The 72,089-nt window shown below is 42.0% G+C and overlaps 3 protein-coding genes across 3 annotated transcripts; 1 reads left to right on the top strand and 2 right to left on the bottom strand.

Annotated features, from left to right (window-relative positions):
- The first annotated feature begins 3,812 nt into the window (after positions 1-3,812).
- Positions 3,813-9,142, top strand: mrps22 (mitochondrial ribosomal protein S22). Its single transcript, XM_079554473.1, has 8 exons — positions 3,813-3,956; positions 5,092-5,252; positions 5,330-5,494; positions 5,643-5,786; positions 5,893-5,976; positions 6,127-6,272; positions 7,016-7,124; positions 8,932-9,142. Exons 1-8 carry the CDS (start codon positions 3,815-3,817, stop codon positions 9,022-9,024), a joined length of 1,044 nt encoding a protein of 347 aa, XP_079410599.1. The 5' UTR covers positions 3,813-3,814; the 3' UTR covers positions 9,025-9,142.
- A 186-nt stretch (positions 9,143-9,328) lies between these two features.
- LOC306961642 (coatomer subunit beta'-like) lies at positions 9,329-25,317 on the bottom strand. Its single transcript, XM_079554487.1, has 25 exons — positions 25,201-25,317; positions 24,454-24,591; positions 24,043-24,129; positions 23,824-23,950; positions 22,095-22,243; positions 21,791-21,937; positions 21,585-21,684; positions 21,356-21,498; positions 20,098-20,297; positions 19,879-19,989; positions 19,697-19,785; positions 19,506-19,612; positions 19,262-19,405; positions 19,065-19,195; positions 18,049-18,256; positions 16,330-16,440; positions 15,568-15,782; positions 15,260-15,352; positions 14,280-14,460; positions 14,118-14,201; positions 13,202-13,303; positions 12,648-12,743; positions 12,458-12,532; positions 11,530-12,369; positions 9,329-10,054 (listed from the first exon to the last, which is right to left on the bottom strand). Exons 1-25 carry the CDS (start codon positions 25,201-25,203, stop codon positions 9,965-9,967), a joined length of 3,771 nt encoding a protein of 1,256 aa, XP_079410613.1. The 5' UTR covers positions 25,204-25,317; the 3' UTR covers positions 9,329-9,964.
- A 1,910-nt stretch (positions 25,318-27,227) lies between these two features.
- On the bottom strand, positions 27,228-31,824 carry LOC306969468 (retinol-binding protein 2-like). Its single transcript, XM_079565091.1, has 4 exons — positions 31,705-31,824; positions 29,044-29,222; positions 28,872-28,973; positions 27,228-27,344 (listed from the first exon to the last, which is right to left on the bottom strand). The coding sequence occupies exons 1-4, from the start codon at positions 31,775-31,777 to the stop codon at positions 27,294-27,296; spliced, it is 405 nt and encodes a 134-aa protein (XP_079421217.1). The 5' UTR covers positions 31,778-31,824; the 3' UTR covers positions 27,228-27,293.
- Between the last annotated feature and the right edge of the window lie 40,265 nt (positions 31,825-72,089).

Consider the following 72,089-nt stretch of genomic DNA (forward strand, 5'->3'; position numbering starts at 1 on the left):
GCAGCGCTAAGTTTACCTTAATAGTCCCTCTGGGGGTAATACAAGTGTTAATGGGATGATTGGGGGATCATTCATCTCCCCCTGGTATCTCTGGCCAAAACAACACAATTGCAACTTTGCTGGCTACGGATCGGAGGCCCCAAAACATACTAATGGAATGACAAAGCTAACAGGCTAACGGGCAAAGCTAGTGCCACTTAAACAGTATTTGCAGTCAAGTTTGAGGGGAAAAAAATATCTCCATTGTATAATTATCTCCCTCTTTTCTGTGAGCGTAGTATTTACGCAACATGCTACTACACCTGCAGTGGTGCTTATGGCCTCTAGGGGCATGAGTTACTTAGTTCTGTTTTAATATCGTCTTTTTCTCCACAATAATCGTCACATGACTTCATGATTATTTATTTGTTTATAGTGTATTGGTATTTTTGTATTATTATTTTTTTTAGACGTTTTACTACTACGACACAAAAGCACTTGAACACAAGGCCTTTGTAACTTCCACTTCACATCTGGGAGAAAATGCGTTTTTTGGGGGGTTAAGAGGTTAAATAGATGCAATTTCTAACAAGAGATTTATTCGTCTGCAAATAACACATGTTGAGGAAATTTATCCCTCGCTCTGTTTCCACCCACAGGTGTCTGCAAGTCCTACAGGTGGGTCAATCAGACATACTATATGCACTGGACGCCATCTTGTTTGTTTTGAATGGCTCTCAACCAATGAGGAGGTTTACGTCGATGTGCGATCCACTGTGCAAGTCATTACCGCAAATAAACACGATCACGATTTCACAGTTATGCTGCACTCAAATATTCAAAAGGAAAAAAAGCTCTCATCCCCTCAGCCTCTTTCCCTCTCCCTCCATTTTTTTTCTCGTGCTCCCTTCTCTCCCGGGATTAGCTTCTGTCAGCGCGCGGACAGCTGTGGACATCTGCTCGAGCCGAGAGGCCTTTGACGACTCAATCCACACGTCGTTGCTCCTCCGTCTGCCACCGCGCACCTCATTACCAGCCCCCGGGCCACACCTCCCGCTCCGCTGGCTCGAAGGTCCAAAATCCCAGGGCAGATTACGGGTTAGGCCTCTGGGTCCGGGCCTGAGGGGGGGGGGGGGGGCGGGATCACACGAGGGGAAAGGAGATACCCGGAGAGGAAGTGACATGGGTGTTATAGGGCTTTATTAATGAGGGTTAAAGATGTGAAAGGAGGCCGCGAGTGGAAGTAGCTCGGAACTACTGTGCGTGCGAGGGATTGGATATGGTTCGCCTGATAAAGTGGGCATATCATTTATTCGAAGGCAGCCATTCACTGGGGAAAGCTGGCTCACAGTAGCCACCATTGTTAAACTGAATGTCTGTTTTATACTGAGATATGTTCATTCCTGAGCTTAGACGAGTTGATACGTACCTGTCTGGTCTTTGTGCGTGCCCGTGGAAGAGCGTGGTAGCTTCCAACTTTACTCCTGTTTGGAGCCAAAGGAATACATTGGGAAAGGCCAAATGCTAACAACATCTTTGGTTATTTTGCGTGACTGAGGACACGCACACAGACCAGACAGGTACACATGAACTCGTCTAAACTCAGGCAAGAACATATCTCAGTATGTAAAAATGGTGAACTATTCCTTTAACCGAGCGCATGTTCTCCATTTTGGCTTTGCCCAAATCTAATCTCAAATGAATGTAATGCCTCATTTGAAAGCTAAGGCCTACGGAACTGATCAAAACGTTTTGGTTGTATTTTTGAACCGTTTTTGTCATGTTCTCGTAGTTTTTTGTTGAGTTTTTGTTGCTTTTTTGTCTTGGTTTCGCCACATTTTTGTCATGTTTTGTCGCTCTTTACTTGCTTCCTTGTTGCTTTTTTTGGCACTTATCTGTTTTTGCGTTTTTGGCACTTTTTGTGGCTTTTTTCATTGCATTTCTGTTGCGCTTTCGTCACGTGTTTGTCGCTCTTTTGCCACATTTTTGTTACATTGCGTTTTCATCCTTAATTTTATTGCTATATTGACGTTTTTTTTTTCAAGCTTTTAGTTTTGGGTAAAGCCAAACTGGAGAAAACGTCGTTGGTTCAGGTGGGGGTTAAGTGATTAAAGAGGTTTAGCTTGTTTTAATGTATTTGCCCTCTTGCAGTGACCCTACATCGTGAACCCGGAAACCTGGAAGTTGCTCCGTTGCTATAAGTGGAGGCTAATATCGAGACTCTGCTCCCTGAAAGGTGTGGAAAAACACTTTTAAACTCAATCCTCAATAGGATGTTAAAAAGGCATTTTGAAAGTTTGAAATAAGCACACACAAAAAAAGAAAGAAAGAAAGACAAAAATCCCTCAGACAATCTCGCATACTCTAAATTCCAACAGGAGTATATCGTCTAATTTTCTACGATGGATTTCCTACAAATGTGACTTGTCAGTTTAACCTTGCGTGACTGGTTTGATGACAGAAAGATCACTTCATTTGGAAAGATTCGGTTTCAAAACATGTCTCAATTAGGGACTGGATTTTTCTTACTTTGCTCTGCTGGGCCATATGTGTCTCCAACTGCTTTAAAGCCACAGTTACATGACAATGAAAGGATTACTTCACATAAGGCAATACAATAAAGCCAGGTTATTATTATCAGGCTACTTCTTTTCATTAATCCTATCTGAACATGTTTCATTTATAAGTATTTCAAAGTATTTTAAAAAGTTACAAGTCATCACGTGTTTGTGAATAATAAAAAAACAGTGGCAGTAAGTTGTGAATGCAGACCGATTTTGTGCATGTGTGCGCATGAGAATGGTCCTCTTTCACACACTTGTTATCTCGCAGACACATTTTACACTTATCTGAAGATTCAAGAACACTGTGTCATGACAAGCCAAGAATGTGTAGGCTACATCGAAGGGTTAATCACATTTAGACTGTAAACCTCCGTAACTCTCAACAATAATAGAGAGAGAGAGAGAGAGAGAGAGAGAGAGAGAGAGAGAGAGAGAGAGAGAGAGAGAGAGAGAGAGAGAGAGAAAGATAATGTTTATTTTAGGATGTGAGGTGAATCATAGATGATATAGTAAACGGGAGGGCTATAAGCTCTTCTCTTGTGTAACAGTGCCACCTGGTGTTCAAATAGGATTCATCCAAGAAATGATTGCAGTAAAGCCTTGTATGGAAAATAAATTCATATTGAATTATCATTCATTAACATAATAGTACCTATTCCTACAGATGAAAAGGCTTAGGCCTATTTGTGGAAATAGGTTTTGGTGGTGGCTGACACTACAACCATCAAATTGATGAAAAAATAAATAAAATGGAATGACCTAAGTGATAAATTTAAGTGAATAAATGATCTGTGAATATGTTTTAAAATCCGTGAAATGGGATAGGGCATCATTAATTCATATTCATTTTGTGATTCATGAGGTTCATTTTGCTGTAATGAATTTAGTTACAGTTCTATTTTAATAGAATGTGAATTTAATGCAAAAAGTTTGTTTTGATGTTGTTGAGTTTCTTCTGCCAAAACCTTTTTTGGTTGATGATTTGGAACTTGCGTGGAGTGCTGCAACCAAAAAAAAAATTAACATTTCATTCATTCAAATTATCAAGACATGCACACTGTTTTTGAAAAAAAAAAGTAAACTTTTATATATATATATTACTATATTAATATATATATATAATATAATATTATAATAATATATTATAATATTAATAAATTAAAGGACAGTTCTTTTCGTGAAAATTGGCTGTAAACTACATTTCCCATGAGCGTTGCAGAAATAAGTTGAAAGGTCACGTGCGTCGCGTACGCCGTGAGGTAACAACAAACATGGCGGCGGTGGGAGCAGCACGGTGCCTGCTCCATGGATCTATGCTTCGGAGCTTTTCTCGGGGGAAAAATGCACCGAAAAATAAACATATTTTGGCGAGATGTTGCGTCAGGACGTTTTGCGGTGAATCAGAAGATGTCGGTAAGTGTCTGGTTTCGGAAAGTAACTGTTTAGTGGATAGAGTGTGGGTATCACGCTGACCTTGTGGGAAACGGTTGCAATGGATATCCCTAATCGAAGGTAAACTAAGGCCTTATTCTTGTCACTTTAATGTACCTTTAGTATCGGCAAAGTAGTGAAATGCTCCTTGAGGCGTTACAGCCCTTCGTGTGGAGGTGCTGTGTCATTAGGAGCAAAGAGAGACGGTGAATGTCTGCACTGGGACTCTGTGTCATAGAGCTCTCGGAGTGAAAACATCACCAACAATCTGCTTTACTAAACTGACTAGAGCAGGGGATAATATTGTAGCATTTATTCATGGACAAAAGGAACTGTTAGGTCAAGTAATCCCGGTTTACAGAATTCCGTTGTTGAAATTAATCGTAATATGGCAACACTATAGTCAACTGTCAGATATTCATTAAGGATCTTTAAGGTCGAGGTAAAATTGTCCATTCGACCCATCCTACAAACATGGACCCACCTCCTCATCTTGAGCTATAGGTTTATGGTCAATAGGTGGAAGAATAACCAAATATATTTTGGGTTGATGCGAGGGAAACCAGTGAATTGGTCCTTCAACTGTTTCCTCCTTGGGCAGGACACTTATGTAGCTGACGTTTTAACCTCTTAACCCTCACCTGAACCGAGCACATATTCTCAAGTTTGGCTTTACCCAATCGAAAAGCTTCTTGAAATAAAGATGAAACTACAATAAAAAAGAGCAACAAAATTTACCAGAAAAGCAACGATATTAAAGCGACAAAAACACTACCAACGCAAAGTCATGGTCAGTTTTGTAGGTCTTAGCTTTCAAATGAGGCATTACTCTGGCCTATAGTCGGTAAGCTCCAGTCGAGACGCTTTTAGAATTGGAACTCGGTTAAGGCGGGGAGTGAGAGGTTAATGTCGGTGTCCTCCATATTTTGGAACAGTCCACATGGTTAATTTTCTGTCGTTAATCAATCATTGTGACGTCTTTAACTTCAGCCTAGACCCTTTCAGTCGTGCTGTAGACGGAATGATGGAAATGTTTGTTTTAATGTTTAAAGGAATGAAATGATCGAATAAACTACTACTACTGCTACTTTACCTACAACACAACTCCTCTCCACAGCACATTCCCATAATGCTAAAAAGCCCCAGTTCACGGACCCACCCGTGCAGGACGTCCTCAGCAGAATAACAGGCCTGGACCTACAGAAAGTGTTTCGACCCATCAAACAGGACCTGAAGCTGCCTTCGTACAAACTCATGACCGACAAACAACTCAACCAGGTTCTTACTCTATAAGTGCTTGGAAATATTTCATAACGATATACCTTTGTGCTAGCGAGTTATGTGTGCACTTTCAGGCGATAAATAATGCATCGGAGCAGGCTAAGAAGCTCCTGCACATGCCCCCAGTGCTGCCCGAGAGGAAGCCCATAGACGACGTGCTGTCTGAAGACACCGTCCTGGACGGCATGGACACAGCCAAATATGTCTTTACGGACATTACCTACGATATCCCACACAGGGTAGGGATTTAGCGCTTATATATTGTCTAAACATGTACTTTTTCATCGTTGTTTAGGTTCTTTCAATAATCTGGTGCAATTGCTAGAATTAAGAATATAATATGGCTGAGACTTTTTACATTACTCGGTCACCCTTGCACTGGCACAGGAGCGCTTCATCGTTGTACGGGAGCCCAACGGCACTCTCAGGAAGGCGACGTGGGAGGAGAGGGACCGGCTAGTCCAAGTCTACTTCCCCAAAGAGGGCCGCAAGCTAACGCCACACCACATCTTCAAGGAGGAGAACCTCAAGGTACATGTCAAGACCCGCAGTGAAATGTCTTGATTGTCCTCTGTGCTGACAAAAGTTGCAATCAGGCTGTAGAAACAAATAGTGTAATGTCTCTCCTCTGTTTTAGATGGTGTTCTCGCAGGATCGCCATGAAGATGTTTTGAATTTATGCCTTGTTCAATTTGAACCAGACTCCTCAGATTACATTAAGGTAAGACAATGTTGTGGCGTAGTGGAATTTACTAATTAGACAAAGACTCTTTCTGCAGACAGAGGCGGTTTTTGGTTCATTGTTGTGTAATACGTGGTCTGTTGAATATGTAGTAAAGCTGTTAACATGGTGGCTCTGATTGTCTTTAAGGTACACACAGCCACCTATGAGGACCTGGACAAACATGGGAAGTATGACCTGCTGCGCTCCACTCGACACTTCGGGGGCATGGCCTGGTACCTGGTGAACGCTCGGCGTGTGGACGGGCTCATCGTAGACATGCTGAAGAGAGAGCTGTAAGTGCTGCACTGCTAAACAGCCAGTATAATGTGTTCCAAATATATTAGTTTACTTTTTCTTCTAATGCTTATGGAAAGAGATGAATGCGTTTAGACTGCAGCTGGCTATTCTTTAGCAACCTATACTGGATTTTCTTTAAATGTGTATATATTAGTGGAACAATCTTTGTTTTGTCTATACTGTGCATCGAATTATAAAGCATTCTTATCAATATTGTGGACTTTCAGGCTAGTTTGTTGGCATCTCTGTGACATTTTGAACAGTAAATGGTAAATGGTCTCAACTTATATAGCGCTTTTCTAGCTTGGTTAGGCCCGAAATGCTTTACTCACTCACTTTTTCATTCATACGCCAATATATGCAGACTGGAGTGTCTGCATATATAAAGTGCATATAAACGCATCCCTGTGAAGAATTTGGAAGCTAGGAATGTGTTAGGAAAGTTAGGAATGAGTTTGGACACAACTAGCAATTTAATTTCCTCACTCCCGTATTCATTGTTTGCTGCTCCCTCTTTGCAAGGTCACTGTTGTAAAAGAGATTGTAAATATCAATGAGTTTTTATCTGGACTAATAAGGTTGAATATAAATAATGGTAATAATCCCTCTGTCATGCTTTCAAATTGAGTACAGGACATTTAGGAACTATAGTTGTAACATGGCCCATCTTTATGTGATTTTGTTTCCTTGTGTGTTTTTTATGCAGTGATTTAATTGTTCTTCACATGTTTGTCCTCAGGCTCCAGGATGCAGTGAGTTTAGTGTCACTCTTCCACATGGTCCATCCTCACAGTGAATCTGCACAGGAGGCCGCTCTGCAGCAGGCGACGGGCGCCGACCTCCTCAAGGTGAGGCTTGGGTTGCATTACACAAACCGTGACAATGGATTTGGGGGTGAACCACTTTGATTCTACCAGTTTACCAAAGACTGCGATATAATAAGACCAGTAGATACAGGTTGTGTTTTCGAATTGCTTTCACTTAATTTTATCGTGCTAAATTTTGCAGCCCTTACAACAAGTCCACATACACAATAGTGTTCTTTTTAAACTTTAATGATCGCTCTGCAAATGTAGTCCGCCCGAAATGGCCGAGGTCACCAGTTCTCTCCCCCTCTCCCTCGGGTAATGAATCCAAAGTCAGGGTCACCTCCCGAGGTCAACTCTGGGCCATGTTCTAAAGTTTCCCTCACCTCCTCCTCCAGTGTGGGAACAGAGGGAGCAGTTTCAGGGCACATCAGCTCCTATTAGAGCTCGTCAGCCTCCAACTGTCCGGAGACGCATTGAGAATGACGGCCGTTTAATTTGAAATGTTAGCAGCAGGAGAGTTAACGAAATCTAATTGAGAATGATCACCACGGTCACGCTAGACCCCCGCTTTAGTCACGGTTCAGTGTGAAGATGCATGTCTCCAGTATCTCATTAACACAATTATTAGGAGGGTTGAGGTTTTCTGAACCCCAATCACTGCGTTTGTGTTTATGGCACTGACCTTGACCTGACGGTGTGACCTCTGCTTTCATAGCGGACCAGACCTAGGATTAAATCTATCTCGTTAAACTTGAGTCAGGATAAGACTCATGAAATTCATTTTTGCAGTGATTTAGAAAGGTTTTCAAAGTGGGATTCGAGGCCTCTGGTGGAGTGTCAGTCACATGGAGAAGAATGGCTTGAAAAGATATGTATTTATTCAAATGTCTTATTTTAAATCAGTATTCAGCTTGAAGTCATTGCAATGTGTTACTTAATATGTAGGCTATAAAATTGTGTGAATTGTTAGTGCCCCAATGGTTTCTTTGGATCGATAAGGGAGCCATGATGCTCAGAGCTTTGGGAACAGTTGTTCTAGTGAGTTATTTACATCAGTGGCTCTCAACTGGTACATCAGACCCACCCAAAAGTGGGTCGCAAGCCTGTCCCTGGTAACTTTTCTTTCAATATCTACTGTAGTCTAAAATCATAACCTGAGTCCACTACAATGACAGGTACCTAGGAATGTCAGCTTTATAGGTTTATTTAATGCTTGAATGAACAATAATCGTTGAATATTTTACCTTGTGACCGAGCGGCTGCTGTATGAGTGGTCAGCAAGGCGCCTATATTTTTGATCAAGATGGTTTCTACAATGCTCCAGAATCAATTGTTATATAGGCGTTCTATTGAGAAGCTCTGTCAGCAGTGAAAACCTACCAAACAATTGATCCTGGAGTGTCCTAGTGACCACTGTGATGGAAAGTAAAGGCGCCGTGCTGACTCATACAGCCGCTGGGTCTTTACAAGGTAAAATGCACACAAATAAATACCTTTTTTTTTCACATAAAAAGTTTCATAATGCATCTTTAAAGGTTGTGGCTTGGTGCACCCTGATGCCAGCTTTTGTTTGTACTGTTGTAATGTATAATTGTGGAGAGTAAGTCATGTTTCGGACAGTCACCTTTTAAACAGCTAGTGCTACAGTTATGCAAACATGACCAAGAGTTTAGGTTGAGTGAATTAAATGAAAAGTGTCTTAAGTCACTTGATGGACATCGTGATCATTACAGGCACTAGGCCAGATTTAGGCCGGATAATACCAGGACTGAGCCTCGCCTTTTTGTTCTTACCTATTCCGACTTTGGATGTACAGTACCTAAACCTCTGCCTTTTGTCCCCGTAGATCTACGCCCAGAAGGAGTCCCAGAGGGCGGGCTACATCGAGCTCGCTCTCCAGGTGTTCGAACCAGCAGCTGAGGAAAGCACTGCTGTTTGACTCTGTCCTCTCTAACAGAAACGAGACATTTAAGTTTACGACCTGAGCAGTTGGTCATATTCTGAAGGTGTGTGAAATACAATGAATATTGCCTATAACATCATGTAAAATATCAAACTGTTATTCTTTGCTGAATATCAGGAGACGCGCATTCATTAATGCTGTACATATTGAAATAAAAGTCATTTTACAAGAACGTTTGGTTGAAGTTACTTTAATGAAAAATATGCAGTTCAGTTGATCCTTCAATACACTAAAAGCACTTAGTGATATTTGTAGGTAACAGGCAGATTGTTTAAAAGCCAAATATTTACATGTTGAATATTAATATGTACCTTTATTGAAATACCACACAGGAGGTAAACTGTTCTGAGGTATTAAAGACACTAAAATTACTATGAAAAAGAAAGGAAACATGTCAGGAATATTCTTTTTTTATCTGTAAACAGTCACTGATTCCAGGCACGTTTGCATAGTTTCTAAACATCACATTTGGAGCGAGTGAATAAAACATTTTCCTGGGAGCGACCTCTGAGTGATCGGATTCTTTTATGTACTTTGTGGTCATCTGTTTTTGATCCAGCACTTTTTTTAGATGCGTGTCTTTCGAGTTAAAATGGTTTGTATATGGAGCGTATATGACGGATAGGAAACTCAATTTTACCCAGAGTGTAGTTCATTATATTTAATATTATAGCTATATTTTTTTTTTTTTACAAAATAAAAACAAATACCTAGCTTTCCTCTGGGTTTGCCTTTTTTTGTGACATTTATTTATCATTTAATTTCCGTTTTGGACCTGACCCCAGGACGTGCCTTAAGAGGTAGAATTCCCATAACTCTAACTTAAAAACAAAACAAGAAAACAATGTAATTCCAAAAATTGTGGTCCTTTTTTTTCCCCTTTTGGTCGATGGGTTGAGAAAAAGAGTCTTAAAATTCATTCATCTAAGAAATCTTCGTCCAAGTTGACGTCAGCTGGGTCAATGTCGTCCAAGTCGAAGTTGTCCAAATCCAGATCGTCGAGGCCCTGAAGACAGAACAAACGGCACAACTTACTCTTCATATTCTTTCTCAAATTGAATCCCAGAACTTGGACTTTTCTGCTCCCACACTACAGTCCTCAAGTAGCATTTTCACCAAGCACGTTTTCACTTTAACCTCTTAACCCCCGCCTACACCAGACAAAACTGATACAAGAGTTTTCCTCGTTGCTTTTTTTAATGTACTCTTGATGCTTTTTTGCCACTACTTTGTCAGTTTTTATTGCATTTTCGTTGCTTTTCCATCACTTTGTTAATGCTTGTTTTTTGTGTTTGTTGCTTTGTTTTTCATATTTGTTGTTTTTTTATGCTTTTTTGATGATCTTGTCACGTTTTTGTCACGTTTGTAACTCCTTTTGTTTATACCTTTTATGATGTTTTTTGTCACTTTTTTATTATGCTTTTTTTATTTCATTGTCATCCATGTTTACGTCTTGTTTTTTCGGCACTTTTTTCAAGAAGCTTTACCCCACGCCTTCACTGAGCGCATTTTCTCCAGTTCAGCTTTACCCAAATCTAAAGCTTCTCGCCTTTAGCTTACAGCTGGGGTGTCGAAACTCATTTTGGGTCGCGGGCAAAAATTCAGCTCCCATGGCGGGTCGCGGGCCACATAAAAGAGAAAATGTTTCCAATAAATTATTTATAATAAGCTGTGATTTGGTCAAAGCCCCAACTTGACTGTAGCTTCATTAATAACAACGGCTTACACTTGTATTGCACTTTACAAGCCTGTGTCACAAGCTCCTCAAAGTACTACATAGTAGTCATTATTCATTCACTCCACACTCGGTGGTGGTAAGCTGTTATAGAAGCCACAGCCACCCTGGGGCAGACTGTCTATTTACCACGTTGCTATTATGTGTTGTTCATATCCTGAGCTCTTATGTCAGTGCCCTCTGCTGGACACGTGTGGAACTCTTTCCTTTTTTATACGTTTTATGCCCTCTAGTGGCTAGAATGAGCATTCTGGTTATTCTTTAAAAAAAAAATCATAACTCCACACAGGAATGGAGCCCCGGGTTTGACAACCCTGGGCTTACAGTCTATAGGCAAGAGTAAAGCTAAGACCTAGCTAAGACAAAACTGATCAGAACTTTTTTGTTCAGTTGTCGCCACATTTTTTAAGCGTTTTTGTCTTGTTTTTGTAGTTTTTTTGTCATATTATGTGGCTTTCTTCTTTGCTTTTCGATTCTTTTTAGTCGTATTTTTAACGCTTTTTTATTGTGTTATCGCTTTTTTTTGTCACTTTTTCTGTTGTATTTTAGTTACAACTTTGACACTTTGTTCAAAAAGCCAATTCAGGTGGGGGTTAAGAAGTTTTTAACTCGAGTCATTTTTATTGTGTCACAACTTTTTTTTTTTTTTTTTTTACTTCTACCACATTTCGCTGCTCTTACTTTAGTGCATATTTTGGCTACTTGACCCCCCCCCCCCGGACTGACAGACCCAAACCCCCCCTAACCTCATCTTCCATGTCGTCCTCCATGTCCTCCTCCGGTGGGGCGCGTCCCGTCTCTGGACGCTCTTCCACGGCTGTAACATTTGGTCCCACAGCCAGTGCCTCTGGTCCAGCACTCAGCGCCTCCAGGCCCCAATGGAGACTCCCAGCGTCCCCCGCTTTATCGGACAAAACCGGCTCCAAAACCGGTGTCGCCTCCAATAACGGCTCCGAGATTGGATCAAGCACAGAATCGAGAGACAGTGCCGCAAAAGTCGCCGCCGCCATTTGATCAGGCGCGTCTTCCGTGGCCAAAGTGTCAAAAGAAATCAGCGCTTTCTGGATTACATCTTGTGCTGTTGCAACATCTGGAACCAAATCATCCAAAAGGGACGTGTTCTTCACTTCTTCAAGAACAAGCCGGTCACTGGTTGTTATTGACGATGTTATATTAGTCTCCATAGTAGTATCCAGGAGAGCCTCTGTTGGCGTCGGGTCTATCTTCTCAATCATTTCCTCCCCTGTTTTTAAAATCATTTCAGAGGATTGCAAGGCAGATGCTTCACTTGGAAGTTCTTTCAAATCTTCAAGTGACGCAACAGTTTTCTCACATTCAGAAATGTCTTGTGCAATTTCTGGTTGAGGATCAACAGTTTGCGTAATTGGCTCCACTAAAACGATTTCCTCTGCTGTGAGTGCTTCTCCGAAATCTTCTTTTAATTCTGATTGAGCTACTTCAATGACTTCTTTTTCTTCTGATGGGGGTGACACATTGGGTGCAGCATTTTGGTGAGTGTCTTCCATTTTTTTGAGTGTAGAGTCTGTTATGGCAGATGTGCTTTCAGCTATGCCCTCTGCCACCTCCTGTCGAGAACACAGTGATTACATATTTGACGTATCTTTCTACGTGCTTTATATATTTATCGTTTACATTTAGGAATAGGTAACTTACAATGACTGTTTCCACTACGGGTGAATCTGCCTCTGCAACTATAGTCGCACTTTCTTCGATTTGTTCCACTGGTTCCTAAAAAAAATAAAAATAAAAAAAATCAAGACTTGTAGAATTCTGTATCATGCTCTCCTGTTGTTACTTTTGGGGCAGTTAAAAATCAATATCAATGCATTGCTCTCAGGTTTACCTCCTCTACTGTTTCTTCTGCTGTAGACAAGGCCACTGCGGCCACTGCAGCCACTGCAGCCACAGATACACTTTCAACAAAGTGCTCGACCACTCCCTGAAGAAAACAATAAGAATTTAGAATCTTTTAGAATTTAGTATCTCAAGTAAACACATCAAGTTTGATGGCAATGAGGATGATAGCAAACTTAAAGCTGCATTATACAACTTTTATGTGGAAAAAAAAGTTGATATTTGCGCATATTTGACCTTGTAGTGACCCAGCGGCCTTATGAGTGGTCAGCATGGCGCCTTTACTTTCCATCACAGTGATCTCTACAATGCTCCAGGATCAATTGTTTTGTAGGTTTTCTGGTGTGATGGTCCGTCAGCAGTGAAAACGTTCCAAATAATTGATCCTGGAGTGTCCTAGAGACCACTGTGATGGAAAGTAAAGGCGCCATGCTGACCACTGATACAGCCGCTGGGTCACTTTTTTCCCCCACATAAAAGTTGCATAAAGCACCTTTAACTTTTTTGTAATACATACACATTTTATAGACCTATTTGACCTACTTTAGGCGATGCTACTGGTGCAAACTCTTCTAAAACGTCTTCATGTGTAGACTGTGTTAGTCCAGTTGCATTTTCAGATGTATCTGTGTGTTTGACCACCTCCTGTAAGAAAGAAATAAAGGGGAGAAATAAAGCAAGATTGTTGATTTCCTTCAAGGATTCATTTCTTTTTCGAGTGTTAAAAAGGTTCCACGGCATCTGTGACTAAGTAAACTGTAATTCACAGTTATGTTGGTATTCTAACAGCCTAATGTCCTTGATGTGTATGAACATTGAAGGTATAAACATCAGATTTTTGCCACAAACAACAGAAAACAGGCTTGTTTTTATCAACCCTTCCTGCCTCTCACACAGAGAGAAGTGGGGAAGCTTCCATGACTTTGTGGCCTTTCAAAGACTATTATTATTTATCTCTTGATATTGGCGTACAGCACTATTGTTTTAAACATGGCTGTAGCATGACATAAACAACTCATTTATGCTCTGATGTCATTGTTCTTGTGGTAAATGCATTGTGAGGCAACAGTCTGATGTTTTAAGGCTGTGCTGTCCGCTGTTTGCACTGCATTGCGGAAACTTTTGCCTTGTTTGTTTGCTGTGTGTAGTTGACTTGTCAGTTCTGATGCTCTGAGCTCTGGGAAAAAGAATTTCTTGCAATGTTTGGGTCTGTTTGTGTTTGCTGTCTGTGGCTAAATACTTCTATTAGTCTGACAGGCAGCAGTAAATACGTTAAAGCTGAACTCATTGTATAAATCCCAATATCCCCAACTAGAATTTCCATCACAAGCCGCCACCGAGCAGCATAAAGGGGTATTAAGACTTCATGCATTTAAAGATTTGAGGAGAGCAAAAAACAAACTTAACATTCCATATTCAGATAACCATGCAGTCAGGTCTTGGGATACAGTAATCGTACCATTGGACTAACCGTTGCCTCGTCAGGCTCTTCTTCAGCGATAAAACCCTCTGATTCTTCCACAACATTACGGTCCTCATTTGGCTGCAAAAAATTACAAATTGTGAATAACGATCCCTTCCATGAAAGGCGTTACTGTGAACCTTTTTTTCCTGCGCTGACCATAATGAGCAAGTACTCCGTGGCCGGCCGGACCCTGACGTGAGTCTCCGCCAAGTATTTCTCTGCCAGCAGGGAGCGCTGTAGCCCGGGGAACAGGTTGCTGTACTGGGAGGGGTCAGCCAGAGCGTCGGCTGCCTTCTGGTTCACCTTGGACAAACTCTCCTTCCACAGCTTCACCACCCTGAGGGGCAGCAGAGAGGGGCAGAGGGCTGCAGTCATGCATTATTTAGTAAACCGGCAATAGAGATGTAAGAGATGCGGTAACGTGCGGATAATATTGCGCGATCGGTGGTCTTCTTGCAACAGTATCATGGACTACAGGATGTAAACTGTGTCTCATGGGTCAGCCTGTACGAAGACTAATACTGAACGAAAGCATATTCATGTACCTGTATATGTTGATATCTTTTTACCCCATGGGCTAGCTCTGAGCTTCATCCAGCATATTTACAGCACTAGTTGCCTGCTCATTAATATGCAATGTCCCATTTAACATATTAATGAATTAACATATGAGAATTTCCAGAATGTCCAGGTTCAATTGCGGTCCATGTGGTGCCTTTCAGTGTGCAGTTTGCATGTTCTACCACAGGGGTGTCCAAAGTGCGGCCCGGGGGCCCAATGCGGCCCTCAGACCCATTTTTGGTGGCCCTCTGCCTTTTTGCTGAATCGGGACACATAATCAGAGATAGTCCTTTTTATGTGAAATGTAATAATGCCACACAATTCTAACCTAACAACTAACCTTTTACTGTGAGACAGAGCTGGCATGAAGGTTTTGAGCAGAAATAAAGGTGTGGGGCACAATTTAACCTCTGCTGGTCAAAGGTTTTGCGGCACTAACCACCGATCTATGGCCCTTCACCCTGTGTACGCTTCAGTATGTGGCCCCACAGGAAAAAAGTTTGGACACCCCTGTTCTACCAGGTTCTAAAGGTTTCTCCAGTATTGAAGCCCCAGTTTTTTCGCAGCGGCTCTACCTTGACACTTGGCTGGGCAGGTATGTTCTGGCCAGAAACGCAGCCTCTGGCAGTCGGTCCGTTTTGATCAGAAGGTCAAGGCATTTGTCCAGCCTGCGCGAGAGCAGAAAGCAATACATTATACAAGAGTGTATTTCAAGCACTTTTTCCAATCTATATTTTAGTTTTACACTGTAGATTCTTATGATTTGTATAGAAACAGGTATTTATCGAATTGCTGGATAGTTGAATGTGTTATTGTGATGAAATTGCAATTGCAACGTGCAATCTCTAACCTTAGGTCCTTTTCAAAACAATATATTGCTCACCTCCCCTGCATGAAGTAGGCGAGGAAGGCCACGTTGGTCTTGCCGTCCTCGTCCGCGCCCTCAGCCAGTTTGCCCACCATGCGAGCGTTCCCGGAGGCGGTGGCCAGCAGCAGTAATCCGCCGTAATCCTGGGCATGGTGGAGGCACTCCTGAGCCAGGCTGAAGTGGCATTTGGAGGTGGCGAGCTCCGCCAGCTGCTTCCACTTGTGTTCGGACTGGGACCCGATGTGCGACGGAGCAGAGGGGGAGAGGAGAGAGGATTACCACACAGGCTTACACCGGGACATTTAGAAGATTTCAGAGAGAGAGCAAAAACCAGGGCAAGGTTTTGGCGGTATAATCTGGAGGATGATACGAGGGTCACACCAAATTATTATTATTGCAGAGTTAGAAAATGCAGTACCCGCATCGTAACAATACCCAATACATCGGCATTTTTTTTGCAAATGGAATAAAACAAAACATTTGCAAATGTTAAGACATTTTTAGACATGATTTTTTGCTAATTAAGATCACTCTTATTTTTCTTAGTCATTTCAAAACACCAATAACTTTTTCATTCATGATATTTTAGATCTAGTCTATTGAGGACAGCCTGCACAATTCTGGCCGGTTCTCCATCTAAATATTGATCTATTGGCTTTTCTTGAATGTATTGACAAAATGTGAACGCAAACAATTGGCAATCTTCTATGATTTTAAACTATCTGTAGATGATATAATAGCTACTTGTATTAAACCACACTCTGTACATGAGCTTACCTCCGCCTCCAAGGCCAGCTCGTGGGCGATCTTCAGTTCACCGAGTTGCAGGGCCAGTTCAAACTTGTGCTCTGGGTCGGTGGTTACAGCCAAAGCCTGCTGCTTGAAGCCCTGTATAAAGCAGTTAAAAAAAAAACATTCAGTAATAGGTATTTTTAGATGTTTAATTTAACTTTAGTGAGTGAATGTAAATAACTTTAAAGCATCTCCAAACACTTTACTGGGTAAAATTCCAAATCAAGATTCAATTCACTGAGAAATTATGAAAATATCCAGAAAACGTGAGCCTATCATTAGCCTCCTAGCTTTACCAGGACTGGGTACCATTACATTTTTTTATCGATGCTTAGTTTTCGATACTAACACTTGAATGATACTTTTTCTGATACAAATAATTTGTCATTGAGAAAAAGAAAACAGAACAATGTGTGGAAGATCTGCAAATGTACAATATCGGGTTCATCTCCAAATTTGGTTTAAAAAGTTTATTAGTAATAAATATCAGTAATTTAAAAAAAAATGCATAAATGAGAGGGAAATGGGAAAATTAGAAAAAAATACTTACAAATAAGCAATAAAATAAGTAAATTAAATAAATAAGCAATTAAATAAGGAAAAAAACTATTTTAAAAAAATGGGAAAAATTGGTTAAAAAATAAATACAGAAAAAAGATGCAGATGTCTCCTTTAAGACTTTTAGGGAAATACAAAAATGCCTTTCTTAAGGTTGTAACAAACCTTCTAATTGTCAGGATACACGGATTCAACAGGGAGTGGAATAAAATGTAAAAAAGACAATTATGCAAAGAGGCTGACGATTTGAGAATAAAAAGTGACATTTCATTTTTGTGCACATCTAAAATGATTGAAGGAACAGCCACAGTATGATCATATAGTTATATCAATACAGTCCACATTTTAAGACTCTATCAAATATGTCGATGTAAAATAAACTTTGGGCCAAGGGAGAAGCAGCACCAGTAAAAAAAAAAAAAAAAAAGAAACTCTCTTTAGATGAATATATGTGAGTGAAAACCCAAAAGTACTACCCAGAGGCTGCTCTCCATCTGGCTGCCTCATGTTCCCTAAATTATGCATGCATTCAAATCCTGCATTTTAGAGTCTGTTGAAGTCGTGAAGAGCGCACAGAACAGCACTTCAAAAAGCTCCAAACAAACTGACCTGCTTCCATGAACGTGCTACGTATTCAGGAGAAAAACATAGGTTTTTTGAGCTAATTCGATTATTATTTAGAGCCAGAAGCAAGAAGTGAATATGGAGAGGCTTTTGTTGTTTCCGCCTTTATGTAACTAGAAAAGTCTCTCACACTGAGGGTTTCTTTTTTCGGGGGATTCCTGGCCACGGAACCTGTTGTATGTTAATTTAGTGGTAGGAGAAAACCTACGCAGACACAAGAATACGCTAACCACTGCTCTCCCATGCCACTCATGACGAGGTTGTTTGTGGATTATAGAAAGTAGTACATTAGAAGAACAATTTTAGAGATGCTGAGATTTACATGATTTGCTGACAAACAGTTACTTTTTCTTCAATAATCAAGCCCTTGATGAACAAAAGATAAAATGTAGGACATGGCAGGGTGCTGACATTGTTGCAATGCTACCCCCTAGTGGCGAGGCGTGACTCCAGAAAGAGCTTCACAAGGGACTAGCAGAAATAGTGATAAAAGACGGATCCCAGCTGAAAAAGTTTTCGGACCTGTTTTTCGAGGAAGTTTGCCACCCTGGGCCTCTGCTCTTTGGGGATGGTGGGCAGGACGCGGTCTGCGGTGGTGAAGTCCTTCCTCATCACAGCCGTCTGGTACTCCAGCACCGACAGCAGGAGGGAGTAGCTCACTATGGACAGCTCTTTGTCGCCCAGGTACACTCGGTCGTCTTTGGGGATGTAGCCCAGAAGATACATGGTCCTTAAAATTTCAAAACGGCAATGAAATTACAAATATATTAGCTAATTACCCAATGAAATAAATGTTCTTTATTATTTTTTTAATGATAAACTGTACTCTGTGCAGCACTTTGCAGACTTTCAGTGGGTAAAATGTGATGGTTGTCTATGTTAGATTTTCTTAATTGACGTTTTAAGAGCCGAGGTCTATTTTGCATTTTAAATTTTTTGAGCTCTGCGAGTTAAAAGTAATATGTTCCCAAGACTTGACTTTACACTGTGAAACTGTCACTTAACAAATTTATACTTTTACTGAGTCACAAGAACTATAACTGTATTGGGAAACAAATCAAATGCAGGAAAATAGAACTGTTATTTTTAGAAAATGTCTCAAGAGCTACAAGAGAAGCACCAAAGGGCACCTGGGTTAGTGAACCCTGCCCCGTACGCTGCCCACGGTTTTCTTTGTGAGAACGATCCTGCAGGACATTTATTGGACAAGAAAGAGAATTTCTTTGCAGCTGAACTCGAGGCAAAGTCTGCGTGTTGTTTGTGTTTCCGCCCACTTTGCGATCTTGTGGGTATTTCACAGTCTTGACCCTGGAAGAAGTGATTTGATAAATCACTAAACTGTTGGCAACTGGGCTCAAGAAATGTCCAGCTGCATTGTTTGAGACTCTGTTTAGGGACCTACCTGGATGTCTGAGATATTCTTTTGAAAAATAATGCATCACCTATCAACACTCTTAGATTTAATGGCAAAATATCGGAAGAACGGCACCAAACTGATTTTCCTTTAGAGGCTACGTGTTCTTTGCTTTACTTTATACCTGTCCATGTGAGCAATCGTGATGATCTCCCCTCCAACGTAGTAGTTGAGTCTGTTCACCGAGCTGGTGTAGATGAAGCAGTCTCCGACCCAGATGCCCGTTTTCACCACCTCCTGCACCTCTCCCAGAACCTACACCAACAAAGCATCATTCAGAGCTTCCGACAAATTGTGATTGAACCATGAACCGTTTCTGACCTCGAGAGCGTCCTCGATCCCGTCTTCGGTGATGTCTTCCTTCTTCTCCAGAGCGGCCGCCACTTTCTCAGCCATGTACCGCAGCACGAAGAAGGACTCGTCTGTGGCGATACACACCAGCTCTCCGGAGTCGGACCAGAAGATCTGCAGACAGGAAAGCCCAACCAGATGTTGCATTAACAGGAGAAGGTTCGGGGTGTGTTCAGGCCCCTTTTTAACTCTGTTCAGGCGAGTGTGAACGCACGTGTTTCGGTTGGATCTCGATTCGCCGGATGAGATCAGCGGTGTCCCAGTCATAAAAACCGAGGCCGCTGTTAGATTTTACGCCAAGGAGGAAGCCACCGAAGATGCCTGTGTAAGACAAAAGCACAAACGACAGACGACATTAACGTAATGGCAAAAATGTCACAGAATATTACTGTGAGTTGACATTACCTTCGCAGCCAAAATCAGGTTTGAAAGCTTTTTTCTCTTTAAAGTTCTTAAAGAGTTTGATTTTGTTGTTGCTTTCTCGGATTGCATATCTATAACAACAACAAAAAGATAGATTTATACAGAGTGAAATGGCGGAAAGTGAAATGGTGGAAAGTGAAATGGCGGCAAAGCAAAGGACGTACTGTGAGGAGTCGTGAGCCCACACGAACTCCAACGATGTCCCAAAGCTTTTGTTCCTCAGAGCCATGGCGGTGTAGATGATGTACTCTCCATCTCCGCACACCACCACAAATCTAATCATCAACAGAATGCACATGAGGATCCAAACAAAAAATCTCATACTCACCCAAAAGTGTGACAGATCAGGTGTCGAGCCATTGGGATGCAGCGAGATCACCCACCTCCCGTTCGGACTGTGCTGGATGGTCTGCGGGTAGATCTCGCAGCTGCCCATGTCTTTGACCCCCAGAAGCAGCCTCTCTCCGTCCTTGATCTCGGCCTCGCCCATAGCCTTCAGGTTGGCCTGCTGTACTTCCGAGTGCCGCGCCCACATCACCTTCCCGCTGGAGTCCATGGACATCGCCGGCTCCTCGCGCCCCAACTGCCGATTTGCATTTGTTGAAATGAGCAAAACTTGATACGACAGAGCGAGGTACGTTAGCACAGTGATATCGAGCTGTGGTGGTGTTTGTTCAGGGCCGGCCCTAGACAATTTGGCGCCCAAGGCAAGATTAAACTTTTGCTGTGTTTCTTTATCCCAATTCTTTTGGACACACTTTGGATTTGGAAGATTTCACAGAATAAGTTTATTGGAGGAGGATCCTCTACATCTGAAGAAAATGTGAGAATTTTCACCACGATGTTACACGGCTCCCCGGGGCTTGACGCAAGTCTCTATCCCTTTCTCTACGTCCGAAAATCGCCGACATTGTAGATAATGGGAGGGTGGGGTTAAAAAATTAAAGCTCTATTTAAGCCACAGTAAGAAGCTGCTCTGAGGGCTTTCACTGGAACATTTACTTGACTGCACATGTTTATACAAACAATCATGGCGGAGGACGTAAACGCAAAGCGTAGGTCACTATGTGTTTGATTGGTTCGCTCTCGTTCAAACTGCGATCGTTAGCCCCCCCTCCAGTCTCGATTTGGAAATTGCATCCTATTAACGCCATTCCAGACTGTCTTTATATGTATTTATAAATACATAAATAAAGTCAGTCTGGCTTTATGCCAGGCTAGACCAGACCAGGGCTAGAATTGGGTTGTTTCAAACCAGTACAAATTTCCAATAAACTGTAAATGCCGAAACACGTTTGAAAAAGCAACAAAATAGCTGCAGATGAGCTATCTTTTTCCATGTCAATGAAAACATAGGTGTCTTTCCATCTCTTGCAGGCCAGATTAAAGGGCAATTTTGTCCCCGGCCTTAGTTTGCCCAACTCTGCCCTCGTCACAGGTAATTCTGATGCTGCTGTGATGCCTTTTTTCCCCCCGAACTTCATCAAATAAACTTACTGGAAGATCTATGACAAATAAGAGCAAACAACCCAATAAAGAGCATCCACTTAAAACTGAAGATCAATCAAGTAACAAAACAACATTTAACCCTGCTTCATCAGCCATGCCTGATCCTTTTGAACACAAGATAAATGACATTACCTTGATGATGATACTGCCTTCATCGTAGCCCAAAGCCACACTGTTGGAGCCGGACTGACTGCAGATGCACCAGGCTCGCTCCATGCCATAGTTCAGTGTGTTCTCCAGCCTGTAGGTGTTGGAGTGCCACACGCGGACTGTGCCTATGAGAGGAATCGATGTCAAAGAAGTTCATTTTTGGACGTTTTTGTTGTTCAAAATATGCAAAAATATCAAAAAAACAATTGACCATCTTCGGAGCCTGTGAGGATGATGGGCAGCTCGGGGTGGAACGAGACGCAGGTGACGTTCTGGGCATGACCTTCCAGAGTCTGAACGCAGGTTTTGTTCTGAGCAAAGACGGATGAAACAAATGAGTCCGTGAGCCACTTTCTTCTCGATTAAAACTCAACGCAACTCGCGGCACCGATTGAACAAAGAAACACACAAGCGTACCTGATAGTCCCATATTTTGACCAGGTGGTCGTCAGCCCCTGAAATGAGATAAGGCTTGTCTCCTCCGCTGTAATAGTCGATACAGTTCACCCCCTTCTCGTGGCCCTCCAAGGTGAAGTTTGGAGTTTTGGACCCCAGCTGCCACACCTGAAACAAAAATACACACTTGTGGCTTCCATTTGCGGCCCCGGCCATCGCTCAAATGCTCGTCAAAAGTCAGGACACTGGAATCCATTCACCATGACCGCCTAATGAATGTGATGTTCTATCGTAGAAGTAAAGTGTGCCCACATGACTTCAGTACCTTGATGGTCCTGTCCAGAGAGGCGCTGGCGAACTGGTTGTTGTCTTTGGGGTTGACGACGATCTGCATGACGTAGTGAGTGTGTCCCTCGAACACCTGACAGCACATCCACTTCTTATCCCAGTCCCACAGCTTGATCAGCATGTCGTCTACAGCAGGCGCACAGCAGACACATCTAATGAGCAAGCTACTAAAACTCAGCCGATGAGCGAACGCTGCATTTATTTAGGTCATATACTGCAATGTCCTCTGAGAACATCTAAATGATCTGTCGTCGTTGGTGTCATCATGTGTGAATAATATGCTCAATTGCAAAATCGTCAGCGTTAAAGATGCATTATGCAACTTTTTATGTGAAAAAAAACAAGTTGATATTTGTGCGTATTTGACCTTGTAGTGACCCACCGAGTATGAGCGGTCATTGTGCGTCCGTCTGCAGCGAAAACTTTGATCCTGGAGGGTTGTGGAGGCCACCGTGAACGAAAGAAAAGGCGCCATGCTGACCACTCATTCAGCAAGGCCCAATACGCACACATCTATTTTTTTTTTAACCTAAAAAGTTGCAGAATGCACCTTTAACTTACTCTGCAATTTGTATTACTAAAGCCTACACTCCAGTCCTCAGAGGCATCACCTGTAAACTGGAGTGTCGCGAGATCTGAATTTTCAGTCGTACGTAAATCCCTTTTGGAATGCACTTGGTCTAAGATCCAATGGTATTGCGAGTTTTATATTAACACATTTTATTTCATTCAAATTAAAGGAATAGGCCACCGTTTTTACATACTGAGATATGTTCTTACCTCACTTTAGCCGAGTTAATATATCCCCGTCTGGTCTTTGTCCGTGCGCTCTGTCACGCAAACGGAGCACATACGCAGCCTCTCCCACATGTCACATAGCTCCAAAAAAGCTCACGATAGAAGCTACCAAGCTCTTCCACGTGTTCCCTATTTAAATAAAGTTACGTGAAGTGTTTTCATGCGAAGTATATTTACACAGAAATGTAGCATGTCGATTTTATAAGCAAATAAAAAGGGGGACTATATACTCCTAAAGGTTATTGACGGAAGTGAGCGGGGGAAGTCTTTAGGAGTTACTGCGCGGACGTTTTGCTCCTCGTATCATTACGCCTCACAATATAGTCCCCCTTTTTATTTGCTTATAAAATCGACATGCTACATTTCTGTGTAAATATACTTCGCATGAAAACACTTCACGTAACTTTATTTAAATAGGGAACACGTGGAAGAGCTTGGCAGCTTCTATCGTGAGCTTTTTTGGAGCTATATGACATGTGGGAGAGGCTGCGTATGTGCTCCGTTTGCGTGACAGAGCGCACGGACAAAGACCAGACAGGGATATATTAACTCGGCTAAAGTGAGGTAAGAACATATCTCGGTATGTAAAAACGGTGGCCTATTCCTTTAACAACACGGCGACAAAGAAAGAAGGCAAATGATACTGCTGCAAACGTACACACACAAATAACATTTTTAAAAACTACATATTTAATACCTCTGGTGCTGTGTTGTTTAGTTCTGTTTAAGACTGAGCTGTACCTAGACTAAAAATGGGGCACTTGATTTAATCAGCAGCAAAAAAGAAATCCCCATAAAAGTCGGTCATCGTTTGAAATCTAAGCCTTTCCGCCCTTTCTGTTTTGGCAGTCACTTAGATACGCCCCAATACATCTACACACCCAGTAAGTACATGTGCTGTTACTCACCGCTGCTGGTGAGGATGTAGGGCTGAGTGGGGTGAACGACGATGCAGCGGATGTAGTCGGCGTGGGCCTCGAACATGTGGACTCTTTCCAAAGTGTTGTAGTTAAACACTCGGATCTGCATGTCATCCTGGTAAACGGAATGGAAAGGAAATGTGCTTTTTTTTATCGTTTTCCTCATCAGCTGTGAATAAAACAATAATAGTTATGTAATTAACTTACCGCGCCCGTAATGACCCAGTGTTTCCTGGCCACAAACTTCGCCACTCGGACGGGCAGGTCGCATAGCTCAAAGGTTTTCACGATAGTCTGCACATTCCAAATACAGTTGTTGTTTATCGTTATTTCAATTTGGGATTGTCAACGTTAAAAATCAGAAGACATTTGGCTAGTTCACATTTGTCGGGTTTGTGTGGCAGCCTAATAAGTCATGCAATGTGCACAATGGGCTAATCATGCATGTGATAATGTAAACACGATTAAATGTAGATCAAAATCCATTTGAAAAGAACATTTTGACATGGTTTAGCAAAGTGTGTGTGAATCTCAGTCCAATGAAAGACCTCAGTGATTGTTTTCTGGCTTCTTGCCCTAATCGTAGCACAGTTCTTGGGATATTGCGATGCTATTTGCCTGAGACTGGTGATTCCAGACGACCACAGTGCCGCTGTAGAGGCTGATCACCATCCAGGGCTCGGAGGGGTGCAGGTCCACGCTCTTCACCCGGTCCGAGCGAGCCGTGAGCTTACGCTTGATGTCCAGACGCAGAGGCTGAGGGCAGAAACAGACATGTTTTATATTGGTTTGAATGTTGGACAATGTGCACTTTCATCTTATGGAACATTTGTTTTTTCCTAATGCAAATGACAACTCAATCTGGACTGAAAAAGCATAAGGGCTGCAGTTACTTAGGAGAACATGCCTGAGTAAATGAAGTAAATATCCCATATGTATCTAACTGGTAGTTTTTAGTCCTGGCACAAGTGTGATGTTGGGCTCATAGCAAAACAATAAAAGTCATAACACAAACACAATGCCATATCTCGCCTAAATAACTCGTCTGTCCTGTCTTGTAGACCATATCTTCAGGCTGAATGGCTGGAGGAGGTGTGTCAGTCTGCCCACATTATTATGCATGCCTGCTTCATAACGAATCATAACTTTTAACTTTCACAAACAAGACCTACACCTAAAACAAAACCAAAACCACTCAACTTGCTCGCGCCTTAAATACCCTACAATGATCCGTGATGTTGTTTTGTCTCACTGTTGTTGCATATGTTCCTTATTTATGGAAAGGACACGTCGCACAGTAAAAGTGACGCGAGGATAGCAGCACACAGCAGCAAACAACACACGAACCGAGCACAATGGACTCACCATGGTTCCGCGTCAGTGCGTCTTGGCGCTGTTGTCCTCTGAAGTTGGCCAAAGTTGCGCTGTCCAAAAACTCAACTTCACTGACCAAAAGATTCAACAGAGGAAAGTCGAACTGTGAGGCATCCACTTCCTGTGACGCCCTTTCACATTACGGCCCAGGCAGAGGCGCAGAGGCGACTAAAAAGCATAATAAGATCCCAATGACTCAGAGCCTCAGTACCGTTTTTAATTCAATGCTCAAGGAACACGTTGTTCACATAGAGGAGATGGTTCATATCAAACTATATATGCGTGTGTCATCTTATCAAGCGACAACATCATCTAAAATTGAATTACTTGTTTTATCAAAAGATCATAGACTAAATATGTTCACACTATTTCAAGATTTGCCTCGTTTTAAACATTTCACATGAATCGCCTTGGAGCAACCAGCATTCTGCCTACCATAGACATAACACGTTAAACACAGGTTCTGCATTTGTATTATGGAGGAGTAGGAGCTTAAATAGTGGTGCAGTTGTAAGAAAAGGAAGAACTGATTTCCGGTATGAAGCGCGCGTCAGTGTGCAGCTTTACGCGCTTTATTTTGGCTACGTGGATGGTGGATCGTCCTGCGCTTCCGGCAGAACACGCTGTACCTGGGAAAGCGTGCAGCGTCTAAAGTTGGTTCCAATGAACGAGTCTCATTTCGTGTTGAGGCTTTTAATTTATTGGTGAAACACTGTGAGCACTGTGCATCTTTGTCGCCTGTGCTGAAGTGAGTTTTACCTCTCTCCTGGCGTGTATCCTCAAAACAAAGTGAAGGATCCATATGGGAAATGAAGATTATAAGCAACACTGTGGATTGCCCCACACCTAAGGTTGCCAAGTCCTGTGGCTAAAATCAGCCTTGGAAATTACCATGTTGTTGACTGTTCTCTGGTACTGAATTCTGCTGTTCTTAGCTTTCAAATGAGGAACACCGTGTTCACATAGTTTAAAACTTCCTCCAATTCGGGACTTTATAAAAGTGAAGGCTGTGAGTGGGATGGGCACTAGGGCCGCAGCTCGAGGAGACCATGAGGTACCACACAGCAGTGTTAATTTTGACAACATATTTTAATTTAGTTTTAGTCTTGACGAAAATGTAATTCGATTTTAGTCTAGTTTTAGTCCAAAAAAATATCTTCAATTTTAGTCTAGTTTTAGTCGACTAAAATTGCAAGTTAATTTAGTCGACTAAATTTAAGACGAATTTAGTCGACTTTGCATTGATAATATTCATTATAATCATATTTAATGTTGTTCCTCTGCTTCATGGAGCTGCTCCACATGAACAAAGCTCAGAGCTGATCCTTTGGCAGTGAATTTACATGATCTGAGGCTCTTTCAGACGCTCAATAGAAGTTTGGCTGATTTTAGTCTCTCCTTTTCATTTTTATTTAGTCTTATTTTAGTCGACTAAAATATCTGGACATTTTAGTCATAGTTTTAGTCTCATGAAAAACTTTGAATTTAGTTTTAGTCCAATTTTAGTCGTCAAAAATATCACTTTGACTAAAATTAAGACTAAATATTTTAGTCGACGAAATTAACACTGCCACACAGGCGCACCACATTCGGACAAACCGTATTGTCTGTAAAGGGGACGCATTATTGGAACAGGCTCCCTCTGTCCAGAATGTCCATCACTGGTCACTTTCAAACTGCACTTTAAACAGTGGATGAACTGTGCAACCGCTTTAATCCAGCCTCTTACTTTTTTCTATGCCTTCCTCTTATTGTATGCAAATGTAACTTTTAATTGTTTCTGTGTAGATGGAAATGAGCATGTGTGCTATAATCTGGCATGTTTACACTGTAATTACTGATCATTAATATGCACTGTCCCTATTAAATAGTAATACATAGATAATATAAAACTTGTGCTTGTGTTTGCTCAAGGCAACCCGTGTCCAATTGTAGTTGTATATATTTTTGTCTCACAACACAATCCCCATTTTTTATCTATTTATTACTATTTACAAAAAATAGTCCGACACGATGCACATGTTTAAAAATGTTTATTACAAGTACAGTATAAATAGACACAACATCTAAAACTTCTTTGATCCTTATGCCTTCTTGAAGACCTGTAGACAGACCTTGTCCTGTACTGTGATTTCCTAAAGAGAAGATACAGACCTTTAAACCACTTTACCCATGATGCAACAGTTTAAAGTGCAGAGTTTCACAATCTCTAATCACTTGGTAACAAGTGCGTCGATTCTTTTATTATTATTGCTCACTGATACAAATTGACTTGGTGTGGAGATAGTGCATTTGGATTTGTCATTGGGATTCTTTTGTATCGTTGTCTTTAAAGGGGAATATTTTTTTTATGTGAACATGAACAGGTTGATATCATTGTTATTTGACCTTTCAGTGACCCAGTGGCTGTGTGAGTGGTTAGCGTGGCGCCTGTACTTCCCATCACGGTGGCTTCTATGACACTCCAGGATCAATGTGTTTGTTAAGTGTGACCTCACACACAATAACCAAGCTACGTCTGGATCCAAACTGTTGAGAGTTCCACAGAAAAAACACAGCAAAAACTGCAACTTTGTCTGAATCTCATGCTGAAATAACAGCAGATAAAAGAAAAAAAACTGTTTTACACCAAATTAGAATAATAAATTTCACCCTTACTCCAGGCAAAATATAATATATATATATATATATATAAAATAAGCCTTCACTGTGCATGAAAAAGGTAAGTCATTACAGAAAAGAACAACAATTCTAGAGTAAATGTGATATTTCTGAGCCTCGGCTCTACAGCAGGTTAAATTCAACAAAATCATAGTGAATAGGGTAGGGCGATGACATCATCACTTAACAAATCTATTGTTTTTTAGGGTTTCTGGTAGGTTTTCTGGGTAGAATATATGCGTAACCAGGGAGATGGTTCCATGAGCAGTGAAAACCTACCAAAAAAAAAAACATCCTATTGGTGGGTTGCAGGATCTAGAATGTGATGATGTCACCGGACCCAGTGGGGGCAGGCGCCAGTTTTTCCTATTAACAGCATTACACTTTCACAAGTCATATCTAAAAAGGAAAATATATGAATTACAAAAAATATCATTAATATCAGACACTGGGTCCATGATCTCTCTGTATAAGACCAAACATGTACTCAAAAACAAAATAATTGTACCTCTATATAATATTATAGGCCTTAGAGCACTGTGATATCACCTGCAACCGAGCAATAGAGGCCACTGTGATGGAAAGTAAAGGTACCATGCTAACATGCTATTGTACATATGCAGTATAACCGCTGGGTCACTAAAAGGTAAACTACGCACTAATATATACTATATATATGCATTTTGTTTTGCATAAATAGGTACAAAATGCACCTTTAAGTATTAGTTTGTGGTTCATATGATGTTTATGCCCAGTCTAAATGTAATTTTGTTCTATTTAGATGTGTTTTAGACCATCTTCAGACAGTCTAGTCCTGATTTGATCTTGATCTCGCTGTACTCAGAGGGTTAAATATTTTATGATGTGGTACTTGGAAGGTCATGTATTTCACGAGATGGTAGCTGATATGTTGAGAACCACTGTTTTTGTAAAACGTTACAAAAAGAAATAAGCACTGAAGACGGTTATCAAATATCTCATATATTTTTGTTTCCCCTCACCAGGTAGAGCAAGTCTCCTTCGATCCAGTGCTTCCAGCCGCGGTTCTCCTTCTCTCCCTTCTGGACACAGACCAGCTTGTCCCCGTCCCAGGTGACCAGAGTCTGCTCACGCACAACACATGTTATAAAGAGCACTGCTATGTGGTCAAAAAAGCAAACAAAAAAGCCTCACCATGACTTTCCTGTTGTCAAGGCCCTTGGTGTGCTCCTCGAACTCCACTCCGACGGTGTAGTTCACTTCGTAGTTCCTGAAGGTGCTCAGGGTCTTGGTCTCGAATGTGTCTCCGTTTTGGACGATCACTTTCGTCTGGTGCAGGTGGGAGGCGATCTTCCGGGTGGCGAAGTCGATGTCTGTCAAAACGAGGCGAAACGTAGCGGTTGGTCGGGACATTTTTTTGCACTTTTAAATCTGAAAGTAACAGGCTTTGGGCAGTCTAAACTTTAAGGGTTGAGAGGATTCACGTAGGCCTAAGCGGCAGTTAGCAGTCCTTTCACGCATCAAGAAGGTGCTGGGTTTCAATTATCAATTAGGAGTTTCCTATAGATACAGACAGCATCGTGTCAGAGAAGGGTGTGTGGCCTGGCCAAGGGGGAAAATGTAATCTTTTGGGAAGCACAGTTTTACACTCTTTTTAGCCATTTTCTGCTGGAATATGAACTTATTTGCCACATGTAAATAAAGTCAAGTGTAAATCGGGCCCATATGGATATTTTCTCACAGCAGATTGCTCAGTAGAAGTGAAAAAACATCATTAGCACGATGCTAACATGTAGCATCATGTTAGCATTCTCTGTTATTTATGTATTTATGGGCTGTTGAACCACTTTGCTCCTCTCCATGTCTTGGTATCTTTATTGGGTAGAAAACTATACTCACTATTCAGTTGTTTGTTAGTTTTTGAATATTTAGAGAAAGTTTTGATTTTTCTCCAAATTGTTTTCCCCCTTAACTGTTTTCAAACATGACCATATATGGGCGATTCCAGAGATGCCGTCTGTATCTATGCTGCGCTGCAAACCTGCACAATGTGTCCAGGACTCTGTGGAAAAGAGACTCTGAATCTCACAGGGAGTTTCCTTTGTAGAGTTTTTTCTCAATTGCAAAGATACAATTTCTGAAACCTTGCCCACATTTCTGACAGCAGATTGATTTATTAACTGGCGCTTAGTTCTAAAGTGCTGGACTCTTCGGTCAAAAGCGTCCTTTCTTGTCAACATGTGAACTTTGCTGTCAAATACCTGCAGTGCAAACACAAATGAAGATGCAAAAAATAGCAGTTCTCATGAGAAAAATGATAATTACAAAGGCAGATTTCTCATTGATTGTGATGTGAAGAACTTTCCTCCTCTGGGTTGGAAACAAAAATCGGATTCTACAAAGTGTACAGTGGTGTGCAGTGCAGTAGTACAGTACAGCACTTACCGTAATGCATTTAACCACCTATCGACAACGGGGAAATCAAGTAGGGCTCCTGACTCTGCAGTTTATCCCAGCTGCTTCAGAGCCGGATTACAAATGTGTTGTAGCAATTGCAATATGCTTAAAACAGGCTAGTTTTATTATTCGTTTTACAGTTTTAATTTTTTGTAAACACAGTATTTCAAGTTACATGAGAAAATCCCAAACTTAAGAGATGTAAAGTAGTTGTTAAAGCCTGAAAAAAGCATGTTAAGCTAATTGTTACCTCCATAATAATCAATGCAGTAGTATCAGTTAAAATATTTGTACCTTTATTTAAAGGTGCATCAGTGACTTTTGTGTGCCTTATTCTAATACTTCTGACTGATGTTTTGACAGTGCAATTTCCCCCGTAAAACGACCTTGTTCATAATCAGTATACACTTAAACGACCTGCCTGCCCACCCTCGCCGTATCCAGATCCCCATCCCATTCACCTTTAAGTGAGAATTCAATTCCTCCCCATCGCTCTTACAGATGAGGCGCCTATATTTACCCGTCGAAATGACGGCTCCAGCCATTTCCATAAGGATGTCATTTTCCCCGGCGCTGGCTGGGAATAAGAGGGCTATAGAGCGCACTGGCTATTCACAGGGTTTTCCCACAAATATCACGGTATCAGGGCAGGATTATGCATTGCAGATAGCGCTGTGGAAATATGCAAAGGCTTTTGAATAAAAATAAATGTCAAATGGATGGGTGAGCTTTTTTATTCTGTTTTAAAATGACAAAGTTTTGTTTTTCATTTGCAACTCATTGGTTTGTTTATTGATAACTATACATTAAATATCTTTACATGTATTTGAACACAAAATGGTTCGTTAAAATATTGCAATAACTTCATTATCGTGATACTGTTCCGTTCATTGTCATTTCATACAGATGCTGTCATTATTTCCAGTATGTTCAAATGTGTACCAATCAAAGCACCTACATTACACAGTTATGTGTTTAGCCATGGCTACTCAAATTACACAATGCACATACACAGTGCTACAGACAGCACATACAAAGACGGCAAAGTGCTTTGCTCAAGGACACAACAACAGGACGCGAGAGTTGGAACTGAACTGCGATGATGTTGTTGCAATATTTTTCCAAACCTTTTTAACACAGCATTACACAACATTGAATTCAAACAAAATCCCAATTTTTTTTTCATCTGAAGCCTAAACTAGAAAAATCATGATTAAAACTGAAGCTTTGCATCGGTTTAAGTTGTGTGTTTTGGCTTTGGGCTGTGTTGACTAAACAGAAGAATCTCAGTGGCTTCGCACGGTATTGGCATTGCCATAACGATCATTTGCGAGCTTTACAAGTCCCATTCAGCTGAATCTGCAAAACGTATAAAGCAGCTACACAGTTTCCACTTACCCAGGGCCTTCATGACTTCTTCGAAGTTCTCATTCTTCACCATCTCCCAGCGTCCATTATAATCGGCCGGCATGCTGACTGTTATGTGAGGTGATAACTTACACCCTGGTGTAGTTTGCCCTGGGGCTAAATGAGAGAGCCTGAGCCTGGGCCCATCCCTTTTTATACACAAGTGTATGCGTGTGAGCGTGCGTGTGAGTGTGTGTGTGTGTGTGTGTGTGTGTGTGTGTGTGTATGCTCAGAGCAAAGGACAGGGAACGACTGCTGTTATAAAGTCCAGACTGCTGTTTGCCAAGCCCTATATGTTTCAACATTGTGTGCAAAAGTTTAGCTGAGGTGAGGAAAGTGCAATATTTGCAGATTTTGTTCTGTTTTATTTCCCCTTTCTTTTATCTAGGATTGCAATGTATAACACTATTAACTTTAGAAGATAGGGCAACCGAGAACCTGCACAATAGCTGTAATCCTCCCAGATCAGGTGCCCTGGACGCTGCACTGTAATTACTGCAGTGACCATTGTGTAATATTTGGCTCAACATAGAATTGATTATGCTTAGTTGATTCATCCATTTCAGATGGATAGTTAGTGTGTGTAATAATGGAATCATGTTTTTACAACAGTTCAGTGCAATGCAAATTCATATAAAGAACAATAGACCGAGCGATGCGACGGTATCTCTCCCTTGACAACAGACTTTCATGAAATTAAAAGATATTGGATATTTTACATTAGAAAGTGCTGTTAGCCATTTCGTCAGTATTTGCCATGTGTTCCCGCAAAACTGTGTTCCGTATTTTTAAAGCTCATAATCCATCACTGGACCCGCTCTGAGACGGACTGCGCTCGAAGTTTGCGCATCAATAGCCTCTATTCACTATCATTCCCACTGCTGCCTACAGAGGGCGCTCCGGATAACGTCCTGACCAGCCCTGGACCCTTGACTGCAACATCCTTACATAGACAATCATTGCAATTTTAAAAACAGAACATATCTTGTACATCAGTGTTGTGGCACCCCACTGTTGTCTGTAGGCCTCAATTATGCGTGATATGTCCACTTTAACAGACTCTTTTTGTTCATGGCGTCTCTCATTATACCCTAGAACTCATGAAGTATTGTTTTTGTGCATCTTTATGTACGCCGAGAAAATGACATTAGAACTTCCCCATCTCTGCTTGAGATCTGCCGGACTCCGTTTATGTCGCGGAGCCGAGATGAAGGCAAAAAAGCTGCTTAGCGCCTGCATTACCTGCCTGCGCGAGTTCATTCCTCACTTTCGGAGGAGGAAATCTCTACGGAGCGCAGGACTCAGCACTTTTTATGGCATGAAATTAGAGACTGTTACAGATAACGTTTTCTAGCAGAGGGCGATAGCAGTTTTGGATCGCCAGTGCGTTTCGATCACACAGTCCGGCGAGATCAGCAGAAAGAGTGGCTGTTTTTCGATACTAATATTTGTGGATTTATTACGGCGCGGTAGAAAGTGCAGTCTTGCAGCCAACTACTTTGATTACTACTTACTTATGTTGTCCGAATGTGTGGGACTACCCATCCTTGATAAGAATACACAACAATAGCGACAATCCGCGTCAAACCCAACCCCATTAGGATGTGCTGGAGAAGGCTTTGTGCTGTAGTCGCACTCTCCCATCGTCATCAATACAAGATCTTGGTGTAAAATGAATGCAACACTGGATCTTTTCACATCACAGAAGCTTATTGAAGAAATGCCAAAGCAAATGTGTAATGAAAGCTTAAGGCGCTACAACCAAATATTAGAGCGTCTGCCCTTTTTCTTGGTGATGTTATGCTATAGTTTTGCGTATTTTCAACAGCAATTGTGATACCCTGTGTGTATCGTCCAAAGTATGTGTAGGACAGTAACGGTTAACGAAGTAAATTTACTTAATTACTGTCATGTACTTCAAGTTCATATGGCAGGTTTTTCCTTGTGTAATGAAGCTTCTGCGGAAATTCAACCTGGAAGACCCATACCAGCTGCATTCATTCATCACCTCATCACCGGTAGCTCTCTCCAATCATCCAATCGCAGAGCCTGCTCAAGCCGCACCTTCACGACAGCCAATCAACCTTCACGACAGCCAATCACAGCAGCTGCTATCCCCGCTCCAGCCGCTCATCACTCAGGATCCCCTTTTTAAGCTCCCTGGTCAATCACTCCGCCGTTTCCCAGCCGTGCTACGACCCTCCTCCACCCCTTTCTCTGCCTGGCCTCTCCTCTCCTCGCCTCGGCTCCTCTGCTCGTCATTGACCGGCCAACCCAGGTCTCCTCTTCTACCACCACCAGGGTCCAGGCTCTGGGGGAAATTCTGGATCATTCATCAATGCCGTGCATTTCACATCGTTCGTTGAATCTTCTGGGTCTGAGCCCCAATAAAGATTCATGTTCATTAATAAAACACTTTTCAGGTTGAAATGATGATTTAGTTAGATGGGTAACATCTGTTGTAAGTAATAACTGTACATTTATTTTAGCAAGCAGCAATTTAATGCTGGGCAGAAAAGTAATTTGTATTTGATTTTTTTTAAGCTACTGACAGAAAGTGACATAGATAGGGGTAAAGTTACATAGCAGTTTGACTCATTTCCCATTGACATACCATGGCACAGCAACAGTTTAAAATTGTGCATCTCTATCTATCATCTGTCACTTCCTGTCAGTGTCCAATAAGGAAGTAAAACTGGTAACATTAAAAAATGGGGTCAAACTGGGAGCTTTTTTTTTTTTTTAAACATATAATTGTGTCAACTGTGTTTTAACAAAAAATGTGTATATGCACTTTAAGTCGTTTCTGAGGATCTGTACTTCACTTGAGTAGTATTTTCGAGTATTTTTCGAGAACTTATAACTTATAACTAACAAACCATTTGAGAGATAAATATAATACTTACTCTTTCACATCATTGTCTGTAAATGCTCACATTTCCACATACATTTGTCATAAAATGTGGGCCGATCTTTATTAAAATCACAAGAATGATTAAACAGTGTTATACTAATACCACCCAAACATTTACATTTGATCATGTTTTTATTGACCATGTAAACATTCACAGGACAGCGTGGAATAAGTGTGGCGTGCACAGACATTTTGAGGGGCAGGTGCTCAACCAAGACAAAAGGCCCCCCCCCCCCAAAAAAAAAAGAAGTGATCTTTTTTTCTGTAAATACTGACACTAACAGACCATTGATTAACACAGCAACATAAAATGTCCAACTATGTGTACCTAATACTAGATTTTAGAGGATGATGTAAGACTATCACAAGGCTCTGCACTTAAGTTTAGCACAAATACAAATAAATAATGCAAAGGTACTATAGCCTACACTTAAAACATCTGGTTTGTCAATATCATTGCTTTGTTCATGTCAAAAATATCTTAAATAACAATATTCCACTGGACTGGTCGGTTCATATTCCGTGCACCTCCCACAGAGGCACAGTGTCCAGAGCCCAGGCACCTCCTCACCCTTCTCTCTCCTCCTCACCTCTCTCCTTCTCTCCCTTCTCCCTTCCCTTCAGTCATGTCGTGCTGGCTCGTTCATAAACTTATCGAATTTACAGTTTACTTTACTTCTGCGTCTCACAGAGATGGGCTGTACCATCTTCTCAAACGGGGGAACACGGGGACCGCACAGCTGCCCTTCATTGATCAGGAGCGTCAGCGCTGCCGCGGCTCGAGAGGCAGAGGAGGAATGAAGCGCAATTTGAAGTTGCTGAACATTAAAACTGCATTTTCATCACATGTTGGCTAAGTAGGGCAAATATCAAAGAACAATAAAGAAATAATACTGAATATTGGGGAGAAAAAAAAAACGGCTCTATCGGCTCTATCTGTGCACGTGCCATAAGTGACTACACCAACTGAATCTCACTGAACTGCAGCAGTTTTGTAAAGAGGAATGGTCCAAGATTCATCGTGATCATTGTTCTAATCTGCAACTACAGAAAAGTAGTTATTGCTACAAAAGAAGGATCAGCCAGCTATTTAATACAAGGGTTCACTTACTTATTCCATGCATGTTGTGAATGTCTCAGGTTTTTCTTAAAAATATCTTCATAAATGTGATTTTTCTATGATAACACATTGTCCAGGGCTCTGAGGCAACAAAACAGCCCCACACCACGACTCTCCTGCTCCATACTTCACAGTGAGTTTTTCCTCCACATGACGTTATGTGTTCCTCACAAACTACTCAACTTAGGTTTGCCAGAGAGCACTTGGATGCTCCACAGCACTTCTGGAAAACTATACTGTGGACTGAATAAGCCAAAGTTGAATTGTTTGAGCTGAAATTCCACATGGCGTACTCACTTTTCCCTCCCACTGTATTTAAGTCATTTCTACTTTGAATAGTGATAGTGATGTTTGACCGAGCAACTTTTACCTTTGCCGGAGTACTATTAGTATCTGTACTTTCACTGAAGCCATGAAATGAATCACTTTGACCGCACGCTATTGTATCAGGAGATAATCTGATCTGCAGACAACACTTCACTCTTTATCTGAGGGGAACTCACTTTTGCTCAGATTTATCTCCGGCGACGTCTCCTTAGTGTCGGGCCAGATCGATGCAGCACTCGGTCTGACTCAGAGGAAAGTAAAGACCACTCAAAGAGGCTGTCGTCGGGATATAGATTTACATATTGGCGGATATGTTCCTTATGATATGAAGTAGCTGCTGGGGAGAACAGAAGTTGTACAGTTAATAGACCTGTGACTAATGATATTTGATTGAAACAGCCTCAATAATTGCGATTTGTCAATTGCGACAGTTAATTGTGCACCATGTTTCTTCTGTTGTTATTAAAATGACTGGAGCTACTTCTTTTGGGTTTAATTTGCTAGTTTCTTTAGGAAGTAGATAATTGTACAGTCTTACTCTCCACTTGTGCAGTCAATATTAAATGGATGTTCAAAGTTGAGTGCACGGGGAGTATCAGGTTTTTTATCAGAGCTGATAAGATTTGTCGATATACCCTTGCAGAACTTTGACCTCCGTTTAATAATGAAGTACGTTTTGTGCTGAACAGTAAGGTCAGATTTGCAATAAAAAGAAGACAAAAGGTGCAAGGTATCGTTTTTTGCAACATGTTTGCTGTGGACTTTTCATGAGGAACAAATACAAACAATTGCTACTTTAATAATGCATATTAGAGGCAGCATAAGGGAGCCACATGTAGCCTATTCAAATGCCTTAATGGACTTGCCCCGGAGTATCTCTCTGAGCTCTTGTCTGTTTATGCCCTGGTCAGATCAGGGAGGTCTGTGAATCAGCAGCTGCTCTTCAATGTGCCCAAAGGTGAGAGGAGATACGTTTTTTAGTGTGGCTGCTCCCAACAGTCGACCCAAAACATTAGACCTGCTCCTAACTTAGAAACTGCCCTTAAAACACATGTGTTTGCATTGGTGTTTGATTCAAGCTTCACTATGTGTCTTTTTTACTCTCTATTTTTATATTGTTTACATTATATTATACTTATGCCTTATCTTTGTATGTGAAGCACTTTTGGCACCCAGCGTTGTTGTAAATGTGCTCTACAAATAAAGCTGTATCCTGGCACCATGCACGTGAAGTTTGTCTTGTATGTGTGATACGTGCTGTGTCTTTCTATGAATCGTACATCTGTGTTGACAGTGATGCTGTGAGCCAATTTTGCCCACGGCAACAAATCAAGCATTATCTTCAATTCAACCTGGATAGACTCAAACAGACAAAAGCAGCCATTAGGAAGATTTACTGACATGTAGTATATTAGTTTTGGCGATCAGACCCCGGCGGTAGACATCCATGTATGTATGTATGTTTCTCCTCAGTGAGGCCCACCACATGTCTTTTAGACCCGGCCCCAACGCCGTTTTTTAAAACATTTTATGGATCTTTTAGAGACGAGCTTTTAAACATGATGAATTGCTCTCTTCAGACGGTGGTCTTCCCTGCTGCCTTTAAAGGGGCGGTGGTGAGGCCCCTGTTGAAGAAGAGCAATTTGGATTTTAATGATTTTAACAATTTTAGACCGGTATCCAACTTACCATTTTTAAGCAAAATTTTAGAAAAACTTGTTTTTACCCAACTTAGTGATTTTATAAATGCACATAATGTCCTTGAGAAATTCCAGTCTGGCTTTAGGGTAAACCACAGCACCGAGACCGCCCTTTTAAAGATTTTAAACGATTTTAGATTAAATTATGATTCTAAAAAGTTGACAGTGTTGGTTCTTCTGGATCTTAGCGCTGCCTTTGATACAGTCGACCACACTATTCTTTTAACTCGTTTAAAACACATCGGCCTCTCTGGTGCTGCACACAAATGGTTTACTTCCTACCTCACAGACAGGACATTCATGGTAAGTGTGGATACCTTCTCCTCTAAGGTCCATAAAATCACATGTGGTGTGCCCCAGGGTTCGATTTTAGGCCCAGTGCTTTTTAATCTGTATATGCTCCCTCTTGGTGATGTCATCAGGAGACATGGAGTCAACTTTCACAGTTATGCTGATGATACACAGTTATACATCTCCATGTCTCCTGATGACACCAGGCCAATGGATGCACTTTTTAACTGCATTTTAGATATTAAATCCTGGATGGCAGAACACTTTCTCCAGCTTAACCAGGACAAAACTGAAGTTTTAGTCATCGGTCCTGAGGCCCAGAGAGAGAGACTTTTACCCAAACTACAGTCACTGTCTTTTAATCCTTCCTCACAGGTGAAGAACCTGGGCGTGATCTTTGACTCTGAGCTGACTTTTATTCCACACATCAAAAATATCACAAAGATAGGTTTTTACCATCTAAAGAACATAGCCAGAGTCCGCCCCATTCTCTCTCGGGCCAACACGGAGACGCTAATGCATGCTTTTATCACCAGTCGTATCGACTACAATGCCCTGCTTTCTGGTCTTCCCAAAAAGAGTATCTCAGGTTTACAACTCTTACAAAATTCAGCAGCTCGTGTCCTGACGAAGACCAGGAGGCGGGACCACATTACACCGGTTTTAGAATCGCTGCATTGGCTCCCCGTGTGTTTCAGGATCGATTTTAAAGTACTTTTAATGGTTTTTAAATGTCTTAATGGTCTTGGTCCTTCTTATCTTTCAGAACTGCTTTTACCTTATGAACCTTCACGGCCCCTTCGCTCCTCCGGCAGGGGTCTCCTAGTTACTCCTAAAGTGAACAGGAAAACTCACGGTGAGGCGTCTTTCCAGTGTTACGGCCCTCGCCTCTGGAACGACCTGCCGGAGGAGCTCAGGGCCGTAGAGAACGTTCATGTTTTTAAGAGCAGGCTCAAGACCCACCTTTTTAGCTTAGCTTTTAACTGATATTTATTTTTGCTAGGCCTATTTATTATTATTTATCAGCACCTTATAATTAATTAAATTGACATTTAATAGTTATTAATATTTATTCTGTATTTATGTATTTTACCTCTCGGTCTTATTTTTTTATTATCCTATTATTCAATTTTACTTACGTACTTTTATTTATTTTAACAATTTTTATGCTCTTCCAGTTTCCTCTGGAGGAGCCCTCTGCCTCGGGAGCGGTGATTGGCTGTGGCTGCTGGGGTGCTGTCTTGTGGGTGTCTGGATGGAGGTGTGGTGTTGTCCGGGCACCCTGTGTTGGTCCCTGTGGCTGCAGCCGAGGTGCCGCTCCCGATGCAGACGGCTCCTTGGATGGTGTTCCCTTACCTGGTTTATCTGCACCCAGCCTTATCTTAGCCTTATCTTAGCCTTTTGTCCATAATCTCCACTGTTTTACCTTGAGTGTGTATTGTGTGCTTGTGCAGTGTGTCTCTGGGGAGGTGGGTGGGGGGAGTGTGAATGCTACAATGTGTCTGTTTTTTCTGGAAGGAAGTGGGTGTGAGAGAATGTTTTTAAATCTGTAAAGCACTTTGTGTTACATGACATGTATGAAAAGCGCTATACAAATAAAATTGATTTGATTTGATTTGATATGAAAGTCAGTACGGATGAACAGCTTGGAGTTAGGGATGTCTTCCCCCGGAGCCTGGACGCTGGTGGTGGTATAGGCGACCCGTGAAGATGCAGCAGGGAGAAGCCGTGGACGGAAGAGGCGGAGTTGGGGTGGAGGCGGGTCGCAGCACAGCTGGGAAGCGAACAAACCATGATTGCTGGGGCTTAAAAGCGGGACCGAGGGCGATAATTGGCTGCTACGACGGTGCGGCTCTTACGCTGATGGCTGAGGTGGAGGTGTGGCCCTCTCGGAAGCGATCATTGGCTGGAGGTAGGTGATTCCAAAATTAGTCTCCCAGGTTGAATTAACGCCTAGGCTTCATTTAAAGCCACACTGCGTAACATTTTGGACTATACTGTTGCCATGAGTACAGAACATGCTCCCAATGACCAACTCGACATGCCATTATTATAAATTCTATGCAGTGTGTCTTTAAGTAAAATATTGCAATAGTTTTGTTATTGCGATATTCAAGACAGTTATTGAACACCACAGCAGCCCTATTGTGGCTGTTATTGTTTTCTCAAATGTCACTAGTATTACTTGTTGCTGGACAGAATATTTGGAGAAAACCTCCAAATGTTAAGCTGCAGATCTGCAATAGGACGACAAGATCAATTGAAACTGACGACACTAACTAGCAAATCACTTAACCGAGTGCATTTTCTACAGTTCGCCTTCACCCAAAACTAAAAGCTTCTCAACTGCTTGAGCGTTGTTGTTTTTTTGTCCTTTTTTGGTCTTTTTTCATTGCATTTTGTTGAGTTTTTGACACTTTTGTTGTGTTTTTTACTTGTTTTCATTACTTTTTGTGGCTTTTCCTTTCTTTCTTTTTCATCGCTTTTTTTTTTGTCATGTTTTTGTCGCTTTTTAATTAGTTATTGTTGCTTCACCGGCATGCTTTGGTCGCTCTTTTGCCGCTTTTTGTTGCATTTTCATCCTCATTCCAAAAAGCTTTTAGATTTGGGTAACGCCAAACTAGAGAAAATGCGCTGGAGGTGAAGCTGCAATTAAATAAGGGAATGAGAATGTGTTCTGCAATCTGACAACGTCTTCAAAGACCTTTTACAAACATGTTCTGAAATGCAGTACTGCCGGTCAACGTGGCCAGTGAGACTACAAGTTCATCACAGATACAAAACCTTATTGCCAGAAGTGTAGACTGTGTTCCAAAACATTTGCACAAAGCTCAACTGCTTACAATGTGCATGGCTTATGAGCGTGTTTCAGACGACACCACTGGGGGGCGGTGTTGCCACACTTGGAAGCAGGCAACGAGTCGACTGCCATATGAATGTCAAAGAATAACATAAAAAAAAGAAAAAAAGAGTACGAAATGGTGCAATTTGATTTAAAAAGGCCATGTTAGTGAGTCAGACAGAGACTGAAAGGTAATTTATACCAATCCGAGCTTTTAGACATCAAACGCAGATGAAAGGACGCTGGTTCATTTGTGGAATAAGCCTGAGTTCCCTTTTTGTGAAAGCGGATCGCAGCAGAGATGAGATGAGAGAGACGCCACCTAAAGACACGGGCCCTCTGGTGCGCTCACAAACCTATGCAAATGCAATTAGGGGGGTCTTAATAATGCACGGCTGCAAACTCCCATTTTCATTCTACCTCCTTCACCCCTAACGGCACTTCCGGAACTCTATAACCTTGGCTCGGCTCAGCACGGCTCATAACGGCACATTTTAATGAACTATAGCCTATCTACGTCTGTTTTTGCTTTGGAAGCTGCTCCATTTTCTGAACCAGGAAGTGCATACCAAATGTGGAAATTTCGGGACAATTTTTCTAAAAAGCTTTTACGTCATTGTAGACAGGGTATACATTACATTACACAAAACCTACATTATTGTCAGAAGCACTTTATTTTAATCTACCCTTGATACATTGTACCTAACTAGACTCAGTACAATGTAATGTGCTTTGTAACAATGTGTAATAACGTGTACTTATGGGTTACATACACAATAGAATAACTTGTATTAGTAGTTTGTTGGTACATAATGTAATAAGACATGACTCTAACTAACCCTAACCTTAAGCCCTAACCCTAAGAGTCTCGTGTCCTATTACATTATGTACCTCCAAAGTAATAAAAGTAAAAGTGTATCTGACCCATAGGTACAAGTTACTACAGATTATTACGGAGCACATTACATTGTACTACATTTAGTTAGGTACAACGTATCAAGGTGCAGTAAAATGAAGTAACCAGAACCAATATTTCTGAATTTATTTGAAATATTAGCAGCGCAGACTTGACACTCGCTTGGCCACAGAGCCATTTGGAAAATTCCAATTTTAAAACAAGATGCGGCTTTAGCGTAGGAGCAGTAAACGTCCTATAGTTCTATCACTGGAAAGTAGAAGTCAGTCTCTTATGTCATAAAATGTAAACTTTTTTCAATTATTCATCACCTCTTAACCCCTACCTGAACAGAGAACATTTTCTCCAGTTTGGCTTTACCCAAATCTGAAAGGTTCTTGAAAAAAAGCGCCAATATAGCGATGAAAACGAAGCTGAAAACGCCGCAAAATGAACCGATGAAAGGGCGAGGAAAAAAGTGACAAACGCAACAAGAGATCAGCAAAAAGTGACCAAAATGAGATGGAAAAAGAAAATGGAAAAAGCGACAACGCGAGGAAAAAGATCTGTTTAGATCAGTTTTATCGGTCATGGCTTTCAAATGAGGCGTTACCCTGGCCTGTAGTCTGTAAGCTCCAGAAGTTTTTAGATTTGGGTAAAGCCACATTGGAGATAATGCGCTTGGTTAAAGGAACAGGCCACCGTTTTTCCATACTGAGATATGTTCTTACCTGAGCTTAGACGAGTTGATGTATAACTGTCTGGTCTTTGTGCGTGCCCTCAGTCACGCAAATGTTGTTTGCATTTAGCCTCTCCCAGCAAAGGTATAGCTCCAAACATAATCTCAATATGTAAAAACCGTGGCCTATTCCTGTAAGGCGGGGGCTACTCGGGCACTCAGCCTGGGACAAAATATCGGATCAGATTTGGATTGCAATACTTTGTGCCGTAATACCAAATATTGATACTTTATCAAGTATCGCAATACTGTTTGTGTTTGGAGGCACTTTTACCATACTCTTGGTTTTCCAGTAACACATTGTTTACTTTTTTTGCACTTTTGAATAGATAGATAGATAGATAGATGGATGGATGGATGGATGGATGGATGGATGGATGGATGGATGGATGGATGGATGGATGGATGGATGGATGGATTGATTGATTGATTAAATACTTTATACTGCCAGGGGAATTGTTCAGCTTCTCTCTCTTACTATGGCTACACTCTCAGTTTCATTTGAGCAAAACTTGTTTATTAAGTATATATATATATATATATATATATATATATATATATATATATATATATATATATATATATATATATATATATATATATATATATATATATATATATAAAGTTTTAACTACCTCTTCCTTTACTGTATTTTTCAACGCCTCACGAATCCACTGTCCACTATGACCACAACTTCTGCTACTATTTCCTTCCCCATACAGTTCATACTATACCATTCATACTATACCATCACCACAGCAGGCTCAGAGGTTTTTTTCATATTGCTGTATAACGATATTATTGTGATTGTTCTAAACCTCTTCAATACAGTGTCTGTTTTCGTCAAATGTTGTCCAAAAATGTTCTCATGCTACCTTTGCCTACAACTACAACTGTAACTTACCTGTGTGTGAGGACACTATGGGGAGGAGGGGTGCCGTGTCGCTCCGCCTTACATTGTGTGCCTCCTGTGTGATTTGATTTCATTTTCTCCATTAGCGGAGCATTGAAAGCCACACATTTACATTTGCCCCTGGTGGCACCGTCTCAGAGCCTTTTTCATCCTCCTCCCTGTTGTTTTAGTCATCTAAGTCTAGATTAATCTTCATTCTCGCAGGACACAGATGACGATGAGAAAAGCGCAATGCTTTTGTTGCGGAGCGTCGTGAATTTCAGTGGAGCGGGAGATATGTTTGTAGCTTGTGCATTATATCCCCGGATTCTTACAGAGCTGTCTCTTGCTGAGCGCTTTGATCATGTCCCAGGGAGACTAGAAAGAGGCCCGATGTTCTTTCTGATGGATTTGCTCTTTTTATCCCGTTTGGAGAGGCTGTTGGTGATTGTATAGAATCTGAACGTGTCAGAACAGCATTGATACATCCTCAAGATTCTAATACTCGGTGGGTCTCGATGACAGGGCTGTGGAAAAAGGAAAGATTATGAAAAAAGAAGTTTTGTTTTGCCTCTCAATTCGGTTTTGTTCAAGGAAAAAGTCTTGGAAATCCTAAAACCTGATGGTACGGCCCTTTTCAGTAGAGCAAATAAGGATTTGTTTTTTTAATGGCGCTGATGATGACAATGTATGAAAACAGAAATATGCAATTCAAAGTACATTTGTTCCAAGGAAACATGAGTAAGTGGAACTTACTACTAGACGGCACATTTCTTTTGTCAAATATCCATAGTTATGTGTGCATTCAGTTGTTATTTTCTGTGCTGAGTTACCCAAATTAAATAAACATAAAGAGGCTGGGAAAACATGAAAGTGCTCAAGTCTTTGAAACATAATTGCTACATGAATATTAGCCCTTCGAGGATCCTGCAACGTGTAAACAAGCAGCATATTCCCTCTCTTGGTACAGCTGTGTGTTTTTGCCTTTTTCTATGAACTGTATTTGTAGTTTCTGTGTTCCACATTGTTTCTCTGGATACGATTGCTATGTTTTTGTAGGGGTTCAGCTGATTTTTTTTTTTACTGCTGACAGTTTGTATTCGCCATGAAGTAAGCACTTTAAGGAGGAGGTAGCCGGGCAAGACTCGCAGCTTACCTCCAAAAACATGCTGGTCAGGTTGGCTCAGTTACGGCTCAGGACTAACCTTGTACAATGACAAATAAAGCACTAATCTTATCTTTGTTAGTGCACAGACACTGGCACATGCTTGTATGGCATAGATCTGATGGTCTAAACCTGTGAGGCTGATTCAAGCTCACATGTGTTGAGGTCAGCGCTGGAGAACTGTCATAAATGTATGCATGTGTGCATTTGTGCATACCAACACTGAAAGTGCCACACCTCGCCTTCACCAACCTTCAACTCTAGTACATAAGATCCAGTCTAATCAGATGTGGGTAACGAGTAAGAGCACCTTTACTACAAGTAGAAGCAGAGGGGATGATTACCATTGCTTGGGTGAGGAGTCCAATTTACAAACATGCACGTTCAGGCGGATAACAGGCGGCTCATTGGAGAAGAGACACTTCCAGGGCCCTAACTGCTGAGTGCGGCTTAATCATCTTTGAGAAAAAAACATCATCCCTCGCTTTTCTCAAGAGTGTTTGCTGTCTCTTCCCTGTCGAACGTGCCGAGAGCCCTGTTTATATAGCACTGAGGTACATTTTTCATCTGTGTCTTCATGTCGCTTGATGACATTCGGTACCTGACTCTGTTGGTTTATTGTTTTACAGTAAAAGCCACTGCTGCTCAATTGTGTTCTTGTTGCTTCCTGAAAATTTATATTCAGTGCTGCATTGTTTGGCGTAGGGTTTGCTCAGCTGGATTTCCCTCCCTCCCTGTTGGCTCCTGCCAAATATAGCTGTTTTATTGTAGTCTTTGAATTTGGCCTTTAAATCAGACTTGCCTAGAGCTTATACTTTACTTTCCCTCAGCTACATATTCAAAGTGACTTGTTTCCAAATCTTAAATTATAAACCATTTCAATCTTGCATACCCATAACAGTCTTCTTCAGCCAGTGCTTTCTTCAGAGCATAAATCATGTCCTGTACGGTCCACCTCTGTTCTGCGCCGTCTGCTCCCCAGAGGCCAATCCCTGCAGCTCTGACCTCAGCAAACTCGGGGCCCCCTCCAGAGACGCACGCCGACGACCACAGGACAGGAACATGAGGTGCATTTCCACCGGGTCTATCTGGGGCAGGTCTGCGTAAGAATGTGTAATGAGGCGGCATATAGTGACCAAGCGGAGCACTGTTAACTGCAGCAGGAAGGAGCGGACTTCGATTTGCAATGGTCTTCTTGGACTTCTTTTCCCGCACTGCTCTAGCTCTGGAGAAAGTGTTGTTTGCTGCACTTGTCAAGTCCAGAAGGAGAGACATTGGGCCTCATTCATGAACATATTCTTCAATTGCAGGCAGCCAGAGGAGCATACAAATGGCAAAACACAAATCCAAAACTAGTCACAAAGAAAACAACAAAAGAGAATAAAAAACTTTAGGACCCTCTAGGATCTTTGGGCACTCTCAATGCAAAATGCTAAAATAGATAAATAAAGACAATGTTGTCTGCATTTAGTGATATTCATAAGCAGTGGCATTAAAGCATTTTAGCAGTAATACATTGGTACTCTACTTGCCATTATAGCAAGACACAGCAGGTGAAGGTATCGATTTGTCACACAGTGGTCGAAGTTGAGATTTTTAGCTAGTTTCCTCCATTAGCATCATAGTTTTCATGTCAGAGAGTAAAAATGACAAAACTGACACCGTACGATGCTGATTTTATGATGTTTTGTCGAGCGAGGCAGAGATAACCCGGAAGTAGCAACTATGTTGCTTCGCAAAGCCGTCTTTCTCACGGGTATTCATTCACAAATATTGACAGATTATACATCCACATGTCCTGAAGGGTCACAGTGGTGACGCTCTAACCCAAATATGGTATTTTTCCTTCTGGAAGAGCGGAGAAATGTGCCACGCATGTGCACTTGTTAGGGCTGTTTTTCTCTAAATCAGCGAGTGATTCACTTTAGTAGCTCCTACAGACAGTCTTGGGCTTAACAAGATTTGGTATTATCTGACACTACCTTGATATATTGTACCCAACTTAATTTAGTGCATTGTAATGTATTTGTACTTTGCAGGTACGTAATGTAATTGGACACGAGAACCTTAAGGTTAGGCTTAGGGCTAGAGTTATGTCTTATTACATTTTGTACCTACAAACTACCAATATGTAATATTCCATTGTGTATGTAACTCATAGGTACAAGTTATTACACATTCTTACAGCGCACACTACATTGTACTAAATTTAGTTGGTACAAAGTATCAAGGGTACTGCGAAATAAAGTCTTACCCAAGATTTTTAAGATTTTTTCAGAGGGATATTTTAATATCTAATTCCCAGCATGATTTATTCAGCTTTGAACCCAACACAAGGCAAAATTTTTAGTTTTACAGATTTTTTTCACTTATGATTAGCTTATTCAAAAACATCTTTGTTGCTAATATGTCAATAAAATAAAACCATACATTTAAATCTGGGTCTGTCCATAATTTAGATTGTATTGCTGAAAATATCAGCAATTTTGCAAACTTGCAATACATTTTTTTCTCATATTTATATGTCCAGCAAAAGTTTCAAATTGATATCTAAATTTTCTTCCCTATTCACCTGCAGTGTCTCACCTTATTAAAACAGGGTATCTGTAGTTTATCATATTTACATGATTTGTGGAAAGATTTTAATATGTACAAATATACAACTCATATTTTTGATTTCCATCAGGAGCATGTCCTCATGACACAAATTTGTGCCAAAGAACGTGTTCCCTCATCAAAAACATAGTAGTATTTTAAAGCCCAATAACAATCACTGGCCCTTTCGAAGCTTCCTGCTCTCAAACAGCAGTCATCACGGCACCATCAATGACTTGTGCCTTGTTTGTTTTTTACATTCCGCTGACATTAAATCAGATTTTAAATTACTTCAAAGCGGAGGAGCCCGGGAGCTTGAGCAGAGTTATTTCAAAGTCAAAGTGCGAAACTTAATGGGTTTGTTTTGAGACTACGTTGAACTGATGTGACCTGTGTAGATATAGCTACCCAAGTATCTCTTTTTTTCATTTTTTTCCTTCTTCTTCTCTCCCTTCAGGAAGTTCGAGCAGGGAGAGCGAGGAGGGGACGACAATGCTAAATATTTCATGTGTTCCTCTCGGTAATTCCGTACGGTCGGAACAAGACCTCGTTTCCCTCAGAAACACGGTGGGACTGATTGCATGAGCCCGAGAAAGCTTGGTGTTTCTCCCAGTTTTTTCGCCGCTCTGCTCCGAAATAGGCCCAGGCGCTGATACATAATGCATGGGGCTTCCTCTGCGGCTGAGAGGGCTGTGTTCCTCCAGGGATCAGCAGGAGAAAGGTGTCCAGACTGCGCAGCGCTGCACTGCGGGGGTGGCCCTCCGAGGGAAAGTCATTTACTGAAATCACGGCTATTTATTTAGGGTTAGTGAAGAGGAGGAGGAGGAGAAGGGCAGTGCGTATTTTTCGAGCGCACTCGCCTCATTCAGTTGATACAAGTGTCCTTGGGAGATAGTAGTTTTATTTGCAAGAATGCAGTCTAGTCATATTAATAGATTTTAAGGCCCAGCAAGTATTTCTCACCTCGAAGCAGAAACGTCCCAAATCTCATTCCAGGATGGTGTGGGGCTTTTCTCTTTGTGCTCCGGCCCATCCAGTGTTGCCACAGATTACTTGAAAAAGCAATTCAGTTTCTTTACTGATTACTTGATTTTAAAAGTAACTAAGTTAGATTACAAGTTACTTTATTTATATTCAGCCTCTGCAGACAACACCTCCATCACCTCAACACACACATGAAAACTGCTTTTACCATCACATGGAAGTGTATTTTAAAGCAGTACTAAGTAGCTTATGCCCCTAGAGGCTGAAAGCACCACTGCAGGTGTTGTACCATGTTACGTTTTTTTTACTCATTAATTGTCCGTGAGAGTAAAAACTATACTGATCGAAAAGATAAAGGGAGAGAGGGATATTGAACATCCAATGACACAATGGAGATAATTTTTTTCACTCAAGCTTAGCTATAAATACTGTTTAAGCAGTGTTAGCCCACAGTTAGCTGTTAGCTTCCTCTTCGTGATTCCATTAGTGTGTATAGGGACCTCCGACCCGGTGGCAGGGAAAGCTATTCTGGTTTTCTGGCCAGAGACACCAGGGGGTGATGAAAGACCCCCCCAATCATCCCATGAACACTTGTATTACCCTCAGAGGGACTACGAAAAAGATTTATTAAGGTAAACAAGTTACTTACTTCTTGTTTAACAGCTACATCAACAATGCTGACCAGGGTTGCCAGGTCTCAGCAGCCAAACCCGCCCAAGAGCATCTCAAAAAACGCAGAATATATTATGAGATCTGGTTGTGCGCATTAGCCTACCCCTGTTTTTCTCCTCTTTGCCCCAGAACATAAGCCTAATGGGTTGTCCTGTGTGCCTATATTCGCCCTGATATCACGCCGGAAGTCGAGAATAATGCTGCCATTCACCTTGAATTCATACAATTTCACGTAAATCTTGCTTGAACTATAAATAACCCCCTCGAGGAAAACCGTGGACAATTTTATTCACCTGCGGAAAGACTTAAAAAAAACACCCAATTCCACGGGAAAACCGTGGACCTGGCAACCCTGATGCTGACAGACTCAGAATAGTGTTCCATCTCTCTCCTCAATCAATGTGTCTCAGGCAGAAAATGAGAGTCGTCACGTTTGTTACGGCACTCGCCAAACGCAAAAAGAAAGACTTTTTTTTTTTTACTGGGGAAAATTACAAAATAGTAACTCTCAGTGATTTAGAAAAGCAACTCTAATCTGATTACTGGTTTGGAAATAGTAATGCAGTAGATGACTCGTTACAGAAAAAAGTTAGATTAGAGTAACTCCTTACTGGCATCACTGCATCCATCACCCAAAGCATGCAAAACAGGCCAAACCAACAGGTATGTCCTGCCAAGGTTGAAGTTTGTAAACAATTATGAGATGGTTTTATTCATACAGCAATATACGGAGATTTGGAGCAAGGCGGAGAAGTTTATATTGACTAATAGGTCCAAATGTCCAAATCAAGCAAAGTTTTGCACAAGAATTTACAAGTATATTCAAGTTTCTTTTCTGACTCCATGAGCAAACATGTTTTAGTTTGAATGATAACAAAAAAAAGAAACCTGCATGTTGAAATATGTTGAACACAAAATGAAGTCGCAAATGCTTTCGCCAAACGTTTCATTTCAAAGTGCTCTGAACTAGTGTGCTCCCCCTTTAGGGCTTTTAGAATTTATAACAAATGAATGAATTATTAACAGTCACAACAAATTCTGTCAAGCTGGGGGGGGGGGAAAGCAAAGTTTCACCAACAAAACATGTAGCTTCTTCAAAGGCAACAGTGGGCGAGAAAACATGAAAGTGCTCAAGTCTTTGAAATGTCCACAGTCACAAAGCAATCCCTGCCAAATTCCAATTCAAGCTATAGAGAGATAAAACATCCAGGTAGCTCATCATTGGTCATGTGTACCCGCCCGCTGTTGGACTTAGTCGAGAAAATCCTGCTGGTTCAAATGATTGGCCTTGCAACAAAAAAACATTCTGGAATCTGTTTTGGAAATGATTCATCGATGTGAATCAAATCAAAAGTGAAATTGCCGGTATTCCACATGCCTACAGTTTGCAGTGCCGATCTCGATGACGTCCTCGCTCTTCAAGTCCATCCTCTGTGTTTGATCGGTGCGATGGTGTGAAAGGAAACGGGGCGAGATGAGCGAGAAAAGTTAAGTATCCTAAAGTCGGCACGGCAGAAGGGAGCGCGGTAATGGCCGAAGAAAAAAAATAACGAGGATTAGAAGTTCGGGATGTTAAATGAAGCCGCAGTGACAGATTGCCTTCGCCTTTTGTCTGCGTCTGTGATGAGCAAACGTAGGAGGGCGAATGAGTCTAAACTTTGGCCCGAATTCACTTCTAATTTCACTTAGTTATTTGGCCTTTCCGCTCGCGAGGCTTTCAATCTCCCGCGCCTTCGGGGGGTCCAGATGATCTCTTTGGTCTGGAGAAAATGAGGCGAACTGCGCTGGAAGCTACATTACCTCCCTGCCTCATGCGCGCTCATTTTTTTTTTCTCCCCCCGCGCCGCCATTAGCCTGCTAAAGCCATTTGGAGATGCACAGTGGAGTGGGCCCGTGTTCATCAGAGAGCGGCTGGCATTCCTTCAGTCAATTATCAGCAGAACTGTCTGCGTGCGATAACTCTCGCCTCGCGGTTAGTTTCACTGGGTCTGTTGCGGATACAGAGAGGAGGTTTTTGAGCACGGATTTCAGTCTAATATTGAGATGTGCCGGGTTAAGTGATGCTTGTAATGATGGTGCGGGCAAGCAAACACTTCAGAGTTAAAGTAATGAACCAAACAGTTGGGGGGGTCAAAGGCAGCATTTATCTGGGAATCTGAAGGTCGTTGGTTTAGAAACAGCCCGATCACAGCCCGAGTTGTGGAGTCCTGTGTTAAAGTGTTTACCTTGTGCTGCAAGCAGAGTGCATACTTCCTCCTTTTAGGGAACGGTGACCAGAGCCGCACAGCGTAGCAAAAGTTACACAATAGCAATGTTTTTACTGGCAAACATTATTATGATCATTACACTGCAGGTGAATTGAATAGGGAGACTTTTTTAAATTTAGAGATATCAATTTGAAACTTTTGCTGTATATTACTGGCATACATATGAGACAAAATATGTATTGCAAGTTTTCTGTATAAGGCTGTATAAAAAATAAGGCATTTATTGGCTAAACATGACCCCTCCTGGAACCGCCACCTTAACGTGGTGGATGGGTTTGAGCACCCGAAGGATCCTGGGAGCTCTGTTGTCGGGGGCTTCGTGCTCCTGGTAGGGTCTCCCATGGCAAACAGGTCCTAGGTGACGGGTCAGACAAAGAGCGGTTCAGAAGCCCCTTATGAGAGACCAACAGGCCCGGTTAGAACCATGAGGCCGTCCTTCTGTGGACCCACCACCTGCAGGAGGAGCCATAGGGGGCTGGTGCAATGTGATTTGGGCTGCTCTAACAGCCGGCAATACGAGCGATCGCGATGTCGTCACATCCGTTGGCCGTGGTAGGCATTTTACATTTTCATATTTGATAAACATTTTATTAAAATCCTATAATCAGCAAAAACAATATCCATAAACAGGGCATTGCTTCTCTTGCACTGTAACAGATCTATCATTTTTATAAAACCGAGTTAGAGGCCTGTATGCATCAGCTGTTGCCTACCATTCACCAAAACATCCGGCGAAAATTGCGGAAGTAAACAATAACAGCGATCACACGTATGGAAAAGTGGAAGAAAATGGATGGATGGATGGATGGATGGATGGATGGATGGCTAAAAATGAGTAAAAATGTCATATCATCGGCGACGAAATCTGAATAATGGACACAGGCAGGTTTAAATTCATGGTTTTATTTTGTTGTTGACATATTAGTAACAAAGCCTCTTTCAGATGGGATTTTGGATATCTTGTTAGTGGAACAATCTGTAAAAATTTGAATTTCGCCTTGTCTTTTGAAATTCAAAACTCAATAGATCAGGCTAGGGATTGCATATTAAAAAAAGCAAAATCCAAATATTGTTTAGTCCAAGATGGGAAAGTTTGAAGTCGGTAGGTGTTACTTAAATGGACTATACAGAGTTTAAAAATGCTAAAATTAAGTATTTTCCTCCCCCTACATGTTCCAGCCAATGTGCAGAATGAGCCCAGACCTGTTCACCACAAATGCCTCTAAAATCCTGCACTGTCACTCAAAACGTTATAACTTCGGGTCTGAATTGCCGTCATGCACGGGCTTAATATAGAAGGTGCAGTTACACGTATGACCTGAGGTGGCAGTAGTGAGTATAAAGTGGCCAACTTGCATCTAGCCCCTTTAAATGGAGACATTGCCTTGATATTACAATTTTCCATATAACTCAATCGCGAAACATTGAATCAGTGCAATAATTAAACATGCTGTGAAGATAGAGGTTTTGTTTTGTTTTCGTTTCCAGGTGACAATATCTGTAGTGTCTCCCCTTAAGCCATACACAGAACAAGACTGGTGAAGGTGTCTAGGCTGTATAACTCTAAGAAACATCATGGAAATCTCCCTGTGACGTAGATCGGAGTATACACAGGCAGACATGTTGAAACAAGCTCGTATGAAACAAAACACCATTCCAAATCCATTTTTGACCAGGGTTTAACATTAAAACCAGTTGAAAACCTCATTCAACCTCATCCAAACACAACTCTTTTTCTTTTTCTTTAAGTTAGTCCACTGATTTTCCCAGCACCAGTCGCCTTTTATCTCTAAATTATATTTTTTTTCTGAATTTTCAACCTGCTTTGAAAACGTCCTTGTATCAACATTTCTATCCTGACCTTTTATTCGCCAAACCACCATTCTAAGACTGTAAAAAATGCTTTCACACCTCCTCATCCAAACGGCATCTATAAATTTGAAACTTGGCTCTGGCCTTGCGCTTGTCACCATACATTTTCGTGACTGCGCGGCCCAAATCGCGTTATCTGGGCGTGCGTTTTATTGCCGGGTATATGCTGCGTTTGAATAATTGATGCCGATTCTATTTAAGACCTTGACTAGGACAAATGGCACAATGGGCTACACTCGCCAATATCTCCCCCTGCCTCCTCTGGACTAATAGAAGGTTTCTTTAGCCGCTCCACCGCGGTCATTTACTCCCTTTCATCTTCCCTCGCGCTCTTGTCTCCTCGTTTCCTCTTCGGGAACCTTCTAGCGAGCGGCTGACACTATTTTTTAAAGACTTGGAGTAATCTCGAACGCCGGTGTGAAGGGTATCATTGAGGCCGGAGAAGCAGGAGAATGACTGATGATCTGAATGGGAACCGATCATCAAGTCAGAATTGCATTTATCACGGCTTTGGATTGGGACTGGAGTGTGGACCTACCGAGGACAAGGGCATTCGACAGTGATTACATGCGGGGCACCCATTAGCACAACGAAAGAAGTTCCACCATCGATGTGTTGAAGAGTGCAAGACCAGCAACTAATAAACTAGGGAACTTTACTGTCCATGTGCAATTTTGTTGTAGAGTTTTTACAAAGGCAACCCTCCAAATAGCTACTTTTGTATTTCGACCAGCAAGCAGTGCTGATCGAAATACTTCATTTCATGACTTGAAAAAAAGAACACATACTCCAATATTACTGCCATCCATCCATCCATCCATCCATCCATTCATCTCTCATCATCCAGCTGTTCTGGGGGGACCCCAAGGCGACACCAGGCCAGCTTGGTGACATAGTCCCACCAGCGTGTCCTGGGTCTTCCACGAGGCCTCCTCCCAATAGGACATGCCTCGAACACCTCCCGCGGGAGGCGACCAGGAGGCATCCGGAACAGATGCCCTAGCTACCTCAGCTTGCTTCTTTCGACATGATGGAGCAGCAACTCTACTCCGAGCTCCTAACGGGTAACTGAGCTCCTCACCCGATCTCGAAGGGTGCGCCCAGCCACCCTGCGAAGGAAACTCATTTCGACCACTTGTATTCGCGATCTTGTCCTTTCTTTCAATGTTACTGCAATACAAGTAAAGGTTGCTAAGTCATATTTTGAAGTGCTTAAAAAACCCTTACCACCCGCCTAAACCAAATGCATTTTCTCTGGACCCACACACTGATCTTTTTCCACGTTGTTGCTGGCACTTTTTTCACTTTTTTCATCTCATTTTTGCCACTTGTTGGTTGCTTTTTTGTGGCTTTTTTATTTATTTTTTTAATTTTTATTTTCTCATCAAAAGTCAGTGCTGTAAACTGTTCGCACCAATGCAACGAAAACTGCCTCAAAGTCTAGGGTCAGATGAAGGTGTCTACATGTGGGGACAGTATTCAAAACGATGAGCTTGATGATCGTCAGATGAAAGGACTTCTCGGTTAAGCGATTTCTTTCCCAAACTGTGTCTCTCTCATTGATTGTTGAATTGAACACAGCCCTGCAAATGCAATTATGACTCAGCATTCTAGAATGTTATGAACGCAAACTATTACTCAAACTGCATTAGGGGTGTTCATGACTGGTCTATTAATAACTATCATGGGCTTATTAAAAGGCATGCTAACAATTAATAGTTTAACAGTATACAAGTGAAGTCTATACATGCTGCATTTAAAACAATTCCACCATTTGTTTTTGGGTAATAATCCAACTCAAACATCCTGAAGTTTTACCCACATTATTTCAAGCAAGGCATATTCCACAGTGGAGTACAAGGGAAACAAGCTCCAATTTTGCCTGAAAGGAAGTAGGAAAAAGAAAAAGTATTTAATCCCACCCCCATTTCTCATCAATATTACAGTGCCCTTCACTGTTACATCCTCCAAACTACAGACTCAGACTAGCAATCATATTTACAACAACATTAATAAACCAGAAGCTGAAACTAGAGTGATATATCATGGTGGCGTGGCCATAAGTAACAGATTGTTATTACATTGCAACATTTAATACCAAGTGGTAAGGAAACAGAAGCACACATCAACATTAGGAGACAACATATGGATTAAGACAGTGGCTGTGTCCGAAACCATCAAATTATAGCCTCTAAACACTAACACTAGCAACTAATGCTTAACCTTTCATGGGGTCAACTGATCTCTATGCAGTTAGTGAACTAGAGCTTCAGCAGCATTTGCCCAATTCGACCGTCCTTACCCAGGGGAAAGGGAAAGTGACATCACCAACAGCTGCTGTTCTTCTTCTTTAAGGTCATTGGCAGGCAAACAAAAGTTCCACCATTGCTATTGCACTATTGCATAACAACATAGTGTCCAAATAACGACATTTAATAAGGAGAAAATAAAGCTACAGTATGCAAATTTAGCCATGTGGCTTAAGTTTCTACTAAATGAAAGCAAAAGCACAAACTGCCTTCATTTAAGCCGCTTACTGAGGCGGCTCTTTAACATGTGACTGTGCTGTGATGACTCTAACATGTATTTTGTCACTTTCATAAAGTTTGGCTTGTGCAGAATCCTATTTTTTTTTTTTAATTTCATGTGCACCTGTCAATCAACAGTGGTTGTGCATGAATCACTCTAGGGTGGGGGCGAGGGGAGTGAGGGGATTGGCACAGTGGCTTAAGGGATGGCACATAGCTCCTAATCACTGTTTAGTTAGCATCAGAGGTCCCTATGCTAAAGTGGCTATGATAGTTAGCATTTAGGCTCCTTTCTTAACTCCTTCCTAACTGACAGACCAATTCGGAAGCTTCTTGTCATGGCGGACGCTGACGCACATCCGGTTTGGCGTAAGACCTCTTACCAATTTACTGGTTTCGGAAGGGCCCCACTCTCTCTACATACTGACCAGATCCAATGTGCGACGGTGGTGCAGTTGGTAGAGCAGGTCATCTTGTGATCGGAAGATTGCGATTCCCATTTCCCGCAAATGCACACTGTCGACTACCTTTCTGCATACATTGGTGTGTGAATGAGAGTGTGAATGGGTGACTGGTTCCTTTCTGTAAAGCGCTTTGGGCCTGATAATGGTAGAAAAGCGCTATATAAGTTGAGTCCATTTACCACAGTTTAAATCTGTGGATAGTGTGGCACTGCTTGAGTTGTATCCAGTTTGTTCCAAAGAAGTACAGACACACAAAAACCTTTCTAAGTGGATTGAGCTATTGGCAATGTAAAATCTCCATATCCTCTAAAATTATGTACTCTCTCTCTAATTGTAAAAGAAACGTTAAACGGTAATTATTTGCGTATTGGCGTATAATAATTTACACGATCCTGAAATTTGAACAACTTTGTCTGAATAAACAAGGTATGAGTGTGTTCCCCACACTTCAACACAATAGGTTACATAAGTCTGCGGTTCGTGTCCAGCTCCTGCCTCGCCTCCTTTCTCTGCATACAGCGGATTGAGTGCCTGGTCTAGGTAGAAAATGCAATCTAATAATAGACATTTAAAGCTGCACTACCCATTTCCAACCCTTTGGAAGCTGGAGATAGTTTGTGCATAAACTGTTTGCTTTGACCCCAACTCCTTTTTACTCCTGCACTTCCCAATTGTTCAGGTAAGTTAAATATGTGCATGCTCGAGGCACGTGTATCAGGGTGGACTGTCATGAACATGCCCCGCGTTCATTTTGACTATACTTCTGCTTTAGAAATGAATCGGTTGCGCTCACCCTTGCTATTTTGGGCACTGGTGAACGCAGCCTAGTTTTAGTCTTAGTCTTTTGGACAAAAGTGCTTCACATTTGAGTCATTTCTATATGTGATAACTTTAGTCACGTTTTAGTTATTTAAAAAAAAGTATAGTATTAGTATTTCAACAAATGCATTGGGATGCACTGAGCTTGTGACAGTGAGAGTGCACCACAAAAGGCAGAAGTGTCATCATGAACATGCCTTTTCCCAAATGCGGCCACTCTCCTCGTCCTCTGATGATTTTTTTTATCAACAGCGCTGTCTGCACATTCGTTCATCAACATGCTTTCTACGTTCATATAGGCTACAGTATTTAATTTGGGGGGTTGGGGGCAGGGAATTGTCCTGAGAAAAGATAAGGTCCCTGTGACATTGGTGTCATTCGCTCAGGCTGTAGTGCTATCGGCGCAGATTAGGGCTGGGCGATTAATCGAATTAATGCGATTAATTCATGCTTTTGAAAAGAGACGATGTGGAAAATGGCTAAATCGCGTCCGCTGCTCCATGTCCCCCTCATGTGCGCTGTGCTGCCAGTTTAGCAGCGTGTCAGACCGCTCCTTAGCGACTGTTTTCGGAAATTACGCCTGAGACAAATATGGCAGAGCTGCTGCAACATGTAACTCCGCCCGTTCCCCCTGAGTCTGCATGGAGACAGCTGTCAATCACAGAACCGCTTATTAAGAAGTTTTACCTTTGAGAGAACACAAGGGATATTCGCTGGGCGATCACGATTGTAGCATGAGACGGAGAGAGGGGTCCGTGAGCCCATGTGACCTGATGCTGCCGCCTTGTGTGTTCTCCCGCTCTGCACACAAGCTCTAGTTGAAAGTTGTGGTGAACAGGTCTGGGCTCATTCTACACATTAGGACATACGAGCGATTGCGATATCGTCACATCCGTTGGCCGTGGTAGGCATTTTACTTTTTCATATTTGATGAACATTTTATTAAAATCCTATCATCAGCAAAAACAATGTCCATAAACAGGGCAGTGCTTCTCTTGCGCTGTAACAGATCTATCATTTTATAAAACCGAGTTAGAGGCCTGTATGCATCAGCTGTTGCCGACCATTCACCAAAACATCCGGCGAAAATTGCGGAAGTAAACAATAACAGCGATCGCTCATATTGCTGGAACATGTAGGGAGAGGAAAATACTTTTTTTTTTTTAAATGGTGTGTCATCGTAATGATGTCGTTATAGTCTTCGTTGACGAAAACAACACTGTCACAAAGGTATAATTGTCTTCTCTGAAAGGTGTCCACTAGTCATCAACTAATGTTGGTTTCTTTTCAACAAACCAACATTTGTGTGATGCTAGTTTGTTGAAAAGACTTTCATATTTGTAATATTGCAATTAAATGCACAAGACAAGAACCTCCTGATGATAGAAGCAACAAAGTCTAATGAATCAACTGAGTGCCTACACAAACACACCTCTACCATTCTGTAAGATAAATATTCTCTGACTGCGCTACACTGGCACAGGTTGAAGTATGGAAAAGACGCCAGATTGTCAGGGGCAGGGTGGTTCGATTTATGTCGAACAAACCAGAACTCATCTGCTGACAGAGACCTAAATAGAGAGACTCACACTCACACACGGCGACGGCTTACATACATACAGGCAGCGTCTCCGTCTGACAGCTGCGTGTCAGGGCCCATATATACTTCCCATTTCCCCTTCACTTTCCCGGCACATGTCTGCTTCTCTGTCTATCTCATCTGTATAGACGCTCTTGCCCGCGATCAATAAAACATGTCTTCATTAAAGATTTCTCTGCATTAGGATGTAGAATGAGAGGTCAACGCATGAGCACGAGCAGACACATGCACGACCGGGGAAATGATGGTTCGCAGGGTGTTTATAAGTATGAAACTAAAAAACATATTTAAAGACGGAGTATGATTTTTCCTGGTATTTGTGAATTGTTTCAAATAGAAAATGTGATATTGATCTAAGACTGCTGAACCGATATCTAGCTGTTTTCACGAGATCTCTCCGTAAGCCCCTCCCTCCCTCTTCTTGCTCTCATTCACTGCGCGGCTGCTTCTATAAAGAGAAAAATAAAGAAAAATAAAACATTCGTAGTGAGGCTATTGTGGGTGTTTTTCCTTCACGATGAGAGGATTTAGTTTAGCAATAGATCGAGCAGCGAGGAGGAGCTCTTTGGAAGCTGCTGCTGTTGCGGTGCTGAGAATAGCCAATGGGGAAGATTCAAATATTACTTGTGGGTCGAAAACACAGTTCCAGGTATGTTTTTGACGGGAGAACAATGTAGAAAAAGCCCCCTTTAAAGTTGATATGTCATGTTTCCCTTTTACAACTAAACCTCTTAACCTTTACCGTGATAAAAAGTTACAAAAACATGTAACAAAAACATTATTTTTTAGATATTTAGTTTTGGGTAAAACTGATGAAAATGAGCTTGGTTCAGGCGGGGGTTAAGACACTTTCTATCCATTGTGTTTGGTTGGAATTCCCTCTGCTGGCTTCATTGGGGATTGTCTGTCTTTAATGGGATAATACTTTCTTTGAGCTAACGGGATGCTAACAGATAACCACGATAAAGGCAGTTTTGAGAGTATACCAGGTCTGATGATGGTTCAGCAACCCTTACATGTATGTTCCACATCCCGCGCTTCAAAATCTAGGAAATCCAAACTGAAGCAAAAATATGGCATTTGAGGAGGGGACAATATTATAACATGTTGCATGATGAAAGACAGTCGGAAAATGCATTTGAAAGGATTAATATTCCAGTAGCACTGCATGTCTTCCCTGCTCAAACTAATTTACTCCTCTTCAAATTTGGAACAAACATGAAAAATGATTCCCACCTCCCATTTCTTGATTGCAGTTGTTGGCATGTGAAAGTTTGCTCCTGCGTTGTTGAAGCTTAAAGCAGTACTAAGTAACGTGTTTACCTTAATAAATCCTTTCCGTAGTCCCTGTGGGGGCTAATGCAATTGTTTATGGGATGATTGGAGGGTCTTTCATCTCCCCCTGGTGTCTCTGGCCAGAAAACCATGTTTGCAACTTAACTGCCACCGGACCGGAGCAAGCAATACACACTAATGGAATCACGAAGAAAAAGCTAACATGCTAATGCAAAGCTAACTGCGGGCTAAAGTCACTTTAAACAGTATTTACAGCCAAGTTTGAGTGAAAAAAAATATTTCCATTGTATAATTGGATGTACAATATCCCTCTCTCCCTTCGCCTTTCCTGTCAGCGTAGTATTTACTCTCCAAGACAATTAATATGTTAAAGAATCGTAACTTGCTACTACACCTGCAGTTGCGTTTATGGCCTCTAGGGGGAAGAGTTACTTAGTACTGCTTTAAAGGCCTGATAAAAAAAAAAATTCTATCATTTCGTTTCCACACATTCTTTGTAAATTTTGAAATTCGTCATTCCCAACATTTACTAAGAACAAATAATGGCACTCTGGTAAAACGATATGCAAATGAAAATATGTATATATTATCTAAATGATCTGGCGACCCCCGAGAACCACTGTTCTATTCTATCACAAACACTAAGGAGGGAAAAACTATTTCATTCCACTACCTGGAAAATATCAGGTACATGCCAGGGCCTTTAAGTAAAGTGGCTTTGTTAGTGTTGTGTTACAAATGACAACAAACATAATCAAGAAATCAATGCCTGTGATGAAAATAACCATTTCCTTGCATTCACAAGATGCTATGATCAGTTTTACATGTTTATAAAGTGCTTTCTACATCAAAGTTCATACAAAATGCCATACATGTTCCTTGATGTAATGCATCTTTGTTTGAATGTAGCACTTTATAAATGTATCATCATCATCATCATTCTTTATTCAGACTCTAGGTCCATAGTATAAAAAGACATATACAGTATATAGACAAGACTCACATAAACAATACATACAAGATTATAATAGACAGCTATACCAATGTTTCCATAAAGGAGACTGGTACCGCGCAGCACAAGACCTGGGGTTCACCAGAGCCACCACCAAAGAGTTCACTGAGTTGTTGAGGTGACAAATTAATTTAAAATACAAAGTTCTCATTAGTGCCTGAAAGCTGTTGACACGAGCCTGGCAGAACAGCAGACTGGCACTACTGGACCTGGGCTTTTTTAATAGTATCCTAAAAGCATCATTATATGCGACTTTGAGCTTCTGTAACGTGGCTTTTTTATATTTACACCACAGAGGAGCTGTGTACAGAGGTGTGCAGAAACTTCTGAACAGAAAAATGTTCACACTGTCAGAGCACATGTGAAATTTCCTGACCAAAAATGTGCTTGTGCATAAATTATACGACACTGCCGATTAATATCATCATCGTCACAAAGGCGGTCTGTAATAAAATGACCCAAGTAGTGTCCTGTTGCACACAGTAAGACTTTGCCCAGACAGGTAGAAATGTGGGAAACAGAGGTCCTTATCTCCTTTACTCTGACATATCGACACAGCGCTCTTTTTCGCATTGTATATGATGTCATGTTTGAGTCCATATTCCGAGCAAACATTCAGCAGTTGTTGAAAGTCAGCACTACTGGGAGAAACAATGGCCAGATCATCAACGTACATGAAATGATTGACCAGTGTATCACCGACCACACATCCTGTTTTACAGTGGTTTAGTTGATGGGACAGCTCATCCATGTACAGGTTAAATAGAGCCGGGGACAGAGGCCCACCCTGGCGCACTCCATTGCCGACCCCAAAGGAGGCGGAGATGGTATTCCCCCATCTGACCTGCATTTTCTGATTAGAGTACCAGTAGGCCAGGATTCTTGTAATGTTGTCAGGTACACCCCTCTGCTTAAGTTTGACAAAAAACGTATGGTGGTTTACTCTGTCAAACGCCTTAGATGCATCTAAAAAGCCCATTAAAATGGAAGAGTTCTTTCTTACATACATTTGTACGGTCTCCTTTAATCCAAAGATGCATAAATCAGTTCCCAGTTTTGCTTTGAATCCAAACTGGTTGTCAGTTGTCCCAATAAACTGACCGAGCAGTATTTTCTCCAGGACTTTGGACAGCACACTCGCTAGAGCTGTTGGCCTGTAGTTGTCCATTGAAAGCATGTGTTATTTCCCCCCAAAGGCTCAGTAACAGTATGTTTAATAGGAAGGTTGCATTAGTCAAAGATTAGGGCGCTAATATTTGAGTAATGTCACACATGTCTGTCACGTCTTTGTTTGATCTACATTCACTCGGGTTTCAAAGCTTAGCATATTTACTGATATTGCTACTTGGTATGAAAATGTTAGACATAATACCAAAGCAGTTATGCAGACTTCATTTTCTCTTTCACTGGGTTTTGAATAGTCAAAGCATTTCATCATTTATATCCTGTTCATTCCTAATCATTTGGGTTTAATTAGTTGGTTTCTTTTCTTTTTTTTTGTTTTGCCACAGATTAAACTAGCAACGGTGGTGCTAATTGATATGTAGAGAATCACTTTTTTTTTCTTTTCTTTCGAACTGAGCTGTAATGGTTGCACCTAACCATAGTGTTGCGCTAATTTTCATATTTCCTTCCTGTGAAACGGTGATCACAACATCAAGGCAACTCTGAGAAAACAGATTTCAGTGGGCTAATCTGCACTGGCAGCTTTTATTTGCATTTATACTCTAGAAGTTTTATTTGCTATTGTATACTAGTGGTCAAACGTTATAGAACGCCCCAAATATACACCTTCATTCCTCAAAAATGAAAGCATAACAATACACGTGCCTCTATTGCTGTGTCTGAAATAGTGAGATACCATGTGACGTTGTTTGCACTAGTTTGGGTTCCTATGTAACAGTTTGCTATTTTCTCTCAGCAGTTTGGAACATTATAAAAAAGAAAGAACACAGGGGTGAGCTCAACAACGCCAAAGACCTAGAAGACCTCAGATGACAAATGTGGTGGATGACCGAAGAATTCTTTCCCTGGTAAAGAAAAGAAAACCCCTTTACAACAATAGGTCAGATCAAAAACACTTTCCAGGAGGTGGGTGTATGTGTGTCCAAATCAACAATCTGGACAAGACTTCACCATAGAGAATACAAACGATTAACCACAAGGTGTAAACCACTGGTGAGCCTCAAAAACAGGAGGCTGATTAGAGTTTGCCAAAAAAACATCTAAAAAAGCCTTTACAGTTATAGGACAGATGAGACAAAGATCAACTTGTACCAGAGTGATGGGAAGAGAAAAGTATGGAGAAATAAAGGATCTGCTCATGATTCAAAACATCCCACCTCATCAGTGAAACATGGTGGTGCAGCATCATGGCATGGGCTTGTATGGGCCAATGGAACTGATTCCCTTGTATTTATTGATGATGTGTCTGTTGACAAAAGGAATTCTGAAGTCCATCCATCCATTTTCTTCCGCTTTATCCAGGGCCGGGTTGCAGGGGCAGCAGTCTCAGCAGAGATGCCCAGACTTCCCGATCCACAAACACCTCCTCCAGCTGTTCTGGGGGGGGGGACCCCGAGGTGACATCAGGTCAGCTCAGAGACATAGTCCCTCCAGCGTGTCCTGGGTCTTCCACAAAGCCTTGTCCCACTGGGACATGCCTGGAACAACTCCCGCGGGAGGCGACCAGGAGGCATCCGGAATAGATGCCCTAGCCACCTCAGCTGGCTCCTTTCGACGTGAAGGAGCAGCGACTCTACTCCGAGCTCCTCCCGGGTAACTGAGCTCCTCACCCGATCTCGGAGGGTGCGCCCAGCCACCCTGCGAAGGAAACTCATTTCGGCCACTTGTATTCGCGATCTTGTCCTTTCGGTCATTACCCAAATCTCATGACCATAGGTGAGGGTGGGAACGTAGATCGATCGGTTAATTGAGAGCTTTGCTCCGCGACTCAGCTCCCTCTTCACCACGACAGAACGATACAGCGACCGCATCACTGCTGACGCTGCACCGATCCGTCTGTCGATCTCACGCTCCATCCGCCCCTCACTCGTGAACAAGACCCCGAGATACTTGAACTCCTCCACTTGAGGTAAGGACTCCCCACCGACCTGTAGAGGGGAAGCCACCTTTTTCCGGTGGAGAACCATGGCCTCAGATTTGGAGGTGCTGATCCTCATCCCGGCCGCTACACACTCGGCTGCAAACCGCCCCAGAGCGTGCTGAAGGTCCTGGTTTGTTGAAGCCTACAGAACAACATCACAAACAGCAGAGATGAGACTCTGAGGCTCCCAAACAGGACACCCTCAGACCCCTGACTGCGCCTAGAAATTCTGTCCATAAAAGTAATGAATAGAACCGGTGACAAAGGGCAGCCCTGGCGGAGACCAACACGCACCGGGAACCGGTCTGACTTATTGCCGGCAATGCGAACCAAGCTCCTGCTGCGGTCATACAGGGAACGGACAGCCCTTAGCAGAGGGTCCCGGACCCCATACTCCCGGAGCACCCCCCACAGGGCACCACAAGGGACGCGGTCGAATGCTTTCTCCAGATCCACAAAACACATGTGGACTGGTTGGGCGAACTCCTATGAACCCTCGAGCACCCGACGGAGGGCATAGAGCTGGTCCAGTGTGCCACAACCAGGACGAAAACCACATTGTTCTTCTCTCCAGCACCCAGGAGTAGACCTTACCGGGGAGGCTGAGGAGTTTGATCCCTCTGTAATTGGAGCACACCCTCCGAACCCCCTTTTTGAAGAGAGGGACCACCAGTTGCAGAGACGTGTCAGCCACGACAGTCCTACAACATCCAGAGACTTAAGATACTCAGGACGAATCTCATCCACCCCCGGAGCCTTGCCACCGAGGAGATTTCTCACCACCTTGGTGACTTCAGCCCCGGTGATGAGCGAGCCCACCTCCGAGTCCCCAGCCTCTGCTTCCTCATCGGAAGACGTGACGACGGGATTGAGGAGGTCTTCGAAGTACTCCTTCCACTGCCCGACAACATCCCCAGTCGAGGTCAGCAGCCCCCCACCCGCACTGTAAACAGTGTTGGTGAAGCACTGCTCCTGAGGCACCGGATGGCTTGCCCGAATCTCTTCGAGGCCGACTGATAGTCTTTCTCCAAACTCCTCCCAGACCCGAGTTTTTGCCTCTGTGACCGCCCGAGCTGCAGCACGCTTGGCCTGCCGGTACCTCTCAGCTGCCTCCGGGGTCCTACAAACCAACAAGAACAGGTAGGACTCCTTCTTCAGCTTGACGGCATCCCTTACTTCCAGGCGCCACCACTGGGTTCGGGGATTGCCGCCGTGACAGGCACCAGAGACCTTACGGCTACAACTGCGAGCAGCTGCATCAACAATGGAGGAGAACATGGTCCACTCGGACTCCATGTCCCCAACCTTCCTCGGAATCTGGGTGAAGCTCTTCCGGAGACAGACCCTCACAACACGCTAGGGCCTGTCAGGTCTGACCGGCTTCCTCCCCGGATCCAGTTCACCACCAGGTGGTGATCAGTTAACAGCTCAGCCCCTCTCTTCACCCGAGTGTCTGAGACACGCGGCCGGAGATCAGATGACACAACTGACAAAACTGAAGGGAAAATGCCCCAAGAACAAGCAGGAACTGAAGACATTTACAGTAGAGGCCTGGCAGAGCATCACCAGGGATGAAACCCAGCGTCTGATGGCTCCTTCTAGACTTCAGTCTGTAATTGACTGCAAAGAATTTGCAACCAAGTATTAAAAAGGAATAAAGTTACATTTATAATTGTTACTTTGCATTACTTTTGGTCCATTAAAAAGTGGGAGGCTCGCATAAAAAACGCTTGTAATTCCTACACCGTTCATCCGATTTGGATCTAAAAAGCCTCAAATTAAAGCTGAAAGTCTGCAGATTAAGCACATCTTGGATGTTTCATTGTTCATAGAGCCAAAAATACGAGAATGGAGTCGATGTCCCAATATTTATGGACCTGACTGTAGCTTCTCATAATATGACTCACGTCACCCAAAGCTCCTTCACCAGGCAGCGTTTAAAGGTACTTGTGGCACAAATGCTTTTCAATTCCACTTGTTTAGTGAAATAGTGTTTACACAGTCAAATATGTATAGTTTGTTTTTATCATAAGGACGTCAATGTTATTTACTTTTTTTCTTTTGCATTGTGAATTATGCTTTTTCAATCAGCGTTTTCGTTGCAGTGGTACATTTAAAACCCACTCTTGCCCCCACGGTCTAATAAGGTTCTGAGACATACAGTATGTGTGAAATTTTAGGTGACACCCTTAAACTGGACTGTTTACTATGAAATATACTCCACAAAGATGTACTGCACTTTACAGAACTAAAGTAGAAAGTACAGTACTTTTGTAACGTGTGGTTGTGCAGTGTTTTAGAGCCAACAGGAGAGACCAGGCTCAAGTGAGAGCTCATGGTCATAGACTGTTTATGGACGCTCAAAAGGTGAGTAAACCAGAGCAGAAATTCTAAAACATACCAACTTTTGTCAAGTGAGAGACAGCTTTCCCACTGAAGAACTTGACTTTCTTCCATGATGAATAGCAATAATCTAAAGGCGTCTAAAGTATGTCCACACTAAAAAAGAAAAAAATGTAGTGCTGTCACGAAGAGTCACTGATAGGAAAACTGAAAGTCAGTGGTGACCTTCACCCAGAAGACATCAATATCCCAAACATGTTTTGTTGTATTACCCAACTGAAGAAAAATTGTATCTACTTTGCTGGAGTGATTGAAGAAGCGGTGTATGGTCTGTTATTGTGGATCTTCTGTTCTGTTTTGGAAGAGAAATAATTCATTAATCTGGAGACTGTTGTTTTTATGCTTGGTCCCCCTTTATCTGTGGGCGGCACTGACAGGTCTGATCCGTCTGTTATGTTTCCTGTAGATCTTTGGTGATTTAAGTGAGATAAGTTCATTGAAGTTCAGCTAATTGTGCAGCCCTATTTTGAGCAATAGTTTCACCTTCAGGACTGGCTGTAACTTGACGTTATAGTAAGACTTCTGAGGAAATACAATAACAATTGTTCTTCAAGTCTCTGAGCTCCAGAATGTGTAGCTGGACAATTTGTCTCTACCCTCTGTGTCCCAGGGAAGAAAGTCCCCACATAGTCGGTGAAATAAACTCTCTCTCTCACCCAAATACTGAATATCTATCTGAATGCTGAAGGTGTGATCACAACTCGGTTTCCTTCCTTCAATGTCAAACGGATATTGCAACTTTGCGCTTTGTGTTGTTGCTTTGTGTTGTTGCTTTGTGTTGTTGCTTTGTGAAGTTTCTGTTCTGCTTTTTAGCTCAAGTGTGAAGTGCTTTTCTGGCAAGTGGTCTTTACGGCCTTTAAGGACACATTCAACTCCGAACAGAATGGATTCCCATTTTCTTCTTAATACAATCATTACAGTCAAGAACATTTCATTGGAAGTGGCCTTATGCAAAATCAACTTTTTGGAGCTTTAAATCATGTTAATACATCTTTCCCTCGTCAAAGACAGACCTGGAGTAGTATTTCACTACATTCATGCAGTTTTGAGTTATCCACCGTTCTCTCCTACCTTCTTCCAAGGTGTCAGAACTTGATTCTGTACTTCCTGGATACAGCTGCGTCATTGAGAAGGCGAGACATTGCAGGTGATTTAGAGACATCAATTTGAAACTTTTGCTGAACCTTACAGATATGAACATGAGAAAAAATGTATTGCAAGTTTTCTGTCATTGTCTGTTTTCATATAAAAATAAGGCATTTTGTGCATTAAAATGGCCCAAATTGCTGATATTTTCGGTGGCGAAATCTAAATAATAGATAGACCCAGATTTAAATGTATGATTTTATTTTGTAACATGTTAGTAACAAAGATTTTAGGGGATTTTGGATCACGTTTAGTGTTTGAATAAGCTAAGTCAAAAAATCCGTAGAACCTAAAATTTTGCCTTGTTTTTTTTGGGTTCAAAGCTGAATAAATCCGGCTGGGAATTAGAAATTAAAAAATCTTTCTGAAAAAATCTTAAAAATCCCCCAAAAGTCCAAGAATGGAGCTACTGAAGGAAAAAACTGTGGAAAAACGACTTTGCAAAGCGACATAGTAGATATCTCTTTGTCAAGATTTGTCCTTTTTATACTCACTTATTGGCATGATAAACTAAGATGTTAAGGGAGGAAACAAGCTAAAAATCTCCACTTCGACCACTGTGTTATGAATAAATACTTTCACCTGCCGTGTCTCAGCTTAAAACCCAAAACTGTCCTCCACATTATTAAAGCCCATAATGCAACATTATATCAGTTCTGAGCCGTTCTGCTCAAAGTGTGTTTATCAGGCCGTGCTGGAGCTGCAAACTACGCTACAAACCGAAAGTTACTTTTTTAATAAGTTTTTCCTGCAGCTGCCAGCAGGAGGAGCTCCAGTCTTCAACAGCTCTATGGCCTTGATTCTTTCCATGTTTTTTAATGCTATTTAAAGGAGCAGGCCACTGTTTTTCCATACTGAGCTATGGGAATACAATGGGAGAGGCCAAATGCTAACAACATCTTTGGTCTTTTTGCATGACTGAGGGCACACAGTTCGTCCATACTGAGATATGTTCTTACTTGAGCTTAGACGAGTTGACGCGTACCTGTCTGGTCTTTGAGCGTGCCCGTGGTAGCTTCCAACCCGTTTGAAACTAGGAATACATTGGGAGAGGCCAAATGCTTTATTAGAAACATCTTTAGTCGTTTTGCGTGGCTGAGGGCACGCACAAAGACCAGACAGGTATGTATCAACTCGTCTAAGCTCAGGTGAGAACATATCTCAGTGAGTAAAAACGGTGGCCTGTTCCTTTAATTCTTACAGAGACATAATTTAAAATCATACGTCAATTCTGATGATCCAGAAGAATGTTTTCAAGATGATTTGTCAACTTTAAAGTCGACTCTCTGACTGACAGGAAGACAGTGAGACCTACGTTATGTTCAGTTTGTTCAAAGACCAAAAAACAAAATATCAAAAATCACCTCTGCAAAACAAAGAAGAGTTTGTATCTAATGTTCTATTCACCATGTCTCATCTTAATGCAAATTGACGGGGAACTACAAAACACTTTTTTCCCCCTCTTTTTTTTGTGTTGTTTTAATGTATCATGTTCAGTGGCAGAGTGCACCTCTTTGCACTTGTTCTCTGCGACTGTGCTGCGCTCTATTTATAGAGCCATCTCTATCTGCGTGTAACCTGTACCCGGCGAGTCCCCCTCCATCCATCCATCCATCTCACCGCCGCGTGCGTTCTGCCCCGGATATTTTGAGCTGGCTTGTGACAACTCTCCTCTCCTCTCCTCTGGCTCCCGGTGCTCAGTGTGGCGACGTGATAAAAGACACGCGTCAGACCTCGACAGGGATAGCGCGCGGAGGAGAGAGCGCGGCGGCACACCGCAGCCCGACCGGCCAAAATCCGCAGGAGTGGGCGGGAGAGCGGGGCCCGTAGATTGCAGCAGAGTGGCACATATATAATTGACAACCTATGCTTTCGCCTCTCCGTAGACTTTATGACATTTTGCCTCTGTAATCTTTCTCCCTGGCGCGGGGCCTGAAGATGGGGCATGCCGCGGAAATGGCAGAGGCTGCGCTTGGCAACAACACTATGGAGGGTGGAAAAAAAAAAAATAAAAAAAAAATGCCAAGGCTCTTTCTGACATTTTTTCGCTCTTGCACTTTTAGGGAAGAGGCAGGTCTGTCACTGATAAAAGCGGCGCAGATGGGAGCCAGAGGAAGCGCTGAGCTGGAGCCGGCGGGGTGCTTCTGTGTATCGGAAAGCGCAGTGTTGTTGGGGTAAAAGACGGGGAAGGGGGGGTGGGGGGTTGGGGGTAGCCAGCCTGAGCGTTGTCAGTCAGAATGAGTGAGGATAAACTCGGGTTATCTGTTGTTTCCCAGTTGAGGAGAGTTGCAAACAACGGAGGGAACGCTGGGATTGGTGATTTTGAAAGCCGACGTAGAAGGAGCTAAGTGTCTAATGAGTTTGGAGAAGAAGGGGCGCAGAATTTCTCAAAAAGCAGAACAGTGCAACTAAGCTTGGGGGGGCATCGATTATCCTTTAGGGTTGTACTGCAGCCAGTGGCACTAGGAACATTTCATGAGCAGAATGAAGAATTTCTTGAAATCAATTCCAACAAATTCTGGAGGGAAACGTGACACCATCCGTGAAAAGTTAAAAAAGCAAATGGCTTTTACAAATGAGGAATGATCCTAAACACACCTCAAAATCCACTATGGACGATCAAGAGGTGGACTCTAAAGGTTTTGCCGTGGCCTTCAGAGTCTCAACATCATTGACGGTATGTGGAAATTAAAGGAATATGCCGCCGTTTTTACATACTAAGATATGTTCTTACCTCACTTTAGCCGAGTTAATATATCCCCGTCTGGTCTTTGTCCGTGCGCTCTGCCAGGCAAACGGAGCACATACGCAGCCTCTCCCACATGTCATATAGCTCCAAAAAAGCTCACGATAGAAGCTACCAAGCTCTTCCACGTGTTCCCTATTTAAATAAAGTTACGTGAAGTGTTTTCATGCGAAGTATATTTACACAGAAATGTAACGTGTCAATTTTATAAGCAAATAAAAAGGGGGACTATATTGTGAGGCGTAATGATACGAGGAGTAAAACGTCCGCGCAGTAACTCCTAAAGACTTCCCCCCGCTCACTTCCGTCAATAACCTTTAGGAGTTACTGCGCGGACGTTTTACTCCTCGTATCATTACGCCTCACAATATAGTCCCCCTTTTTATTTGCTTATAAAATTGACACGTTACATTTCTGTGTAAATATACTTCGCATGAAAACACTTCACGTAACTTTATTTAAATAGGGAACACGTGGAAGAGCTTGGTAGCTTCTATCGTGAGCTTTTTCGGAGCTATGTGACATGTGGGAGAGGCTGCGTATGTGCTCCGTTTGCCTGGCAGAGCGCACGGACAAAGACCAGACGGGGATATATTAACTCGACTAAAGTGAGGTAAGAGCATATCTCAGTATGTAAAAACGGTGGCCTATTCCTTTAAAGCTGAACCTTCCCACCCTGGACACGAACTGTTCTCAGAAAAGGCCAGAGCTTCCACATGAACAGCTGTGTGTCCCCTCTGCCATCAGTTATTATCAATCTGAAAAGTTAGCCTGGGCAGCATTTTTTTTTTTTACCATTGTTGTTTTTACCCCTGACAGAACCAGCACATGCATACATTTCCATATTGTTTCCTCTTCTCCCTGTCAGTGTTTACAGACAAGTTGAAACAATTCCATTTAATTTTATCTTTATGGCACAGAGAGAAAGCGATTCAACAACATCAGTAATGGAAAAAACAATTTTCACCTGTGTTTTTCACATGATATTGCATGCGTGCCTTCCATACTTCTTCCTTACCCTGGTTTCCACCCCTTTATCCCACCTCATGCGCCATAAAAGCATGTTTTCACCACCGGCTGACAGCGAGCCATTTATTCTTGGCTTGGCGCGGATAAGGTCTGCTGTAGGGCGCAGTCACCTTGCCGGAAACTATTTTCATTTAAACAATTGTGGTGAAATCGGCCCCGGCTGTCCACCACTGGGTCCGCCGCGGCATCGCTCACATCCTGCTCCCATCTGATCATATTTTTCCCCTCTGTTGCAGGCGTAGCACCACGGGGAGAAAGAAAGAAGAAAAATAACTTTTCAACAGACAGCAGATCTGAACACTGCCTACGTCGGACAACAACGCTGGGGATATTTTTTTTTTTTCTTATTCCGTTTCCAGATGAAAGATGGTCCAAACATAGAAGGTAAATCAACTTTGTATATGTCTTGAGTTTCTTCTTGTTAGACGTGGCTTGTCACCTCGCCGAACGTGTTATCGCAAGCATTACAATTTCTCTGCAACTTCCTTCCTCCTCTCCGTCTGTCACCAGGTAACAGTACCTGCTGCTACCTGCATGTCACAATCTTCTTTTGATATACAAACTGAAATCTGAAAGAAAGTTACAACAAGGTCCTCAAAAATAATGTAAGCAGAAGGCTGAATGCAAGAAGTTGGCAACGGCAGATTTTATGATCGGGCTTCCTAAATCCCTTCATTGCAAACTTGACTGACCTGGGTACCAACGCGGGGAATGGATTGTGTTTTTTTATTTGTTCATTTTTTAACTGCCCCTGTGTTTTACGTCAGGTGGAGACGTCATGCACAACGCACTTACGTCATTTGAGTTCAAAAGAAAACCTGCGTTCTTTCGGACTAAGTTGCACAATCAGATAACCACAAAGTTCATTGCTCAACAGTGCCCCTCAAATAGATAGTGTGACGTTATTCCATTAGTGTGCGCACGCTTTTTCAGTGCTGCAAGATAAACTGCA

Source organism: Gobius niger, assembly GCF_951799975.1.
Source record: "Gobius niger genome assembly, chromosome: 1".
NCBI classification, from domain to species: domain Eukaryota; kingdom Metazoa; phylum Chordata; class Actinopteri; order Gobiiformes; family Gobiidae; genus Gobius; species Gobius niger.

Bases quoted from the DNA above. Each gene is read 5' to 3' on its own strand.
- LOC306961642 (XM_079554487.1), bottom strand. The intron at 13,304-14,117 runs GTACGATTACTG...TCTTTCTTACAG, and splicing joins AGGCAACGGTTAGTCCAATG to GAGGTGGTCAAACACACAGA. The intron at 12,744-13,201 runs GTAGGTCAAATA...TGTTTTCTTCAG, and splicing joins CACCAGTAGCATCGCCTAAA to GGAGTGGTCGAGCACTTTGT.
- mrps22 (XM_079554473.1), top strand. From the start codon at position 3,815: ATGGCGGCGGTGGGAGCAGCACGGTGCCTGCTCCATGGATCTATGCTT. The intron at 5,495-5,642 runs GTAGGGATTTAG...GCACTGGCACAG, and splicing joins CCTACGATATCCCACACAGG to GAGCGCTTCATCGTTGTACG. The intron at 5,977-6,126 runs GTAAGACAATGT...ATTGTCTTTAAG, and splicing joins ACTCCTCAGATTACATTAAG to GTACACACAGCCACCTATGA.
- LOC306969468 (XM_079565091.1), bottom strand. From the start codon at position 31,777: ATGCCGGCCGATTATAATGGACGCTGGGAGATGGTGAAGAATGAGAAC. The intron at 29,223-31,704 runs GTAAGTGGAAAC...TCGTTTTGACAG, and splicing joins AGAAGTCATGAAGGCCCTGG to ACATCGACTTCGCCACCCGG. The intron at 27,345-28,871 runs GTGAGGGGAAAC...TCTTCTCTTTAG, and splicing joins AAGGAGACTTGCTCTACCTG to GAAATCACAGTACAGGACAA.